This window comes from Falco biarmicus, chromosome 4 (genome assembly GCF_023638135.1).
Source record: "Falco biarmicus isolate bFalBia1 chromosome 4, bFalBia1.pri, whole genome shotgun sequence".
In the NCBI taxonomy this organism is placed as follows: Eukaryota; Metazoa; Chordata; class Aves; order Falconiformes; family Falconidae; genus Falco; species Falco biarmicus.
Genome location: NC_079291.1, coordinates 30827052 through 30887999, shown reverse-complemented (window position 1 = coordinate 30887999; position 60948 = coordinate 30827052). Strand labels below are relative to the sequence as shown.

The 60948-nt window shown below is 38.6% G+C and overlaps 1 protein-coding gene across 1 annotated transcript; it reads right to left on the bottom strand.

The window, feature by feature from the left end:
- Positions 1 to 358: 358 nt before the first annotated feature.
- Positions 359 to 56054, bottom strand: MEOX2 (mesenchyme homeobox 2). The gene is made up of 3 exons (XM_056338162.1): positions 55257 to 56054; positions 15989 to 16161; positions 359 to 3104 (listed from the first exon to the last, which is right to left on the bottom strand). Exons 1-3 carry the CDS (start codon positions 55765 to 55767, stop codon positions 2880 to 2882), a joined length of 909 nt encoding a protein of 302 aa, XP_056194137.1. The 5' UTR covers positions 55768 to 56054; the 3' UTR covers positions 359 to 2879.
- Positions 56055 to 60948: the final 4894 nt, after the last annotated feature.

Genomic DNA, 60948 nt, shown 5'->3' with positions numbered 1-60948 from the left:
AGCTTCCACTTCTGCCAGTGGGGAATCTCTGCACCATATTGCACTTACCAGTGGTGTACCCACAACACAATTGTTTAAAGCCACAAGAGGTCTTCAAGTAATCTTAGCACCTTACAGCCAAATTCAAAGTCTGAGCTGCTCTTAAAGCATGGGAGGTGATCAATTGTTAGTCATCTTTTTTACCCTGTAATATAAAGTTACATAATTTGGTCCTTTGTTTGAAGGCTTATTCAATTATCTAAACAAAAAAGTCTCCTAGCGCTGTAAATTCATTTGCAGATATTTCTCTCTCTTCAACCTATGCTTTAAGTCTCAAGACATTCAGTTAAAACTAGGAAAATGGAAAAAGACTATTATCTTTCTCAATAGGAAAAAAAATCTTCCTGGGTAATGAGATTGTTATGGCTCACAGATTGCCATCATCACACATACTGGCTGTTCCCCCACTCTAAATATCCCAGTCAAATCACAGTGCTGCTAACAGAATAATACACCTCTCAGAATGCCTTGGGCTAGGAGCACTTTGCTGGTGCATTTCAGGTAAAGTAAAGCACTTCCTATTTTCTTTTGTAAGATGTCAGTTCAAACTTGGCTGATCCCAAGATTCAGTCTGAAACTTTTTATGAAAGACAGCAACAAATGGTTTTGCAAACCTGAAAAGGCGTTTTTTGCAAAGAGTATTTGAAAGACAATAATCTTCTCTCCCCTCTTTACTAGCAATCAAAACACATAATATTTGACTAAATCTCTTGTTAAAAAATGTTCTTTGAAAAGTCAAGATGCTTTTTTTCAACTTTTCATTCTAATTTTTCATTTCAAAATTCAGCTCAGTTTCATTTAAGAGGGAGAAAAAAACAGCCAAGAATAAAAAGCTTTAGTCAGAATCACTGGGGTTTTTTTCTCTTGTTTTGATAATCACCACCACAACCCCAAAAAACTTTTCCTTTCCAGCCACGAAATTAAAAATATCAGGTATTCTTACTTCTCTATCCTACTCCCATTCTCAGCAGTTTTGTAGGACAAAGACATTTGAGAAAGAACTGAGAAACAAATGTAAAACCCCTTAACTGCTGGAATCAATAAAATGCTCTGAAGTCTTTAAAGAAATGCTTGGATTCCACTGGATCCCATTGCATGGATATTTTAAACTAAAATGATCATGACAACAATTAATGTGCAAGAAAGATCAAACCTACAGTGGAAAGTATTTGGAACACAGACACAGAGTTCTTGATCGCATTTAATTTTTATGGTGCCCTACTGCTCTACATAGCGGAGCTTCAGCGAATGCTCACAAGCATTTACTACATTATGCACGTTTCTTCCTCAGCTTCTTCTATCACACTACCCAGTCCAATTAATCTCTGATTATTTTTTTGTTTGAGATATTTTGGGGGTTTTTCTGCTGAACAGCTTTATTGAACAAAGGCATGATAATGTAAGTATGCATCCCTTCCTCATATTTATTCCTTTTCATCCATTTCAACAAGGTTCAACAAAATAACCCTTTATATTTGCTCTAAACCTGGAAAAATGGTTGAACAGACTTTTGTTGGTTTTGGCTGAATATATCATTAGCTGCTAGATGCCTTTTTCCTGCTAAAGGAAAGAGTTTCCCAAACGGATCAAGGTAAAAGGTTTATCCAAGATTAAAAGCTTAAATTTGAAAATATAGTTTTGTGTTGTCCACAGGCAGACTAAGTTCCGAAAGATCCAAAAAAGGCAGAGCTGCTTAGGCATTTTACAAAAAAACCCCTTTAAGTATCCAATGAAATCACTGTAGAGAGACCAGAAGTATTTAAAAAGGATTATTTATTAAACATATTTCTTTACAAAGTACAATCAATGGTTTGCATTAAAGTTTGGGGTTTGGTATTTGCCTGTATGTACACAAAAGCTTAAAACAGAAAATGTGTCTTGATTTTACACATGGGACACAATACTGAGTTACCTTCATATTTCGATTGCTATCAACATAAGCAGTTGATAATAACTTTCAGCTTATCTGCTGTTTTTTTTAAACTGATGATGAAGCGACAACATTTCTGCAGAGTGTCAGTATTTATCAATGTACTCAATTATGACAAAGTAGAAATGAAAAATCCTTTGGGACATTTCCACCGAGCATGAGTGGAACACGACATTTTTTGGCAGGTTACTGGACAATCCTTATGATCCTAAAAATCATTTTTTGCAGTTATAAGATAAGAAGAATTGAGGAGCTAGGTAAGTTTAATAATACCCTATTAGCAGCAGTTGATAGTAAATGCAACATAAGGTTTGTTTTGTCTGTCATACAAGGACGTGTCCTAGCAGACACTATTGTGGTGTTCTCTACTTGAACAAAAGTATCTGCATGTATTGTATGTCTTTTGAAAAACAAAACAAAAATAAAGAGACAAAAAGCCATTTGTCATGAGTGACTATTGCCATCAGCTAATATGAATGCATTGCTAAAATTAGTGAAGACAGGAAAATGCTGTAAGGTAAATATATACAGAGTTAAAATACATTTCTTATCCACTAGATAGTGATTTTGTGGCACTGTGGTTTTCAGAATATAACGTCTGTTGAGAGCAATGTAATTTTCAGTGCAAGCTAAAGCAAAAATACCTGCCCGCTGTCATAAACATGACAAACAAAACTGGAATGTTCAAAGTAAGTTTGTCTTCCACTTCTCCACTCTTGAGGCACCTTTAAGACATGGCACTTACTGTAAACCATCTAAAAATCAAGAAAAGCAGACACAATAAGCCTGAATTTTCCTTAACAACTTTAAAAATCACTGCCAGAGTCACTTGCATACGTAAACGATGCCTGTGTAAAGCTTGCCAGCAAAGCATCTTTCCTGAGAACGGAGCTGGGACACTCTCTGTGTATCATAAGTGTGCGTGCTCAGAGCTGTGATCGCTGTCGTGGCTGTCGTCGTTCGCTAGTGAGTCCCCTGTGTGCTGGAGACCAGCTGCGCTGATGCCAGAGAGCTCGGAGGGGAGCAGCGTGCCCTTTTTCACATTCACCAGTTCCTTCTCCCGGGCCGCTGCCCCTTGCTGGCCCCCTTTTACCCGCTTCCACTTCATTCGTCTGTTCTGGAACCAAACTTTTACCTTCACAGAAGAAACACAAAACAAGGAAAGAAAGATGGGGTCATTGAAGGTAATAATGATCTTTCTAGCTGTAACACAGCACTTGGGGTTTTTTTTCTTTTCTTAGCTTTTTTATGTGCCTTTCGGTCTGTATGGTAAACAGCTTAGCAAGCCTTCCCTGAAGACCAGGAAATCCCATTTTGGATAGGATGTGAACCCTGGGGATGTGCGGGTAACGACTGCAAAGGGGGGTAAGGAGTTTACTGCAAGGCGGCAGCCGGGCTATCTGCAATAGATAGCTCCACAGGAAGACCTCGGAGCCCTTTAGAAAACACTGACAAGTTCACATACTCTTGAAAAATGTATTAATGCCATTTCACAGGCAAAGAAACAGAGGCAAAATGGTTCCCATCAAGGGACTGCGCAGGAGAACCTACATTTCATTTGACAGAATCCCATCTGGTTGCAGGGACCCATACTGCTGTCCCTTGGGCTTACAGTGCTTTTAATTACCCTTCAAAAGAGGGTAGTTGCTTTGGAAAGGAACTTGCAATGAAAAGTTTGCATTGCCTTCTGCCTGTTTCTGTAAACTCGTGGTGAGTTTCAGGTGGAGCACTTTAAAAGCTTTTTTTTTTTTTTTTTTCGGTGTTACTTGCTGAAGTACCTGACAGAGCGTTTGTTACCACCAAAACTTACAACTTCCCCTGTCTATTTCACGTGTATTTAAATTATTCTAGTTGACTGATCCTCGATTCTGCTACATTTAGCATTTAGATAAGAATGGAAAAGAAATTCATAGCATGACAAATCAAAAATCTATCTGTATTTAAATCACATGAAACCCCTAGATTTTACACCAGCTGAAACTCATTTCCCCTCCTCCCCATCTCTGTATAGAAATATATAGGGGGGAAGTAAACATAAATTATTTGCACAGTTCTAAAGTACCAGCACTGCAAACCGCAAGGACTTTTTTTCAACAGCCAAAAGAAAAGAAAAAAAAAAAAAAAAGATGTGCATAGCATCTGTCAAATATATTAGACAGGATTAAAGGCTGATTTCAAATGAACTTAAAATACTGTCACTGAAAACAGTATGAATAGAAGATGGTTGGGTTTGCTCCATTTAGAGTTAATGTTGCTAAAAAATCTCATGTGTTTGCGTCTGTGCAGCTCTTCACATGAAGGTTCCACAGAAAAATAAACAATGTCTGCAACTTTTCACTTGGAAAGAAAGCAAGAAAGCTTGCAATGTTGGTGTATCCTCTGCTGCGTTTAGCAGAATGTGTTTCAGAGTTTTAAAAGAAACAGCAAGGAACAGGCACAGCAGGACATATTGTACAACATGAGTAATAGAGCCACAAAAATGCTGTTTTGCTGAATCTGTCTTACACATCCAGGAAACATTGCAGTTTTTAAACCTTTACTATCACTTTGAATTTTAGATTAAAATTTTACTGCAATTGAACTGATAGTTAACATCACTATCCATAGGTATGTTTGTGGGAAGGAAGAGAGTTATATTATTTTTTTTTATTCTAAATTGCTGTTAAAGCCAATGTGAGCTGTTAAAGCCAATCACTTGGGAACAGAGAAAAATGATTCCAGGTTAGTTAAGAGCCTCAAAGAACAACACATCCTTTCCTTTAGTCAACTCATCAGAGCCAAAGAATCTGGCTTGTAAAGTGAAATGAGTGTAAAGGGGAAGGTATTTATTACTGGCTGCTGTGATGTTGGCAATTATCATACTCAGGTCACGTATCAGAGGTGTCTGTGGAAACTGTATTCAAAAGGGTACAGCATTAGTACAGCATGGGCAGCTTTCTCAGGGAAATTAAGATTCATTTTGTTTATTTTGGGGTTTTAAGACAATGAAGTTTCTTTCGCAAATGGCACTGCTCTACTGTTGCCAAACAGTGCAATAGATGCAACTGCAGTAATAATCTAAACATCAAAAATAATACACTTTGGATTCAACCCACTACCACAGAATATTATCACTCTTCTTCTGAAATAAGGGCCAAGAGAATTTTATTCAGTAAGAAATAACTAACAGGACTGAAGTGGTGTTTAAAAGAACCAAGCAATTCTCTGGGTATTTTCATGTCTTGGAACATTCACAGAATAAGTCACAGCATTGAAAGCCTAAAACAAAATAATAACGTATATAAAAAGTGGTTTCAAGAAAAATGGCAGTAGTGCATTTGAAGCAAAAATTTCACAGCATAGCCTGGATTCAACCTACTTTAACTAATGGAACAGGAGAGATCCAGGCAAGCCACCTACTGGATGCATCCATTTCACTTTTGGATTCTTGAGAAACTGAAGCTAATACTGCTAGAGTCATCGTCAGGAACTGTTCGCGGGGGACAGAGGTGAGCCCGATGATTACTGCCTGACTCCTGATGCAGGTGCTCATTTCTGTTCTCCTCTCACAGACAGAGCTAAACTCTCACATATACTGGACTGACATTTTTTGACTGTTTTCTACTCCAATTTAGTAGATTAATCTTTTTTGGTTTTGTTGTTTTGGTTTGGTGTTGGGTTTTTTCCCCAATATTTTGTTGCTGCTGCTTTTTATAATTCAGTTTGCTTCACGAAACCACAGTTGAGAGCAGTCTCTCTCCTTGAGCCTTACGCCCAGGAGAACTGAAAGATTGGCACCGGCTTCCAGGTAATGAGTGGCTGAGGACAGGCTGGGGAATACCTCCTCATTGAGATCACCCACCCTCAGACTAGCTCATCCAGCCATGCCCTAGAATGCCTCCAGCAGGGATGAGTCTAGCTCAGCATCTTTACATTAACAGATAAAAATCAATTAAAGGACAATGATTTCTCTTTTTAAGAATAAGCGCAAGATACATTTATAAATTCCTCAGAGGAACCAGCATGCGACTATGTCTGCACATGACCCACTGTCTGGGAAACATGGCATTTAAGTAAAGTAGGGCTGAAAGGGCTCCAGCTACCTTTGCATGCCCCCCCTTGAGTGTAGGAGGAAGAAAATGGTAGTAATTTTAAAAAGAAAGAAGGGGGAAAAAAAGGTAAAAAATGCACCCCAATGCTCTCGGCTTTTTTATTAATGACTTCAAATGATCTGTATCTGATTTACTTAAAGAACATCAAATAAGAAATTACTTGGTATGCCAAAGATTATTTTCAAAAGCTAGAAAACAATTATAGTGAAATTTATCATTGAAAATGTTATGAGTTTATTACGATGTCCTTTCCTGCATTAACGTACAGCAGGACTGTTTTATGAGGCAATACGTTAGGTATTTCTTCTATGTATTTCTTTATGTCCTCCATTATAAAGTATTGAAATCCATTTTTGACCTGATCCAAAGTACACTAACGTCAGTGTGAGTTTTTCCATAGGGTTCAGTGAACTTTAGATGAAGACTTTAATGCTCATGTGCTAATAATATGAGACAGGTACTTCACTTGTTATTTCCTCTAGAGATCAAATTCAGATATTGGAATTCTGAACTTCCTTTGGAGTTGAAGAGTCAACTATGGAGGGTATAGTTGTTACTGATACGTGATCCATCTATATTTTAGTACTACGAAGGAAGTGAAGGAAACTTTGTGCAAAGTACTTTAGAGTATCAGTTTATCTGGATTCATGGAAAACTGTGCTTTTCAAACACACAACTTATTTGAAACCTACAGGTGTTGCACAGAACATGCATCAGAACAAAACACCCCAAGAAAGAAAAAGAGGAGAGGAGGAAAAAAGAGGAAAGAGAACAAAAGAAAGGGAGAAAAATCAACAGAGAGAAAGAAGAGAACGACTGAAAGAAAAATAAAGAAAAAATTAAAACATAAAGGTAAAGGAGAGAGAAAAAGCCCTTACCGAAGTGAACTTGAAAAAATCTTGAACGTTTTTGTAGTGAAAGAACTAGCTTGTGACATTTACAACTTCTGCATAAACAATATCCTTTTGAAGTAGTTTAAAGATCTACTATGACAAACGTGATACCATAGGTTTTACAAACATTTTAATGCTGTTTTTAATGCCTAAGTTAGCTCTAGCAGGAGCTGAGAGTGCTCACCACCTCCCAGAATCAGGACCTGATTGTCTATTATTTATGAAAATGCACTCCCCCTTCTCCACCCTCTGACTAGCACAACTTAACTATATAGAGCAAGCATATGTATGTACAGAAAACAAAGGAAGTGGAGGGAAACGAACTATATTAAAGATGATGGTAGCATGAACAGCTGTTTCTAAATCAGCACTTACAAGCCAGTCTATTGAGCACATCTGCTCACTGGCACGAAAGCACAGTTTCTTTTCCCTTAGTCAACAAGTCGTTTAGCATCTGCATCTCCACATCTGATGATTAGACTGTTACTTAAGATACGAGTAAATGATTTCACATTGTGCATCTCCTGATGTAGGATGTTTTTGCTGTGACCAATTTATTTAAAGATCTATGCTGTAGGAATCATGGAAGAAGATTCCAAACAAGGAGGTTGACACTGTTAGTTTACGTTACTAAAGTAATCATTATACTAATTTTATATATATATATATATGTGTGTGCTTAGTAGACTTGAGGACCACATTATATGCTGTCTTGCCTGTGTATCTTTAATAGATCTTCATGATGTGGACATCAACACACCATTTTGGTTCTGAATGAGCATATCACCTAACCTTCTGATTTAATACTCCTTCTTCATCAGTGCACTTCAGCCATACTAACTTTAAGAATAATTGACTTCTACCATGCTCTGAGGAATGCAGAGTTCCTTTTGACGTGGGATATTAGCATTCTGTACTTACAGAGAAAAGCTAAACAGATACCTTCTGTAATTAATGAGTATTTCTTAATAAAGACATCTTGTCTGAAAAATTAAGCATGACTGAATTCAAACCACCTTAGTTGCATTGTCTGTTGTCTCTCTTCTTTTAAGAAAAAAGACATTTCTTTTTAAAAAATCTATTTCCAGAAATGAAAGATTATTTCCTAAAATTAGGTTTTCTATTCCAGGTTTTAATGGCATAAATGCCAAACAAGATTAAAATTTGAGGCCTGATATCTCACAAATCTTAAAAATTAGAAACAAGAGCACTGTGCTAGCTGAAGCTGTTATTTTGCTCTAAGGGATGCCTATTTCTACATATGTGTCTGAAGTCAATATCCCAAGTTCCATGTTTTATTGTAACTAAATGATGTGTCAGGAAGACCAAACCACTAAGCCTTTCAAGCATTCTTCCCCTGGTCAGTCATTGTCCATTTTCTTTTATTATTAATTTTTTCTAATCTGTCAATTTTCCTCTAGTGCAGACAAACATATGGATAACAAAAAATAACCCCAACTTGTCAAAATTAAAAAAAAAAAAAAAGAAAAGTTTATTTTTCAACTTTCTTTGGCTCTGAAAATGTTCCCATTATTTTTACATAGTACACTTATGCTGCCAAGTTTTAAATAAAGTCAAACTCCTGAACTTTACAGAAATCACTGGTAATATAAAGCTGAAACTTACCTTTCTGCATATATAGAGGTAGCATTTTCATGGTAGTTTACTCATAAAACTTATAAAAGCAAATAGGAATGTAAAAGAGAAAAGTTTTTTTTCCTATTCTGTACTATGAGTGAATATAAGCGTTAGAAGAATCAAATCTATTAGTTTAAAATATTTACAGAAATGGTAGTCAGAGTTATCATTTTACTTCAGTAACTAAAGATAACATGAGATTTTAAATAGTTCATCTGGATTTCAAGTATGCTGGATGCATAAGAGAGTAAGTTAAGGTAGTTTTATTCAATTAAACTTAATTTTCTTCCTTATATAATTTAAAGGAGCCAAAATTCTATTGAAATCCAACCACCTCTTAAAATTCTTAAAATTTTGAGCTTAAAATCAGTTTAAATAAATCTGAGTATTAAATGCCTTCATAGTTATTATAAAATAGTACCAAAATACATCAACTGGAGAAAATTAACTTTTCATTGGAAATCAATGAGTGGTACCAGAAGCTTCTGATTAAAATTGCTTAAGTCACCTGCTCACCGATCCAAAGCAATCTGCTCCGTGTTACGTTACAGAACTTTGCGCAAGCACTTTGCAGCAGCTGTTGAGAAAAAGGGGAGGTTTTGGCAGGTGCACAAAGGACAGCTGGAGCTTTTGGCACCCAGGAAGGTGTAGGAGTGAGTTCTAGTTTTTTGTTACATAGAAGTCAGTTGAGGCTTGGGTACTGCTTAGGTGATAGATTCTCTGTTCTACCTCCCACGTTTAGACAGGGTTGGAATAGACATTATATTTCAGAGGGGATCAGTGACAGGAGTATTTCATTCCAGTTGCAAAACGTCTTTGGGAGCACTCAGTTTATCTCCCTCTACTCCATCCAAAGAACTACCACCTTCTCCACCAGTAATGTTCAAAATTAATTTCATGATCAAACTGATAACCCTTCCTATTTAAAACCTCTCCTAACTAGGTTGCAGGGTTAACATATCTTAAGTAGAATGGGACACACTATTTCAGGTTCTTTCTGACCACTGGCTTGTTGTATGTACCATGAGGAAGTATTTTTTATAAAAGCAGTATCTCTTTTTTTTTGTCCAGAGGCAAAGGCAGGTGATCTGTGAGGATGCTGCTCACTCTACCTTATTCTCCTATAACATATCTTTTTAGAGTTTACCTTCATCCAATTTCTTTGCATATATATATATAAATCTACAAAAGAAAAATATGGTGAAAAACTAATTTGTGGGAAAGATCATTATCTAAACTTTGCCTCTTCTTTGTATAGGAATTTACCTGTGTGAATTACTGACATAGAGCATTTTATTTCATAAGGAGAAAAACCTAACATGCATTATTATGCGCCTACATTGCACAGGTCAGCTGAGTGTGAAAGTTAAAAAAGACAGTGGGTAATCAAGACTAGCTCTTGGCTAAGTACATTGATGCTTTTTTCTGCTACTACTTTAGTATGAAGACAAGGCAAATGTCAAGAAGTAGGACTCAGCAGAAAGCAACCTGAGTACCAGCCCATGACAATCCTCCAGGGCTCTGTGACTATGGAAGCCATCTCTCTGCCCAAGTAAGAAGGACCTTCATTTCCATTCACTTAAAACTAGTCCTACAGTTCATGACTTCAAATCTGGAGGACCTTTCTGACTTCCAAAACAAGCCAGTCCTGAGTCTTTTGATGGTAAACTAGCCTCAAAATCAGCATCAAGTTCTAAAGCTAGTAAACCCTCGACAAGCTGCAGTTGTTTTCAGCAAGGCCTGCCTTGACGAGAAGAAACTAGTGAAACCAGAGATTCTCCATTTTTCAGTGCCCTGCATAAAAAAAATATCTCCTTTATTCTACATGTTAATTTGTACCTCTGCAATACCATTTGTTTCTCACTTATTTCTTCTGGTTTTTGAAGTGACCATGAATGACAAACCTAAAAAGCTCCTATCTCCTTAGACAACCAAAGAAGCTGCATCTTTCTCAACTCATGTGTTAGAAAGGGTAGGGGTAGGGGACAGTAGAGCCTTACTCACTTTGTAAGAACAGCCATATAAGCTGCTAATATCTCCATCCATATCTCATATGCTACTTAGCACAGACAGCGGTTTCTCCCTACCCAGAACCTCATGAGATTTCTCTGCAGCTGTAGGGTCCATTCGCAACTAACAGTTTGAGGCACTTGGATCTTTGCACATAGACTTGCTTATTAGAATTCAAACAATACTGCAAAAGTAGATATGCTGTTTGAAGTTTTGGCATGTTCTTTTAAAAACAGAATTATTGTACAAATCAAAATTATGCATGAGTTATAATTAAGTTTTCCAGGAGCATTCTTTCTTAAGAAAGAACTCACTGAGTTAGTCTAGTAACTCTTACCGCTGGTATTTATATTGTTCAAGACAAATATAAAAGTATTAGCGAGTTTTATTCTATTAAGAGTGTTACTTTAAATAAAGCAAACAATCCAAAGGATTTCAAGCCACACAGGCTCATTATTATAGTGTGTATAGAGAGGGCTTAACACTTGGAAGCTTGGAATGAGCAGCTGCCTTTCAGAGAAGACGTGACAGCACAATAAATCAGACAGATATGGTCAAGCTCGTCCTATCAATCCATTGTTTGATTTTGTTTGAAAGTGTAAAGGGGAATAATTTCACCTCACAAATCTAGCTTCCTAAAGTAGGAAACTAGTCATGCTGTGTGATGCATGGAGAGACATTCAGTCTTGCAGAGGTGGTTCAGAAGAAACACCTAATTGATGAACATTGAACTCCCTGGTTTCTCACCCAGGTGACTAAGGAGAGCTACTCTTACCAGTCAAGTCTAAAAAATGCAGTGATTAGCCTCCCATGATCTCTGCAATGCTGAAAAGGTTTTTAAAAGAGTCATTTGGGATGAAGGATTGAGGTAACCATGCCTGGAGGAAACTTTTCTAATGGAAAATTTCATTTATTATTTTTAGAGTCATAACAATGCAGAGCTACAGTGGGGGTTATGGTACCATACCAATACTGCCCAAATACATTTGGGTATATGTTGCTTGCTTCTCTTTCTGGTAGGAAAAGGCTTTACAAAGCTTCTTCCTTTGTCAGTCATCCTGCGTTGGTACCACATGCATGGAAGCCAAACACAGAGCAGAATCACTCTTCAATTTGACAACATTTTGTCCTTTGTCTATGCAAAATCGATGACTTCAGGCCTTTTATAAATGATTGGTGGCTTCTAGGTGGGTATTGGAAGTTAAAGTTAAAAAGAAATAAACCTTCTCATTGCCATCAGCAGAATTTAATCTGACTAGGTGGGATTTTCCATCTGTGTTGGCAAACAGAAGCATTATATATTTGGACAGTTTATTCTGGTAACCTTAGCTAGCCTGCTAATGTTGCTAGAACTGCAACATTACTCTTTTGATGAGCTTCATGCAAAAAGATCTTGCGAGGTGGAAAGATCTCCTACTCCTTCTATATTTGGCAGGACCAACTCCATAAAAATGTCCATTTTGCCACGCCTCTGATACCCCACTGCAGCTGCTTCCTCTCCTCATCCCACAGTGAGATACTAAAAAGTCTGCATGGAACCTTCTCCAAGTTTATCTGGATGTACAAAAAAGCCAAGAATGCGCTTGTCAAGGTCACAAATATCTAGGGAGTGAAGATAGTTTTTAGTCTAACTGGCTCTTCAAAATATAATAGAGCACTGCCAGCTGAAAATTATTAACTGCTGGCTAAGCGGGGATTGTGAGTGCATTCTATAGGAGATGGAGCAGGAATTACATGTACCTATACTGCTGGAATTCTTACAATACCATAATAGAGCCATCCTACCACCAGATGTGCTCATAACACTCTCAAAGTGCACTCTTAATGTCTAGGCAATTGAAGCACTTATTTCATTTCATCCTCCTGTCTTGTAACTCAGGTTTCCTTTTTAGGGAGTGACTTCTCCTCTCCTGATCCATATGTTGTGAGGGTTTTTTTTCATTATTATTTTTGCGAAATAGCCTTCCATGAGTCATTTATGTTTGAACTGATCTTGTAAGTTGTTTCAAAAGTCAAATGCAGCCTTACTTTGATGACTGTAGAAAACTTTAATAACCTCATATAACTTTTTAAATATGGTCAGACATATGTTTTTTTCTACAGCTTGTTTAAATGCCACAAAAGGTAATTATGAAGTGTTAGTTGGTCAGTGCCTCTTTTAAGCTGCGGCGTATGGTTGAAATTATCACTATAGTCAAGAGGAAGATAGAGCTTTCTCAAGATAATAGAGTTTGTGATTTATCTCACATCTTGGGAAATAACTGAAAGTTTTAACTTTAGGATGACCCCTCAATACTTTCCCCAGATTATTTTTTGTTCTTCTGGCCTCTGAATAATATGATGCTTGTCATTTAAAAAAAAAACAAACTAGTAAAAACAGTTATGCTAAACAATTAATTCCATCAGGGTTAGGTCTGCTCTCAAAGCTGTTTTTGAGCAGATTCATTAGTTCACCCAATACCCACTGCTGTTTTTTTGCATTGTATTACCTGAAGCAAGTTTCAATTCCTTGTGCGTAAATTCAGTGTTTTGCAAGAGATCAAGAGAGCTCCAACACAAATAGGTCTACAGCCTGTGATGAGGTTGAGGTTATCATTTGTGTGTTCACTTTAGTTCAAAGGAACTACTGCCTATCAGGTACCATTTTCTGCAATGCAGCCTTTGCGGGGGGGGAAATAGTAAAGGGAAGTGTTTCAGAAATAGCAGTTTTCCAAAAATGCTACCTTACTGTGGAGGTTTGGGTTTTTTTGGAATTCCATCAATATATTTTAATTCAGTCATCATAATTTTAGAGAAAGGACTGTTTTTATTTTATCTTTTTAAGTAGGGTATCAAATACAATCTCCTCTGTTGGGACAGCTAGTAAAAGAAAGTAATAAAAGTCATAAGTAAACAAATAGGTGCTGTTAACCCACTCAAGAATAATCATTCTTTCTGCTAATGATGGAAAGACAGGTCCTGAATATGAGTTCAGTCTCTTAACTGGAAAAAAAAAAAAAGAAGTATTAGTATTACACCAGGTTCACCCTGGAGTAATATTTTTTAAGTCACTGCAAGAATACTGATGTAAAACAAGTATGCAAGAAGAGACAAGCTTTTTGATTTACTGCATTCAGCTTCTGAAGACAGCCATGTAGCATGGAAACCTGCACCCAGTACCATGCCTATTTACATCAGTTTTCCATCAAAGCAATATATTTGATTTAAAAAAGAGACATTTCTAACTGACACAATTGGAAGTGACATCATTACTTGGCTTAGTATGATTCAGACACTGAAACATACGTTCAGAATTTCCTCTCAATTTTCTTTTTGTTTTCAATCAACAATACAGGTTTTATGCTTGCTTTTTTTTTTTTTTTTAAATTTCTCTCAGCCTGTTTTATTGTGGCAAGATACAGAACTGGACTCTACGAAACTAAAAATCTTAATGATTCCCTTTTCTAAGCAAGGGGGGCTTTAAGCAGGAAGGTAGGCAGGAAGGAAGGAAAGCAGGAAGGAAGGAAGGAAGGAAGGAAGGAAAGGAGTTATCTCTAGAAGCTCAGCTGTCACTCTGATAATCCGGGGAAAGCAGGGAAGAAATAGATTACATAATTAGATACAAATCATCACAATTATCAGCAGAATGCTTAAAACCAACACTATGCAACAGCTAGAAAACAGCAAGTGTTCCCATAACCTAAATGAATTCTCTTCATTTGTAGCACAGGCTGCCTTTTCTCCTCCAAAGACAATATACGTCTGCCTTTTCAGTATGCTCTTAGTTAACCGTTTCCTTTAGGATACTGAACTTTCTCTTCATTTAGTTGTACCACTCAACCTGATCTTTGAAGAAAAGAATAAAGAATTTTAAAGGGACAATAGTTAAATTCCAGGCCAAAATCACTACTAAATATGGGTATGGTTTTCTGAATTCAGCTGACTGATTCCTGTCAAATTGGCCAGCAGATATTTTAAAAAAATTATTTATCATTTTTCAGTTGCACGACGACTCTGCCTTTGTTACTGAGACAATAATTAATTCCTCCTCCCCTTAGCTGTCAAAATCAGGTGTGGAAGTTAATCTAATTGTGTCAGTGGAAATGAAAAAGGCAAAATTTTATCAAATGTTTGACACAAAACAGTGCATATTAAAATACAAGTAACAAATTTAAGTAACTGAAAAATGACCCCAGTGGAACCTGGCATCTTTTTTAAGTCTAATGAGAAATTACTGGCTGATTCTTAACAAGCTAGAAAGGACAACCATTCTCTAGAAGCATTCAAAGAAAAAAAAAAAAACCTGTTTCATTTGCTTGTGTGAGTAAGTGTGTGATCATATGTATAGAAAAGGCTGGATTTTCACTGAGATGCCTACTTATAGCAGGTGTAAATGAAACTCAAGAAAATTGCAAAACTTCTCCTGTCCAGAATCGACAAATCATGGTGCTGTTTTGATACCTTCCCTTGAATATATCATCATCTTACTGATTGTATCTAAAGCAATCCCTCAATCTAATATTGACTCCTGGAGAAAGGATGACTTTATCAGTGGTCAAAAAGCTTTTAATTTTAATGATAAAACTGTGGGTAGTATTTCATGTGATTTGGTGTACTTGAGTCCAGTATTCTCAACGTCTTTACTAAAACACATTTTTAAAATGTGTATGTTGATGTAATTGTTATTTAAAATGTGACTTTACTACCTATTTGGTGTGTTGGAATGAGATCCTGAAACACTTCAGTACATGCTTAACATGAATATTTCCATTAGAAATCAACGTGACAACATGCATGATGAAACTTGAGCATGTGCAGAAGTGTTTCCCGGACCAGGATTTGGTGAGCAGGAAACCAATAACAGTGATAAGAAATTCCATCATCTCCTCTGCTTTCACAGCGCAGGGTAAGATAAAGTGGTTAAAAATGCCTGTATTCCAGTTTTGCTGGTGTTCCCATTCATGCTGCCATCTGGAAACAGGATGTTCAGAAACTCTGGTCAAATGGCAACTGCATATATTTAATAGACTAAAACAAGATGCTCATATTTTTTGCATGCAGGCAAATCAACTGCTTGTGCATGCAGGCTTTGGGACCTACCACTTCTTCAGCCACATCAGTGTAGACAGATTAGAAAAGACATGCACCAGTTTACCAGATATATTACTTGTGCTTTTATCTTCCATCTCTGCCTACTAGATGAAATTAATCTGCATCTGGTACATTATAAAAATAAAAATTACTTGCATAGCAGGGAGATAATAAATGTATATAATTTTGCTATAAACATTCAATTTGATATATCAACGTATCTATACGTAACATAAATAAGAGCTCCACTGTGAGGAGCTACTAACCACTGGTAAATATTGGGCAAGCATTCAAAGTCCATTATTTTGCATCAGTACCTGTCTTTCAGTGAGGTCAAGGTTTACTGCTATCTCATATCGCCTCAGCCTGGTCAAATAGTTATGATGAGCAAATTCTGCTTCTAGCTCTCTGATTTGCTCCTTGGTGAAAGCTGTCCTTTCCTTCCTGGGTTTACTGTTGACCTCTGACTTGTAGTTTCCTTCTTGGGAATCTGAAAGAAAGAAGAAAAAAAAAAAAAGAAAAATAGGAAAAAATTAAAGTAATGACAAGTGTACACCTAAATAGGAAACAAGGCCAATGATAACAACATGTTTAAGTTAACATTCTTCAAACTTTCTTCAAACAAGCACACCCTTGCTTTCATACCTGTAGATTCTTCACTGTAAATCAGGAAAGCAGCAGTAATTCTGACAGACGTGAGCTGCTGCTGCTATTCATGCAAGTCAAACTTCAGCTTAATACCTTGCAGTGTTTCATTTCCTAACAGTTCTCTGTAGAATTTCTGCAAAGCTTCAACTCCTTCCCACTTCTGGGAACTCTCAGTGCATCCAACCAGTACAGGATGTGTATCATCTGATTAGTGTCTTAATGAGTAATACTTCGAGAATCTCACTCTCCTACCATTTTACTAATACCTTAAGCCAAAACTCTATTTTAAATAATACACTTTAAGGTTCAGTCCAGTTACACTTTCAGGGAAAGGCAACAGAAAAATCATAGGAAATTCAATAGATGTCAAAAAAAAAAAAAAAAATAGCAAGCATGTCCTATGTGATAATGGGATCTCCTCCTTCTCATGCCATGGTGCAGGTAGGGAGGTTGTGTCACAGCTAGTGTCAGTGTAGGAAATTTGCTACCACTACAGCTCATTAACTAAGAAACACTCTGGCCGCAATCAGAGATTTGCTGAAAGTTTCAATACTATCCTCCTGATTCCTTTTACTCTCAGAAACAGGTACATTTGGTCCTGAGCCAAACTACTGAACTTAGTGATAGTCATTCTGTTGCTGTCAGTGAATTTTGTTTAAATAAACGAAAAGAGATGAAAGTGGAGGGGAAAAAAAAACCAGACCAAACCACAACAAAACAAAAAAACAACCAAAAAAACCCCATAGGAAACAGAGGAAGAGAGAATGGAAAGAAAAGAAGAAAAAGAAAAAGAGACCAGACATTTATAAGTTTGGGTATGATACAACACCTATAAATCCAAAATTAGCAGAAGATCAGTAGGAGTATCATTAGTCAAATTCTGGCCTCATGAACCATCCTAAAAATGTCACAGATTAATTCACACTTCAGTTGCTGATTTAAATAGAAACCTGCATCAACATCCAACTGAACAGGCCCACAAGAAATTACTCCCTGGGACTTTGTGTCAGATGAATCATCGACACGCCGCCTGAGACTCTCCAACTGGCCAGTGACTCTGGTTTCAAAACTACAGTCAACTACATTTTACAAAGGTATAAAAATGTTTTCACTTTTTGTCAGTCACTATGCTGCTTGGAAGGGAATATTTTTATTTTTTTTTATTTTATGAGAACTGGTGATGCTTGACACAGTGCTACATTTAAAATGTTTTAAAGCTAATGGCTTCAAATCACTAAACCTCTTACCTTTTGCTGACATGACACACAGAACTTTGCTTCAAATATACAGTGTACTGCTGGTTTTATGGCCGAGGGTATCTGCCAAAGTTGTTGAGTGGGTTTAGGAGCCGTTCAGTCATGACTGGAATAGGGAATTTCTAGGACAGCACACGATTAGATGGCATACCCATTGATTACAGTGTGCGGTCAATACCCACTATCCAAATTCAACACAGAAAACTTGACAGGTCAAAACCAACTTAAACCTGGAAGTTCACATTTCTTCCTTTGTACTAGTTGGCAAACTAGTCACTATAACTTCTTTCTGCCTTTTTCCATTTCAGGAACATGCATATTGCTTTTCTTCCTTGAAATTTCCTTGTCTGCCACCTCATTATAAACTTCAGATATTACGTAGGTGACCTGAACTTACTTCAACCCTTGTATCAGCATTCCAATGAACTGCTGAAGAGAGATACCCAAATCATTTTTCTTAGCATTCAGACTTACCATTCTTACACCACCAGACATGTGTTTCATATGTGTCTGAAAGCAGGTGGATGTGCATACTGCTTATCTGTAGTATGGCACAGAAATGTAGTTCGTGCAAGTCACTGGTGAAGAACTCTTAACTGTCTTGGTAAATCTGTGCCTGTGTGAGGCCGTGAGCCAAGAAGTCTTACCATGTCAGTACTTGCTGCAAGAAAGATCCATGGCTCACTAGTTTCCAGACCAAAGGTTGTGAGCTTCAATAAAACCAATGCACCTACAGATGACACCATATTGAAAATTAAATACTAGAAATGAAGATATAAGCCTTGAAATGCAAAAGAAAGTGGGGTCAGGGTTGTGAAACCTTGGTAGCTACTGCTATCACAAATGGCCAAAAGGAAAAACTTCAAGAGTACCCATCCAAATGTCTCTCAGAAGGGTACTGATCTCTGTACGTGACTGAGATTTATAATGCAAGCAATTTTTTTCTGCAAGCAGATAGTTCCATGAGGAAAACAGAATTCCTGTACAGCCAGTAAAACCATGAGGAACCAAGTAATCTTTCAGGTTAATACTCATGGTTCTGAGTTCCCAATTTACAAATGTGGTTAGCATCTAAATTCCATGCTACTGGGGTACTGATGTAAGGAAAGGGAAATGTAACTGCATGAGTCGCATTTGTCCTTCATCTTTGCCAGGACAGAGGATTCAGCACTGCTAGCAATGTTAGCCCACACAGATCCTGTGCAAATATGAGCATGCTTGGACGACTGGTTATTTAGACACTTCTGCCATTGCTGGATACTGCTTTTAAGCCAATGCTGGATTGTAAGTGCCTGGCAGCCACAGTTTTGTCAGCAGTATGATTTCACCAGCAGACAGACACAAGTGGAAAAGTTTCAGGTTTTTATTTATTTATTGTGAATGTCACTGAATGCATTTGTAATAGTCAAAATACTCTGAAAAAAACCACATGATATGTTCAAATATTGCTGAAAGCAGAAGTTGGAGAGGCACACAGAAACCTGAGACAGGTACACAGAAAGCTGACTCCCTCTCAGTACTGAGGTTCACACAACTGAACGACCAGAATCCTATAAAATCCCAGCAAAGATCTGACCAGCAAGACAATGGTATTTTGCTTAATGCATTTGAGATATTGGACATACACCTAAAAAGATACTTAGATGGATGCCAGTTAGATGAACAACAGTTATGAACTCTTGGTGTCATCTGACTTTCCCTGCTGCAGTGTTGCTCTGGTTCATGTACAGATTGCCTTTTATTCCCTATCGACATCGTACTACTTGGAATACTAATTTTAGAAATTTGGGGTGTTTTAATTTTCAAAGCAGTAAATCTAGGTTTTCTGATTTTTTTCTTTTTAACAGTCTCTATAGAGCCAGGATTGGGAGCTCCCATCTCCTTCTGACCTTCAGGTCTCTGTTCATATCACCAGACTAGCTTCTCTTTGGTGGAAAATGGGTGGGAGACTTGGAAGAGATTCTTGGCAGAACTCATGTCAACCTACATCTGTTTTGCAGCTGTTGCAGCTAAGAGAAGAAAAAAGTCCCAACAACCTTAGTTTTCTTCTACTGGCTACATCTTATGCCAAATGGTAGGTGTAGAGGGAAAGAACAAAGCCTAAGGGGATCTAAGTTACACTCCTTGCCTCTCAAAAGGCACACATAAAATACATACAGGTGGTACAAACCACTTGATGAAAAATACAGCAATCTATATTGTCTGTCTTCCGCCTTCTCCCAGATAAATTCTGGCACACTCTCAGAAGATGTAGCCTACATGCAGGTATTAGTACTTTATCAGTCTCTCTTTGGCAGACCTTTGTTCTTTGGATGTCAAATAATATAGGCAGTTAACCACTGCTTTGATGGATGCAGGTCATAGCTCTTTCTCAGAACTCTTTTTATCAGTTTTCAAAAACTCCAGGCAGCATCTTTAATATCTCCTGTTAGACAAAAACGCTTGTTGGTAACCGATGTAGAAGGTACCATTTGGAAAGACATTCAAAGCTATAAATGACTGTTCTACTTATCTTTGGGGGCTTAGATTTTTCCTGAGTTTAATAATAGCTCGATTTATTTTTACAAAAAATATCATTACTAATTGCACTATTCCCCACCTTCAGAAGTTAATTCTACTTTATTCTAAGGAAAGGATTGCTGTTAATCACAGCATCTGTATTGTCCTGCCAGAGTTCCTATTTCCTGCTGTCTACATCGAGAGATGAAGCATATTAAGCAAACACAGGATCCAAGTCCTACGCGTAGAATATGAAAAGTGGTCATTTTGGTATTTTTGCTTTCGATGCATGCCGAGGAAATACAGGACTGGTCACAGAATAGGGAAAAGAGACTGGTCAGAATATCTGTAATAAAAAGATCTGTTGCTAACTGGGTAGGGTCAGAATCACAGGCAAAATGTGAAAGAAGCACCTGCTATTTTTTCTTGAATTAGTTCAACAGCTGGCATACCTTCATTTCTCAGACAGAAATGAACTTTCAGTTAATACCTGCAATGTAAAATCCCAGACAAAATTTTCAAAAATAAGTCAGATTACTAGTGTTCTATTGGCAGTTGCAGATGGTTTTCAGATCCTGACTGAGAGTGAGTAGTGGCAATAACCACTAATGACTTGTGACAAAAATGCCATTGGAATTTCACCCCTAGAGCTGTTATTCAATGTCCAGGTTTTCAACTTTCACTCACACCTTCCAAAACTATTTCCAAATCTATTTCATTATAAATTTGTAGTGAAGTTGGATAAATAAAATCTTCTTAATTGCATAACTTCCTATAAATGATGCTCAAGCATTTGCCTACTACATACTTATTTACTTTAAAATGAAGCAAACTATACAAAGTAATCAATGCAAAAAGCTTGTTACTTCTAAGTAGTTTAATGTTTTGTGAAAGAGTATTTCTTTCAAACTTAATTCCTCTACATTTCTTTAAATGACTAACATGTAAACAAAATCTTCTAAACATCAACAGGACACAACAAGGATACATGATTTAATGCAAAGTGCTTTTCTTTTCTTCCCCACCCTCCCACCCCCACCCCCCACCCCCCAAGATATTAGCAATATGAACTTAGGGAAAAGTACTATGAAGAAAATAAGCAACTTTGTAGTATTGCAGTTGCAAAGGGATATTATGGAGAGGACTACTCTTTTTAATGGTTAGAAGTACATAGTAGTATAAGCTGAATTGCCTAATCTATTTGTTTCTGATGCTTTATAGTTAATTATATTTTCTGATAAAATGGAATAGTTACTGAGACACAAGCAAGGAGCTGGCATAAAGGTCTCCATCTGATTCCTATTGTTTTGCCAGCAACTACATGTGAGTGCAAGATTTACCCAGAAATAGTCACTTTCAAATATTTTTTATGTTTAATAGAGAATACTGAGAAGATTTCCCATGATGTTTTTTTCTAAATTTTCAATTCACACTTTCTCAGAATTAAGATGTAAACTTACTCTGTGTCCAAAACATGTCCAAATTTAAATCCTTACTCCCTACTACTGAGTATAACCTTTATACAAAACAAAAACAGTTAAATTGACATAGCTATGCTTACTTTGATGCACCTATTTTTATTTGAACTAGATGAAAATATGCAACAAAATGCTGCAGACTTAAATCTATTTTTGTTTCATTTTTTCCCTTCTCTTTACAGTCATTTAAATAATATTCTTAGCAGATTTTGCTCAGTTAAAAGTAGAGTTCCAAATCACTGAACATTTTCAGAGTGCCTCTTTTGAGAATGTCATGAAAGGTATTTCTGGAGCTGCAATTCACTAAATATATGTAGAGAAACCTTCCTAAAAACTGCAACAAACAGCATCATCATTTCCATAATTCACAACTCTGCATGTGCAAATGGGCAAAGCTGCACAGTAGCACAAGTATGATGTCAAAATTACATGAATCCTTTTCTTCATTCTAATGAAAGCAAACTTTTGTTTGCTTATTGAGTTAATGCTTTCTAACCCAGTCTGTGACAATTAAAAATTTAAAAAGTTCAAACAGCCTCACATCCACTCCCAAAAACCCCAAGAACTGGCACAGCAGAAGCTGTGGGTATTCTGAAACACACTATATACCATCCTAAACCATTACCTACTAGTTGTAGTTGCCAACATTTTGTTATTACTGCCTCCTGAAAGTACAAGTCTACAAATTATACTGCAGTATCGGAAAGACTGATTCATAACACTGTGACAGCTATTGATGCAGGTTCTTGAAGATACCTATGCTGGAAAAGATGTGTTTCTGCCAGGTCATCTGATTGATCTAACTATATAACGTGGTCATGTAATTTCTTCTTCAAACCACCAAATATGAAAGACAACATATGAATTGTCTCATATGAATAATTACACTAGTTAGTGGATCTTCATGTGGAAGACACTGCTCTCAGTCCCAAATGTTTGTATAATTACAGCATATGTTAGAAAGGAGACACAGGATTTCCCTTAAAGAAACTTCACAGGCTGCATTTTAATAGGACTTTATCCAGTGGGACTTCCAATTCCCATTTGGACTTCTGGAGATACATCTCTTAAATGCAATATTGAATAATATCTACATTTGCCTATTTACTGAACCATTTTCATAATTTGTTTTCTCATAGAAGAGTTTCACTAAATGAAGGTGAAGAGCTGCCAGCACCATCTGCCCACAGATTACCAGTGAGTCCTCCTGAGTAAAAGTTAACGTACGAAATTAAACCAAAAAATTTTCCATGCAGAAGCCTCTTAGAACAAAGACGTCCAAGTGGAGAAAACAGGAGCTGAGATAGGAGTTTATATAATCTTTCTTTTCTTGAGTCTCACCTCCTAGACATCTCCCACAGAGACTCTCTCCTACGCAAAGGAAGCAGAGTAAAAGTGAAGAGCGATCAAAGCCACCCCAAACACTGTGCGTGCCTCAGTCATCATCAGCGGTCTGGTGAAAGCCCTTCCCTGGGCAGCAGCTGTATCGGAACTCCAAAGAGGCATTAAAATACTCCTTTGGGCCCTACTTTATATTAAAATACTTAGGAAAATAGGTTTTTTTCTGCAAAGATAGTACATGAAAGTTCTCAAGCACTGCAAACTGTAAGGAAGTGGTTGCTTAGGAAGAGAAGAGAGCATATGACACACAGAACATACATAATCACCTCTCAGCAAGTCTTATCTCCCTTAAATGATGGGTTGTAGTTTTTATTTTATTTTTGTGAAGCAGGGAGAACTTTGTCCTGCCAAAAATACTAGAGCAGCCAGCACAGGCAGTGTTCTGGGACTCAGGTTTAACAAAAGGCCATATTTAATTTGTGTCTGAAAATAAAAAACAACCTGAAATACTTTAGTGATAAAGAATGCACTCTGGCTGTTTTAATTCTTTTGGCCAGTGTGTTTTTTGCGGAGGTGCTTTCTCACAAGTATAGGTAGCTCTGCCTCTCTGTCATAGTTAAAATATAGTTGAGGTTGCTCCACTTTGTATGACATAAAATACTAAATATTTAGCTAAAGATATTGCCAGCAAAAACAGAGATGAGGCTAAGGAATGGAAAAATATGTCATAGTGACTTGCTGCTAAGAAATATATACAGAAATTATACCCGTATATATCCTGCCTGTGCTATCTAGAATTTAAATATCATGAAAGTAGTTACATTATTTTTTCTCTGTACAGCCAGACTGCCACTGTTAATAATAAGAATCAAAAGTACAGTGGTACTTTGTATGCACAAAGTACATATGTCAAGCAATACATTTTACAAACCCTGCTTCTATATTAACTTCTTTATATAACTGGTCATTAGTGTTATGTGCTTTCAAATTTACATTCAAAGTCTCTTGCATTTAAAGCAGAAATACATTCCACTGCAAGACTAGCAATGTTTGCTTCCCAACTGGCATTCAACTCTTGCTAATAATTCTGTTGCTTAGAAAGTTCAGACTTTGTGGATATTATTCATCAAATTTGTGAGTAAAACACTTTTAATGAGGTGTTAAAGACTGGGTTATTCCACATAAAGATCTCGATTATTTAAACTTCAGGTATCACTACAATAAATCTTCATCATGAATTTCCAAATAACTTTAATAACCAATTATTGTGTTTCATCCATATACAAATATACTTTAATTTTTTTACACAGTCACTTTAGTCACCTTATCAAAGTCTGCGCAAATCAAGGTGTAATTTCCAGATTTCACCAAGTGTGTAGCCTTATGCTCTTTCTTCCTTAGCTGATGTGCTATACATAGTCAGTGCCATTGCCCTCACTCCTCACACACAAAAGATTACATTAAAAAGAAGTAAAAACCAGCATCTATCATTCTTGTAGACCTTGTTAACAGACTACATCATTGTGCCACAGTATGTAGCTTCACTAGAGCAAATGGCCTAGAAAAGAGTGCCATTTGGGCCAGTTTCTTCCCCAAATTACAGGGGGGCAAGCTGGGGCAATTTCATGAATTTCAGGGGAATCAATTTTCAGTTCCAAGGGTGTCAGAGCCGATTTTGATACCATTTTAATTTCCAGCTTACTTTGTGTATGTTCATGAGAAGTCTTGAGTTGATTAAAGAAAAGTATTTTCTTAGGCTCCTACATATACATTTTCTCAAAATATACATGCAGAACTTACAGTGAAAATCTTGCTGACTTCTAAGTTTGCTTTTTAAAAAAAATTTATTGCAACTGCGTGAGCTCCTGTCCAAACAAAAAATACAAATAGTTTGCACATAAGCCAAAGACTCCAGGATTTTAGTTTTCCATACTAAGCAATAAAAGTTGAAACACTTACAGAAGTTTAATGCAGTTGGGGTTTCTTTAGAGGTCGATATTTACATCTTTCCAAAGCAGGTCTTCAGCATACAGTTACACAAAGGAAAATATAAATGGGTACCAACAATTCTACTTAATTCTTTCTAAGAATTATTTTGCTGCTACAGGAAACAGGAAGCCATTTCACAGGGGTATTTTTCAGTGTAATTCTTCCACGTGTGTTACACTAGCTAATTTTTTTTCCATTCATCATGGAACAGATTTATTTGGAACTCCTTAATGATGTAGTGAAAATTTTATATATGTTGAACATGTGACAGAAAAAAACAGTGTCTGGAGCAAATCTAACATCCAGTATTTCTGCTTAATCCTATGTTAGCATGCCCTTTCTCCCCCCCCCCCCCCCCCCCCCTTTTTTTTTTCCCAATCAGTCTGCCTCAAATGTTTTTACTCTTTCTAAAACCTGTCTTTTTGAAACACTCATAACTGGTCTCCGCAGTGTAGGTAGCACCTTGCAGAATTGCAGGATCACAAATCAACTTCCATTTCACAGTCTTGATGAGTGTCGTGGTCCTCACAAGCAATTTCATGTGGTCATTCCCTGCCTTGGTGGCTGCCCCTGTTGGACATGGCTTAGCTAGTGTGGCATTACAGCTTTCAGCATGAGGCACAAATGCAATCCGTCTGGGTCTTTAAGAAGTATCATAGATTTCTGTGGAAATGCATATGCCTGCATGTGTTTTAGTGACATGTTTTGTAAATCTTACTATCCCTCAGAAAGCATTAAAATGAAGCCAACAGGCCCAGCTGTGCTCATAACATACCTTAGTAGACATCCAGACTTTTTTTAAGAACAGAGAAACACACACACACGCACGCTCTCCTACCAAATAGGGTTGCTGTTCTGGGTGTATTCTACTATTTCATTCACAGTTTACTTTACAACATTGTGCTGAAGTATAACAGTAACTATAAAAATGAAAAAACAGTGGAAAGTACTTTCCCACATGCAATTAAATGGAATTACCTGTCTTTCAGGGGAAACCAAAATAAAAAGGGTTATAAAATAAATTTTTTCAGATGTTTAAACTATTTATACCATTGGCTTTCAGACCGACCGTGAAAGTTTCATTTTTCACTTAAAACTATTACTATCTGTTAATACTAGATAGAAACCTCCTAATGACTACTTTAGAAGTCCTGACTATCAGCAGGTTTTGACTTACAAGTTCTCCTACTTAGTGGCATGCCACATATTCCTTTCTTTGTGTTTTCGCAAATGATTACTGTAAATGGCAGAATCCATTAAAAACACCCAAAGGATTTGTCATGTTTGAAGCTAACACCATTTCCTTTTTTGAACTATAATACAATAGTTAAGGGATGGAAAAATGCTCACATAATTAAACAGAAAACCCAAAATAGTTCTCTAAATAGTATATGGGGTAAAGGAAATAAATCTGTAAAAGAAATAAAATCTAAGTAACAGTGCAGGTTTAAGTTTTCTGCTAAATCTATTGTACTATTAATTTTACAGTCTAGGAGAGCTTTTTGATGAATAATTTTTCTTGATTGCTAACTTGTACAGTTAAAGTTTGTGACTCATAATGGAAAGCTTTGGCAGGGTGCAATAAAAAAAAAAAACTTAAACTTTGATGTGAGCAGAAAGCTACAACATAATTGTTTGGAGTACTTCCTATTATTTTAAGATTACAGTGCAAGAAAATACTACGTATCTAGGAGAGGTCACTTAACTATGGGTTCGAGTATAGTTTTTGAGAGAGCAAACCTTTATGCCATACCTGTACTGTCCCCTTTTATATGTATGATATATATAGAGATTATATTTATACTTTAACTATATATACAATAACTAAGAGGTCTAAGCTTCCTTTAAATGTCTAAAATGGAACTGCTACTTCCAAAGTAGTTGATTGTCCTCACATAGTTCTAATTTTTAATTTGGAAAGAGAAAGTATAGTATCAAGGACCTGATTTTGCAAACATGCCAGTGTGCACATATAGTTCAGGTCTCAAGTGAGCCCTCTGAGAACATATGTATTTAAGAAAAAATGGAAAAAAATAAACCCCCAAGAATTCCCAATAATTAAACCACAACTCCACAGTATGCTAGTCAAATGAAAAGGTCATTTTGTCTCCAGCTTCATTTCCAACTCCTTTTCAGTAACGGAAAGTCTTTCTGGGATCACTAAATGAATACAAAAGTAGAAACTTCTATTTTCCCAAATAAGAGAGTCTATTTGGCACACATGTTAAATAATGTGGCCTGACTCTTCCATCATTCACCTCACACAACTTGCTGTGTATAAGCTGGAGAAGAAAGGCCTTCCTGGTAAAGTAATGTGCTAGTGAAATAGTCTTGACAGTGCACGTCAAAGCACAGTATATCCTATATATGTTTTATACTCCCAGACAGTATTTGTTTTATGGTTTTAAAAAAAGCTCATTTTAAATACCTACCTCTACTAGAATAAGAAAATTAAGAAACATTCATTACAACTGAAGATAAAAGTGGGATTGGTATAACATTTTTCTCCATCCTAAAAACGCCGAAAACAAACACAAAGGTTATTTAGTTGTTCTGTAAAACAACGCACATCAGTCCCTACATTCTCTACTGTGATCGGTTGTCAGCCCAATAATGGTTGGCAGGCTGGAGGTAAAACATCATCCTCCCTTTTGACTCTGAAAATGTAGAACTCCATCTTTCTAGGAAATTAAAATTGCCCATTTATTTCTTTGCTCTTCTTCCCATCCATATAATCTAGGGTTGGATGCTCTGCAGTAAAAGTAGATGCAATACTTGAGATTATCAGATCACAGAAATAGAGGAGAAAAGAGCAATGAAATTATTACCATACCTACTGGAGGATGTAGGAGTGTACTCTAAAAAACAGAAACTTGAAGAAACAATTAAATCCCAGCATATATACCAGTAACCAGCAATTCCAGGGCTGGACTTCATGCAGCAACAATGAACACTGCATTTGCCGGTGCTAATGGGGTGAGGAGGCGGAGGTAGAAAACCCCCCCACCCCCCCATCCCCCACCCTCGAACCTCAAAAAATACCACCTGAACTCTGGTCTGGCAGTTCTGAAAAAGAGTATGTAGCGGCTCTGAAACGGCACAAATTCAAGAATTATATTAAGAAGTGGAATAAAGGTCTGCAGCTTTCCAAAAAAATGAGTTATAGCAGTTAGACATGAGCTTGATCTCTGGGGCATTACTCTTTTCAATATAAAACTTTATTCCATCTAATTTTAAACCACTCAGTCACTGAGTTTCTGCGCAATTAAATAAGATGATTGGACATAATACTATTTTTATCAAGGGTATCTTATTTTAAAATTGCACAGCTTTGAAAAACCCTAATGCCAAGAAAGGAGCTTTTCCAGTCTTTTTTACTCGTTGATAGCCACCCTGAAAAGGAGCCTCTCGCATCCCTGCTCAGGATCTTGAGGCAGAGGGGATGTGTATGAACAAGGGACCGTTTGCTCAGTACAGCCATCCCCGCGTCATAGTTTCTACTGATAGAAAACAAAACCCGAACCACCCAATCTCAACCATCTGTTTTATGGCAAAGAGGGAGATGTAAAGTACTGGATAACTTCATTGCCTCTCTTACCCACCCCTCTGCTGAGAGCGTCTCAGCAACACAGCACTTTTAGGATTCATCTGCTTGCTGCCTAGTTATTTAAAACGTCCAACTAGCATGACTTGCATCATCTCCCTTCCTTTCTGCGGTCCCCAGTGACTCTGGGCAGTAGAACAGATGTCACTAAGGCTTAGATTTACTGTAGATGCTGGACTGAGCATGCTTCAGTACAGCACAGCCCTGCAAAAATGGTACTTATTGAATAACTGTGCTGGGTTTTTTTACATTGTTGCAATGTTTTCCAGGGGATTTATAGGCCTCTGGGGCACTGGAAACATGGAGCAATAGCTTCTTCCACAGATGTAAACATGGGTTTGAGTAAATAGTTAATTTATGCTGGTGTTAGAGCATTTGGCAGATGTTCCTAGTCATAAACAAGCTTTCTCCATCTTTCAAAACAAAAACAAAAACTGGATATTGACTTTCTCTATCATCCAAAACCCCAGCTTGCTTCTTAAGCAAAATTGAACCCAGTTAATTTCACATATCTGAGACAAAAATTCAAAAGGAAAGGACATTAAAATATTGGTCTGTTAGGGTTATGACTATACTGCACTCGTACAGACAATAAAAGAGCATAACATGCAGATATATCTGATGTTTTTATGCAAGACTGCCTTGTTTCCATTAAACAGCAAAAAGACAGCTACTGGTTAACTGAAGAAACTGATGGAAAATCCTCATTACTATATAAACAGTGCTTTAGGCATATAAAGTGTTTAGTTTATGCATCCGTGCATTTAGCTGAACCCTAAGTTTTTTTCTAAACACAATTTTGTGCCTTCCTACTCCATATATTTTCACTTTCTTTTTGAAAGCAGGAAATCTGTGTCTTCTCATGCCTCAAAATGTAAACCAAAAAAAATTAATGATTTTTGTATCATGTGTTTTACCTGACCCACCAGACAATGCCAGTACATTGCTCCTAGAGTTGTAGTTTGCCTTTAAAGTCTGTCTTTTCTTCTGCTGTTTTCTTTTAACCTGATTTCTAAGGGACACTTTGGTCTACCATCACCGTAACAGATCTCATTGGTTACAATATCAACTTATTTTATTTGGGGATTTAGACCTCTTGCTTATTTGGTGTTCTGTAATTCAGCTGCTTATCCGGACGTAAAGCTGAAGAAACAAATCTCATAGTTGTGTAATTACAACAGAATGTTCTCATTTTACTGCCATTAGCTTTTAAGTCATTTAATCAATAAAAATGTATACATAAACCATTTTTTTCCAATGATGGCTCACTGAAATAATTCCTGGCTCCACAAATTTCACCTCTTTCAAGTTGATCTAGTCCCAATTAAAAAATCTCAGTATCAACCCCTTTCTCTCCCCATTCACCTTCATGACAGCCCTTCAGAAAGCCTTTGATGCAATAAAAGTTGCCTTGCAGTAACTGCCATGCAAGTTAATCTTCAGTTTTGTGGACAAAATGAGAAAATGTTGCTAAGACAAGGCTGAGAACATAAAAAAATCACCAGTCATTCCTTCATGGATTGCATCAACAGTGACCAGGTAAGAAGTTCAAATTACCCATCCTTCAACGTATTAATGAGGATTAATTCACCCATACATTAACATGCAAGTCAAACAGGATTGTTTGCGTGGATGGTGGTGTGTTTGTAAATAGGACCTCCCTCAAAAAGCTAGTGAATAGATCCACACTTGCTTTTATGTATCTTAATATATCAAACATGCCTTTTAATCACTTAAGAACTAATTCTGCTTCATTTCTATTTGATTTGTTTTAACTTGCACTGAGAGATCATAGGAATCCATTGCTACTACTTGAAATTATTCATCATTAATTCTCAGAGAAGGGAACTTATGAGGACACTAATACATGACCCTACTAAGCCTTAAAGGGAAATCAATAAACAAATACAATTTTATAATACTACTTCAGAAAGACTACAAATCAATCAAAGACTGATGAATACCTACCTCAGCTAGGAAGGCTAGTCCCCTGGCTAAGAAGACATTTGTATAGTTCAAAAACTGCAGAAAGAGCCCAGAAGCTCCTCTTTTTTTTGAGCGAAGACATGTATGCACAGATGAGACAGAGAAATCTCCAGATATATTATTCTTTATCCAGATATATTAGTGTAGCTGTGCTGCTTAAAGGGCCTCTTCATTATACTGGACGCTGCATACTAACAAATCTAAGTCCATGCTCCCAGGAGCTGGCAATGCATTTATCATGTGCTACACCTCACTTCTTCATGGTGGTAACAAACAAGTCAAAATGTTCATCACTGAATCCCAGCTATTATCATCAGAGCAGGTTTTAAGGAAAAACTGAGGGAAAACATTACAATTGTGACATCCTGCAGCTCAGTCTCCCAATTCATCTAACTGAAAACAACATTTCCTATCTTGAACAAGACTTTGATCCTTTTTTGAGTAAGGTGTGGCAGTAACTGGGCAAATTTGTGAATTTACACATTGTTTTGCATATAAATAGTATCACAAACCCCTCACATTTTAAATAATAGACCTGGGGGAAAAGAAGGGCAAGGAAGAATGAGATTATGTAAGATCTAGTCAAAAGTGTGCAGACAGGGCGTAGGATGATGTTCAGGTCACATCCCACTGAGGTACAACTGCAGAGGCAACAGCAACACGGTCTGTTTCTGTGAATCAAAATGGTCTTCTTAAGTGGTCCAATTCTGAAATTCCTTACAATATATTTATGACCAAAAAAAAAAGTATAATTTATATCAAAGGTTGCAGGAAATTAAAGAATCATAGGAAAAGGTCAAAAAATGCAGTGTCCTTAGACTTGTGTTCAGAAAAGGGTAAGGAAAAGAAACGTATTGGGGTCTAAACCATGAATGAAAGGACAAAAGCAACATGAAAATGTATATATGGTTCTCAGTAAACCTTTGTACACTTTTGTGAGAAGGTGTGCAACCTTTTGTGAGAGCTGTGTCAACAGATACTCAGGTCCACTGAGCTACACAGTAATTCAGCTGCTTTAACATCTGAAAGCACCATTTTTTTGTGGGTATAAATCAACATATCTTCTACATGACAAACTGGTAATACGCAATGTCCTTATACATAGAAACATGACCTAAAACTCCAGAAATATATTTATGAAGCAGGAATACAAGCCACAATCACCCAAAAATGGTTTCAGGGTGGAAATAATTTCTGAAATTATAGAAACATCATTGCAAATGCATGATGACGATTTATCAATAAAAGAGCTATGAAAATCAGACATTTACTTTTAGGCAACTCATATGTCAAGTTGCCTAGGGGTAAAATCACTTACCAGTATTTAGACTTTTATGTTCCTAAGCATAATTAGAAAACAGCCATTTTGAAATTCCCTTTGCACACAAGAGACGTTTAGGGGAGCCAAAATAATTTTTAAAACTTGGTAAAAGAACAAACATAGTGTATGAAAGTCATTAGCTCAAATCCAGTTCTGAAAACCTGTTTACAAATCAGAATCCCGTGGAGCACTCATACGGGATAAGAACAATAAGTTGTTTCACAACTCTCAGAAATGTGTGTGTGAGAAGAAAGAAGTGATATAAAGTGCTCAGAAAAGTACACTGCCTTTTGTACCCTTTTTTTTTTTTTTTTTTTTTAAGAAAATGACCTTCAATGACCCATAATGCTGTTCTGGATTAGTCATTTCTCTACATGTTCTGCTGCTATTGATCATCAGATTTATCTATCCCGGTTTTAACTGTTTATTACACAGAGACTTTCTTCTCAGATTCAGAACATTGTGAATCATTACGAATACAATGTACTGGAATATCTATACCATTCCTTTCTCAAAGCATGCAATATTTCTACAAAAGTGGTTAAGAACCAGAAAGGCAATAATGCTGAGAGGCTAAAAATGATGTTCAGCTCCTCATTTACTCTAAATCAATATTAAGAAAAATGTAGGAGATGGCAACATTATATCCGGTACAAATCATCACTTGGACAAGGCATAGCTGACTCTAGACAGGACCAAAGTACTTGTCTGAAATGCTTCCTTCTCTCTGAATGCCTTCCGCCTCACCCCCCTCCTCCTGATGTTAAGACGTGCAGGCAGATGCTCTTGTCACTGCCTAGCCCCTGCGTGGGGGATTGCTTGGACTGATTCACACCATGCTTAACTCTCACTCCAGATGATGAAGATTATGCCCTGTCCGACCCGAAACAAAGCAGGCACCAATAAGCAGACCTTGCTAACTGATGTAATGCATATGCAGGTATTAAGTCACGCATCCTTAAAAAAAAAAAAAAAGCTCAAGTTGATTAGATAAACACACAAGCAGTTTGTTGAGCATGAAGATTCACATGACATACCACTTTCTTCTGCTGCTCACTGCACTGGCTCCCCCTTGAAGTAAAGAGACCACCTCAAGGTCTCTCTCTAGCTATTTAAAGCCCTCCACAGAAATGGCCTGAGCAACCTGGCAGCTTTTTCTCTCCAAGATATGACTTTTCCAGGACAACCGTGTCCCACTGAAACAGTTAAAAAAACTTAAGAGTGCAAGAGGCTTACAAACAGGGAGCCTGGTCTTTTTTCCCCACAAGTATGAATCTCCATTGCCATGAGAAAAGTGTGGCTCCAGAATTCATGGCTTACAGGAGCAGATGAAAAGCTGGTTTAACTCTGGTTTAATACGTTATGCGCATGCATACACACAACATAAACAAAAGCTGTGTAGTACACACAGGAAGAAGTTAATTCTGTTCTGCCACATTAATACACAGAATTCATGACATCTTTGGGTTCTCGTAAAGTAGCTTAAAACTGTTTATTATTTCAATTCATCACGTACTAGAAACACTCTACTAGCATAAATAAAAACAGTGAACCAGCCTTGAAAAATTTGCTGTAGCTTTTTCTGGGAAAAAAGCCTGAAATTTTTTGATGCTTACCTGAGGCTTGCACAATCATTCCACACTTAGGTTTATGTGACTGCATTAATTCTTAGAAAACAATTGTCTTTCTGACTGAATTTATACTGTCTGCATGCCACTTTTTTCCTATCATTATTTTGTTGGAAGACAAAGTAAACAGGAAACTCCCAAGCATTTAACTGTTACAAAGCTAGCTATCAAACCAAACACAGAAGTTTCAAAGTTTTGATTTTCAGGATTATTTAAAATGGCTTGAAGTTTCCATTTTAGCACTACCTTATCCTACTATATTTTGATCTGGAAAAAATCTGCTTCTTCACTGCATTCTTTACAATTTCAGAGATATTAAATGAATCAACAGGGAAAGTCACCCTTTATTTGCTGAGTAAAATGTAAAAACATCCTTACAGTTGTCATGTAACTAAAATTCCTTGAAGTTCTTGTAATGTAGAGCTAAGTGTTTAGTAGCCCTCAAATTTTCCTTCTTCCTGTAACAAGGTGCTTTAGTAGTTACATAAATAAATCATCTAAGGATATAAACCAAGAACGCTTATGCAATTTTCATTCACACATACTTTAAGGTGTGCTTATTTAATCTTATGGGGGGTTTTGCCCCTCTTTTTTTTTGTTTTTTAATAGATCAGCTTGAAAGTGGAAAAAAACAGGATTTCCATCTATGCAGAAGGCTACATGCTACCTGACTGATACAAAGATACAGGTGCGCAGATACTTCTTCATGTGAAAAACCGTCAACATTTATTGTTAATGATGGGCCATAATTCTCTGGGAAACAAACAAACAAACAAAAAAAGATGATAACTGGAAGTGAGAAAAATTAAAAAGAAAAGAAAAAGGTATGACCAGGCTTTGTACTTTCTAGTTCCTATTTCCTATATTCCCACCAGCTAGAATTGGATTATAGTATTTTCAGCAAGTTCAACTTATATAACCTTTCTTGTTCTCTCTGATTCTTCCCACCATTTCATTATTTGTTCCAAATGATCACAGATTACATCAGGACCTAAACAGTTATGTAGTTTCAACAAACACGCCTTTTCAGCACTTGAAGCTACCAAAATCACATTTGAAAAATCATCTCTAAACACTTTTTCAGAGTGTGTATGGATTCTTTTCAGGACATTTTGGCAACTGTAATTTGGAAACTAATCCCATTTTTATAAACAAGTAGCGTGTTTTGTAGGAATTGAACTGTCATACGTATGGCAGACAGATACATGCCTTTCTTTTCCATGCTTTTGTTCTGTTATTGACAAAAGCACCACTTACGTGGGATTAATCGCGAGCCAGAAAATATATATTGTCAACTGGAGCCCCAAGTTATTTCCAGAAGTTTTCCAAATTAGATCTAACATTTGGCACCACGGCAAGTGCCATACTCCTTTTGGTTTAGTTTTACACCATTTTACTATGGGTCTGTTTTCACATCTCCCCATCACTAGTGCAAGCAATTATAAGTCCAGAGAATAAGAAAGAAAGGAAGAAGGGCAGCCCCATCCCACCCTCACACGAGGTCGTGTGATGGGGTAAGCTCCTGGCTCAGGACAGGGTGTGGTGAAGCACATTCCCTGGCTCCACACAGCACTGTCTTTCTCTCCAGTTCCCTTCAACCTTCCATTATCTTTCCGCCAAGGAAGACAGAGACACTTCAGCACTGTGCTGGGATCATGCAAATACCCAGCTCATGGCAGGAAAGGGACAGATACAGGAATGTCCCCTTAAGTCACTTCTGGTATAAACATGTAAATTTATTTAAAGTCCATATTCACTTATAAAACTCAGTATATACACAAAGCAACAGAAGACAATCTGAATACATGGTTTAGAAAAAGAGTTTGGACAGGATACAGTTGAAGCCTGTGTTTATACTTGCAGTAATTATAACAATAGTTTCTACCTTATCGTGAGTTCAAAATGTGAAGTATTGAATTTGCTAAAAATAAAAAATAGAGTGGAATGTCAGTATGAGTCTGAAAATAAGTCAGTTTAAAGGATTTGGATAAGAACAAATTAAATATTTTATTTATAGGACCAAAGACAAAAATAATTACTGGCTGTGGATTCAAATCCAAGATAGAACTTTTACTGAAACTGTAATAACACTGTTTTCCAACAAGTAAAAAATGTCATTGGAAATACTGATGTTAAAATTCTTAACAAGCATGAAATGATTTTGAAACAAGCATAAAAAACTGGAATGGATAAAGAAATACGAACTTTTTTTCACCACTATAAACTATGTAAAGGTGAACCATTTAAAAATTCTCATTAACTTTTGCTGGGCCGGGAGTCTATCCCTAATGAAGACTCACTTGATTTTCCTGAAAGAAGTCATCTTTCTTCTGTTACTGATTCTCCCTGACCTAAGTTCAGCTTCCATTAGCAGTTTCTTGTACCTTTCATATTCACAGACATTTGTACAGGTGAAAAGTCAGGTTTTATTAGGAAGAAAGCTTAAAGCTACTTTGCTGAAAATAACTGCAAATTTTAACAGGAACATTTTCCTTCACTTTTATGAAGAAGTGAACTACACAACTTAACTTAAAAATGAGTTACAGAACCTGAACCCAAGATCTTTTCCCCTTCACAACAGCTACACACGCCTGTCAGAAGCTTCATTTCCACAACCTATTTCAGCAGTGGAAGCAGTACAGCAGAGAACAACCAGAATGAATTAAGGACTTTACTAGCTTTTCAAGACTAATTTTTCACATTGAAAAGAGGTAAAGGATGAAAGGTAAGCCACAGATTGTTGGGAAACTGAGACTACAGTGAAATAAATCCCAGCTCAAGAGTAAAGAAAAAGCAGATGCAAACTTACACGTGAAAACACTGGGCGCTAAAGGCAGCCAAGGCAGAGCGAGGTGCCCTGCGGAGTGCAACACCAAGTGCAGCGAGCAGAGGACCTCTAGCTCAAAAAGGGAGCCAGAGAAGTGTGGAGGTCAGAAATATGGCATCAGGCAAACAACAGCGGACACAACGGACACCACAGACCTAGAAGAGCTTCCTGGACTCTTTCAAATTTCCTCTGTCCCTGTGAAACTGGCTTTCTTTAAGTAGTTTCCAAGGGCCTGCAATTCATTTCTTGGCTAGGCAAGCTCACTTTCACTGCGCACAGTGATCTGAGGTTTGTTTGAATTCCTGCTGTGTGGAAATCTACTGTACTTTCTAGCAGGTGTGAGAACACTGAGGCTCCTTCAGTTGCAGCTCATTTCCACTTACTAACTACTTTATCTCCGTGGATGAAGCAGAAGTGAGTTTTGTGTTTCCTGGCAGTCTGCTGCTTCAAAGAACCTAATAGTGATTTGTTTATTTCAGAGGAAATGGAGACCAGTCAGTGATGACAGATTTATTGGTTAAATGGACATCACAAAAAAATGTTCATGCAGTACAGGCTGGCTCTAACCACACTATGAGAACTCAGAGTAAAGGGTGATATGCATTCCAGAAATCCAGTCCTATTTAATCCACTCCACTTTAATCTGTACATTTATATAGCACCCTTCACACAATTTCCGAGAGCTCTGTAGAGAAATGTAATAACCACTGTACTGAAAAATATCCAGGTATATCGACAGCCTACATTTAGACTGGAAAACACAGCAGAAGGAGCCAGACTGTTGCGTATCTCCTGGCAATGAGTCAGTCAGGGACAGGCAAGAAACAACTGGGTGTCCAATCTCTTCCAATTACATCTCAGGACAGAAGAGAATTTCTTAGTTCTGGAGAGACAATTCACAATATGGCAATTCACGACAGCTCCCGGTGGAGGACAATTTTACATCAGAGCAATAAAACATGAAAATCGATATGAAACTTGGGTGAGACCCAATATAAATTGTGCAATATGGCTGATCAAACTCAGTCCAACCAGAGGAAAAGGCACAGGGTTTTCAGAAGTTGGTAGGTTTGCAACATGTGAAGGTTTACTCAGAGAACTGTGTGGTCTCAGTGTGAAAAATAAATAAATAAAAACATTCTAGAGCAAGACACTATCAAATTTATGTTGCTACCGTCTTCAAATGCTAACTGGATGTGATAACTGCATCTATCAAAGAAGGTAAAAGAGATTTATGGATAACATATAGCAACCTGTGTTGAAAATTGCAGCTAACCTGACAACTGCCCATTTTCTGTAAGGGTGAGGAACATTGATCAAGGCAAGCACTGAGATCGAGCCAGTCAGCAGGGCATTCCATTTGATCTGGATTCAATTTCAGAAAAATGTCTGGCTGAGGTCGTGCATCAGCCAAATAAACACACCATTTGGAAAGAAGCTGGAATATTTGAGGCAGAGAAATATATCTGTACATCACCTCTATACATATGGTTGGCTAAAGCACATCTGCCAATAATTGGCTCAAAAAAATCATCAAAATGATAAAAAAGCCTCCATTTAAGACGATAAAATAAAAAGTGTTATTTATTCTTTGGTGCCACATACCTGCCCAAAAATACGTTGATGGGTAATTCACCCAGCATTTAGTAACTAGAATCATCACTGCATTTTGAAGTTTGGTGTGACATCCTGAATGGTTTAGCTCTGTTTATACATAAGGAACTGTAAGCTAGTTTTGCCCATTTTACAGGCCTAAGATCTGAAGTATGGAATAACTACAGCACTGTGTAAAGATTATTGAAATTACTCTGAAGGAAATGAAAGTAGTGGGCCTACACAGGGACTCCTATAGGGAGTACAGTCAGGGTGTTTTGCCCAAAATAGTATACTTGCTTCCCAGCAGGGGCAGTTTGCCTGGCAAAACCATGATGCTGACCCATATATGCTAACTTCCAGCCCCAGAGACTGTTTGGGTGGCTCTGGGCAATGTTCTAGCAGACAGAAGTCTATGGCAGAGCTGGAAACTCAACTTTTTTCTCCTGGATTTCTGTCCCATGTCTTATTTCAAAGCCACCCATCTTCTCTACTTTTGGGATGCAGGGTGTCATGGTGGCTTATCTATTAAAATTTGGTCTTAAAGTCTTTTAAGCCTACTAATAGTCCCCTCCTTTTAGCAATTTTATCTAAATTTTAAGAACTCGTCACCCAAGAATGAAGTCCAAAGGTGCTTTTGAATCAAATGCAACATTTTATACAGCCCACAGCACAACAGAAGTTGAAATGGTATTTTTACTGTGTTTGTATTTGTGTGTGAGAGTGTATGTGGTGTGTATACAGAACTTAGGTAAAATCAAGAGCTAATCTTTCCTATCCTTCTTTTAACTATAAGAAGACACACTAGATGCCTTGTTTGATCTTGATTTAACCCAATCCTGCAATTACTTATATTATGATGATCTGTATATTAGCAAGTTTAAAGTACAAGCACAATGATTTGCAAGTGTCCTATTCACTAGCCTCATTCAAGACATTTTCTAGGACTGGGAGCTTACTTTAGGAGAAAGTGCACAGCCCTGGTTTCTTTAAAATATTTTACATTTTACATGATTTCCAGCCTAAAGCAAACAAAATTATATGAATATACTGCATTTTAAGAGTCCGTACACTGGTTGAACTCCTTGAAAATGTATTACCGAAGCATTAGATGCAGAGAAGTCCCCAGTAAAAAAGCAACATGAGGGACGTATTTGTAAAACTCAGGACACGCTGAAGGGGCTGCAGCCCTGCAATATTAACAATAGATCTCTTAACTATAAGCAAATGCTTGAAGGATATAGATGAGGGACAATTCTGGAATAAAATGTTTACAGTTAAAGTTCTACAGCCAGGAAGAGATAGGCTAAAGCCTAAAAGCTGCCTCAACACAAAAGGATCGGCTTTCAAGAAAGCTGCACACCCAACTGTTACCATTTAGGCACCTAAATGAAGAACAATGGGGGCTGCTGGGTTCTGAGCTCTTTCAAGCATCTGGTCCAAATTCTTTCCTTCCATATGAATCAAAACAAATGTTTAGGCTACCAACTTTCCATTGCCCTTTCAGTTTAATGCCAGCTTTTCTAGCTTTTAAATTCCTTAGTATAATAAGATGAATAAAACACTAACTTAGCAAACTGCCCAGTTAGGGACTATTTGCAATATTTTCTTTTTTATTACTAGCAGACATGAAGTTTGTATAAAGTCATTGTAAAAATATATCTTTCAAAACAGTATCTTTTGGAACAAGATTTTTTGGTTTAATACATTTTAAAAAATATGAATCCATCTTACTTGGCCATCAAAAAGTGATCACAGATGAACTTACAGATTTGAAGACAGAGCAGACTGAAAATCAGCATAAAACAAAACACAGTAGCAGAAACAGTCAGAAAATTACCAAGTAAATTATATAAGAAAACAGAAGGGAGATCACATCATGATGTGGAAGTAGAACATATGCCGATGCGTGCTGTACCACACCATGCTAAGGGAAGCTTTAAGGCTACGTAATTCCTGCTGCTCAGGACAATGATGTCCATCCTACAGTGGTGCAAAACCTGATACAGGAGCTGCAATGCTCTGCAAGACTCCAGGATACATCATTGCGCCTGGACTCTGATACATCCTAAGATGGTTGAAAGCTGTGCTAAGTAGTCATAAGTCTTTGTATTTAAATGTTAGAGGGTATCTACTGAGACAGACAGGCAAATATAACTAGGTGGTAGTGCCCCTGGGAGAGTAAAGGTCCATTCCCAGTCCTCTTCCCACTATGGGAAAACCCATTCTGCAGAAATGTGCCAATTCAAACATTTTAATAAAGTCTCTACTTAAGAACACAGAAATTTTGCAGGCTTATCACAATGAATACTGAAACATTCAACACTTTCAAGAAGGTTCATGGATAAGTAGACACCACTGGACAAAAGTAAAAAAATAACTGGATATCTCATTTTAGTTTTACAACACACATAGCAGCAAAGGAAAAAGCAACTAGTAAAAACATAAAACCACGGATGGAAATCTGTGGGTTTTTCTGACTTGAATGAAAGAAAGCTGCTTCAAGAAGCACATAAACAGAGTTAGCAGGAAACATCTTTACTAATTTACATGAGCTAATTTAATAAAATATGGGAGACAGAAAGAAACATACAGTCCATTTTCAGCTTTTCCTATACCTAACGACCTTTCTTCTCATTAGTTTTTCTTTTCCAAACTCTGTTCAGGTTTATGTTTCTACTGCTTTATGATTCTTGCATAAATTATTTTCTAAAAGTGATACTATCCTAAACAGCCATTATGTCAAAGTTACCTTTGATCTTCAGCTGTAGAAAGAGTTTTCCTTAAGGAAATAAAATAAAGAAATTTGGAATGAAATGATTTGAAGATAAGAACAAAGACTTATCCCCAAATTATCTAATCCTGTGTATAAGTATGCATGATAATTGCCTTCTAAAGCTGGATGACGAAGAGAAGGGATAAATTACTTAGAAGTGCAGTAGAGCTTGAGACAAGGTTCAGAAAAAGAAAGGTCAGAGTATATTAAGAGTATCAGGCCAAAATTCCTGCAAATGAGATTTATTACACCATGGAGTCTGTTCCCTGAGACTGCTACTGAAGGCATGCTATTTTTTAAAGTCCAAATGGGCATTTAATAAATGAGTACCACACTCACAAACCATATACATAACCTGTTTTGTCATACCAAACTGAAAGAAATCAGCCCATACTCAAGCCTTTTAGTCATCACTACTTCACTCCATCTGTCACTCATCTGATAAAAGAATATAAATATGGATTGCTGTTTGGTGGGTGGTATCTTTTTTCCCTGTAAATAGGATAAGATTCATTCAGGTAAATTACGTGTGACTTTTTTAGTAAAGTGTTTTGGTTTGTTTTAAAGTTGCACTGTGTTTTCTGCCCTTCCAATCATTCCTAGGTCCGCATAGCTAGATAGCAATGTAAATAATTATCTTATAATTATTTCGCTCAGGGGGGTTGTTCAACCACCATCCACTGTGCCATCTGATCGTCATCCACATTCATTACACTGGAAATAAAGGCATCGCTACTGGACAGTGCAGTCTGTAGTGCCTGTCCTTTTTGAAGACAGAGAAATCTTAGCCTGGCATAAAGTAGCATGGAGAAGAGATGGGAAGAGAAGGGAAGAGTGATTTTCTCCGCTTTGTGAAGGTTGGAAGTGAAGTGAGAAGGGTAGTGATGAAAGTCGATATGACTATGACAAAAAAAGCTTTCAGCTATGACAGTTTTGCAGCATTTCCTGAAGGGGGGCAGCCTCTTGATCCTTTTTAATATCCTTATTAGTCTCCAGTTCAAGAAGCGTGTGTGGGGACATGTTTAACTCCCATTGAAGTCAATGGTTCTTAAGCATATGCTCAAATTTTTTCACAAATCAGGACTTTAATCTGTTCCTTATGTACATTTAGGATTACAGAGAAGTCTTCTGTTTTTGAAGTTGCTGGAAACATCAGCTTGCTGATGGGAGGTGGGGGAAGGGAGCAGGACTCCATCACTTTCAGAAGTTTGTAACTTTCTTGTTTATTTTTTTTTTCTAATTTTGACCAGAAATATATCTGTTCACCTATTTTTTAAATCTTCTCAAATACTGTCTATTAGATTCTAATGTGTGCTGCAGAAATGTGAGTTACTAACACAACACGCTTTTAAGTTTTCATTAGTTATAAAGTCACAAGTACTAAGGTTAGTGTCTGGTTCCTCCCTCCTTCCTCTATAAAGTTGATAGAACTCTTACCAAAACCCAGAGATTTATTCCTAGCAAAGGGAAAGAAGAGTTGAGACAAAAGCTGTAAAACTGTCTCCGTCTTACACTGCAAATGCACCTCAATTCTGGCATTTAGTGCTTTTGGCTATTTCAGTCCTGGAACAGAACCCTCTTCACTGAGCCTGAAGGTTGTGCCAAACTGTATGGTGATTTTTGTGATATGGAAAAAAGCCCACTGGAGACTAGCCGGAAAGCAGCCAATCCTGTGATCTGATCCTCATGTGAATTTATGTCTCCAGAGTTCAGATTTAATATCTTCTGTAATTTTACCATGAACTCTATTTGCTGATACTACGCTGAAAAACTCTAGATACTTGAAAATAACTGCAAAATTGCCAAGTCCAAGTGCTCAGAATGTATCAGCAAGGCTCCTGTACTTTTCTTTTCTCTCCCTGCCTGCAGCTCCCTCATCCTCTCCAAACTGTTTTTAAAATATGTTCAGGAATGACATAGCACAGCATAACCCAGTGCTGGTCCAGTCAAATCAAGTGGACTATCCAGGTCCCTATCTGCCCTTATTTTAGATTTGATACACACATGCACACACACACACTTGCACACACACCAAATGTATGTTCATGGCTATTATATCAATGATATGGAATCACAAACAAATATTTTACTGTTTTCAAAATTCTTACAGAAAACTAGAGTGAAAGGACAAATTGCCAATGCTATTTAAAGAGTTTACAGGCCCCTTCAAAATGAGACTTTACTTTCCTTGAAGCACATTCCTTCTGGCACGAGTAATTATTACCTAAAGTCTTGGAATTAAGAGTGCCTCTTAAGAATGTTAGATTCATATTTTTTTCACCAATTTGGGTTAGTTTCCAGTACTCCCTTTTTACACAAGGGTCTGCTCAACACTGGGTATATCACTTGTATTAAATATTAACCATCAGCACTGTTATGTCTGGGTTGTGCTGGATTTCCACTATAGCTGTGTACAGAATCTGCTCTGTGGTGCACGCCCTTATGAAGTTAAGACCTCAAGAAGACGAGAGCACATGAAACATATTTTTTTTTCTCTTTTCTTTTCTCCCGTTTACTCTCAGCCTTGCACACTTTTCTGACACACCATAAATGCATACAAAAGCCATAACTGACTGACAGGTACCAAAAGTAAGTTCACAGTAAACAGTTGATGGTTTGAAGCCATTGGGATAATGACAGAATATTGCTTCTGGATGTTTCCTGCATGTACATGAGCCATACCAAAGGCAGAGAAGAGTGTGAATAGAAAAAGGACACCCTTCAGACAACACGGATTAAACACTGAGGTAGATAAGAAACCGGATCCAAAACACTGGCTGAGCAGCAGTTTGGCAATGCCTTACAGGGTAATAAGTTTAATTCTGAGAGGATAAGCTGGAACCAGAACGATTCTGGGAAGGGAATTTCAAAAGAGTTTGATTGAACGGTAGGATCATTTAATCAGTTTTGGTTTTGGCAAGGTTCAGAAAGGAGCCAAGAGAGGGCCAGGGTAGGGAAAGAGGATTTGATGTCTGCTAAGTGGTTTTAAAGTCAAATATTTGCAAAACAGTCTGAAAACATGTTGGAGAGAAAATCTGATAAAAGCAACATGCAAACTCTCATGGCAAAATATGACCTTCTAAACCATAGCTCTCACCCTGAGGAGAACAAGCAGCAGCCCATGGCCTTGTACTGGCAAAACCAAGGACAAAGCTGTTTTGGCCCTGTAAAAAGATGCTTTGTGCTTCCCCAAGGTCTCTTTTGTGAGCATTATTTTCCTATGTCTGTGCATTCCTGCCCTGGAAGCAAAGGAAATGCTGTCTGCTTTTATGAAGAAACTTGAAATTAACTGCATAAAGCTAGCTCTTAGGCTTTATGCAGGGCCAAGATACATGAGACATTAAATGGCATGGCAGTGAAGGTACAAAGGCTGATTAGTGAGATTTTTGTGCTTCTTGTGCAACATGCTACACATCCCCTGGACTTGCTTCCATTCCCAAACTTGCAGAAGGACTCTTCCAGAAGTATTTAGGGAACACATACCCCCAGCAAATAACTTCTGATCTAGTAAGGGTCCACGTAGGGTCATGTGAATACCTCAGATAAGAGCAGTTACTTCCTGCTTTTCTAGCTTGGTGTGGATTTCACCTCTGCCTTTTTTAGTAAGACTCTGCTGATACATTAACAAGGTCCTTTTAATTAATAGACCAGCAATAACATGTAGCCAGACTCCACTATATGGGTAGCATCAAGCTTTCAATTTATCCACATAATCAAGTCAGCCACATGTTTCAAGGTTAAAATGGATGCAGCTTTTAGTTCGTGTATGTGTGAATTAAGACTATCAATTAGCTGTGGAAGCATGCTTGAAAAACACAAAGCAAGCCAGAGTCTTCATAAATAATATTTTTATGGTATCTACCCATATGTTGTGGAACAACAAACACTTCTTAGCCGCACACCATCAAGCTGAAGGAATCAATGACTGACTAGCAACTGACACGCCTGTGCTTAACTTTTTCAACATCATACTGCTAATTTCAAGCGAATTACACACTGTAACCTAAGTTTTGACAGGATGGGAGCATCAGTGTACAGACTGGCAAAGCACTGAGTTACTTTTGCAGGAGGGAAAGAAACAGCTTTCCCAAGAACTTTGAAGGACTGGGTCATTCTGTAAGTTATATTTCACCAAACACACTTCAAAAAGGCTGGACACATTCAGCTACTGTACTTGAAACACACAATCTGTATCCAAAAAACAGTGTTTGTTTTGGTGTCATGTCTGGCAAAGCTCTCCCGATATGTTTGCAAATACAAAAATATTAAATCTCTGATACTTCTCATGCCAGCAGACTACAAATTCAACTGGCACCTTCTGTGCATGCCTAAACTTCAGTTTGGAACCAGTGACATAAAGATAGCTTTATAGTGTTTGAATACTGTTAGAGTTCTGCACATACTCTCACATTAAAGCAGTAAAGATGTTTGACTTGTAAAGTTGTAGCAATGTATCAACGTGTAAAAAGCAAAGGGGTCAGAATGAGCAGAGAAAAAAAATTAAAATGCAAAGTTAAACCAAAGCTACAGGAAAGTTTGGCAGCATATTTCTTCATAATGTAAACCAATCCAAAATATTTGCAGCCTTGTCTCCAGCTTTTTCTCCTTGTGTATTCACATCATTTTTTTTATTTATAATTTATGTTGTTCTATTCACTACTTTTAATATTAATATATTGTTTCATAAAAACAAGTAATACAGGCAAAATAGTCACTCTTTTTATTGGTCCAATAATATAATCTATTAGAAAATCATGTAAATTAAGAGTGGTAATAATACAAGAGAAGATAGTGCTGCAGATTCAAGATGCCTTATGGATAACTGCTAATGAAGCCTCCTATTTTTATCTGACTCTGCTCCACTGATCGATAACTGTTTCATCTTGCATTGCCTACCAATTAGACTAACATTACCTAAAAGTACTGTTTTATGTAGCAGATCACTGTAGTTCTTAAGATATTGTAGGTAAACATCTAATGGAAATCTGATTAAAGTGTGGTATTCTTGTTTTGCAATAAAGTGTTCATTCTGCAAGGATAAATAGAAATTGAAAGGATATACAGGCATACATTCCTTCAGAAATGGACTTGTGTAAAAAAAAAGAGGGAGGGAGAGGGATCCAGGAGTGAGACCATTAGTGTGTATTGTCCTAATGTCCTCAGGAACGCAAAGACTTAGCATACAGCTGAGGCTTGAGGTTATTGTGGTACTCCCAAAAAAAAAAGAATATAAAAAGAATTTAGAAAAAAAAGCAAAAAAAAAAAAAAAAAAAGCTTTATGCTGCTACATCACTTCTGAGTCAATCAAATCAGTAATTCCAAAGTGCAGAGGACTTGCAAGATTCTCAGTTCTCCCTAAGCCATCTGTAAGGCAAGTAAGAGTTGTGGACTTTTACTAGGCTTTAAAGTCTAGTTCAGAAAATACCAGTTTGAAAGGAGTGAAGATGCCTTACCCCCCCTTTAGACTGCTGTTTTCTTCTGGCAGAAAATACTGTCTGGAATTCTAAGCACAAAGCTTTACAATGCATCTTTGAGCAGTTGATGGCTGCCCAGGCTTCCATTCACACCATTTTTACCAGCTCAGTGTACCAAAGCGTTTCAAAATATGCTTTTGTATAGTTTATCAAGAGATCTGACTTCAGTTCTTTCTCCTTCACTAAACTAACTGATATTTTTATGAATTTAGGAGGCATCTAGTCACTGTTCCTACCATTCTTTTTATGGTAATAAGCACATTTTAACAAGTAGGCTTTGCTTGTCCACATACCCTGTAAGGATGGGGTCTGCAGCATTCTGGTGTTCTGCACCAGCTGGAAGAAAATAAAAGGCTTGAAAAACTACTGAGACCTGTGTGCCTGAGGAGACTCACTCACCCTGTAAAAACATCCCCTTTCAAAGAAGCCCCCATGCACATTCAGGGTACACTGCGTACTTCTATAACATGCCATTTTTTGCTGGGCAGGTAGAAAACCCCATGGTTCATTCAACTCTCTTCAGAGTTATGTTGTCAGTCCACATATGTCCAACAGATTTTTTAGAATCTATTTTTAGAACGACCAAAGTGGGAAACAGTTTTTTCCGCTTGGTAAATTTAAGTGACTAATGCCCCCAGTTCATCAATGTGTAAACATACACTTAACTTCAGGTGTATTTGTATCAAAGTTATCTGACTAATTCTGCTGTGAAGTCCTGGCTCCACTCAATAGTTAGTTTTGACTTAAGCAAACCCAAGAATTCATTCATCTCCCAACATACAAAATTAAATGTATGCTGGCATCATCATGGGACCACAGTCTAAGAATTAAAACCCACAACGGTGTCAGAGGCTACTGAAGTGCATCTAACGCAGTTTATGTAAGGCAGCATTTGTTCAGGCTCACTTGCTAAAAATAAAAAAAAAACTTATTAGAGATCTGAGAGCATGCAGAAGGAAAGCTTTTAAAAGCCTGCAGTAATCTGTTTCAGTTTTAGTTTTTCATATCCTATTTGCTATAAAATAATGTTCAATCAACCAATTTTTCTCTAGTTCAAGAGGCAGCTTCACAAAAAGAGAGGAGAGAGAGCAAGAAAGAGAGAGAGGAACAGAAAGAAAGAAGGAGAGAAAAGAAGACCGAGAAAGCCAGAGAGAGAGAGAAAGAAAAGAAAGAAAAGAAAGAAAAGAAAGAAAAGAAGAAAGAAAAGAAAGAAAAGAAAGAAAGAAAGATCACTTGGCTTCCAGTTAGGGTTTCATAATCCACTGGATTTTATTGGTTTAGTAGAACTATGCCTTTCCATCATAAATGAAAGATGTGACTCATTCCTTTGAGACTTGATTCTTCTGCTGTTTTGTCAATTATTTTGTTTCATTAGTTAAAAAGAAAGATAAAAGGAAATTTAGGTTCAAATACAAAATAACCTTTCCTTCAAATGACCATTAAGTTTTCATGTCTGTTTTCTTCTGTTTATGTATTTTAAGGGCCCCTTTTCCCATTACTGCAAGGTTTATTCATCACAGGTAACTTTCAAAGTACGGTTCAGACTGCTTTTTTTTCTTTGTATCGAGCAAGAAGCTCCAGTGATTTTAAACTGCATGGTACTGAATGATTACATTCATCATTAAACAACAAAATATTCAGTAGCCAATTTCCAAATGTGACTTCTGATTTTTCTTTTGATGTATAATCACATGCCTATTTAGTAATATGCACAACTTCCACTCAAGTAACCTACCGCCAAAACTATTTGTAAAATTAACATTCCATATGGAAAATAAACTCATGTTACAAATAGGCGGTATGTTACTGTCTTCTGTAGGTCCAAGATCTCAAAATGAAGGACATCCTCCCTAATTTACAATGAATATTACATCTTTAATATCATTGATGTTAACAAGCAGAATTTTAAGAGCCCAAGTTGTCTATTTATAACACTAGTAGAAGACTTCAAAAGAAACTTTTCATGTATGACAATGAACTGTCTACTACTATATCCCATTATATTAATGATTTTTTTGCCCACTCTGCATCACTTAGTGAATGCTAGGATACAGTAATGTAACTCTGCATTAGCAATATTACAGATTAATACATAAAATTAGAAGTTATGGAATAACATCAGTGTGATTTACATTTTTGTCTATTAAAATATTATTGTAAATGGATATGGTTTAGGTAAACTTATCAAAGGACACAGACTTTGTAATACATATTCATAAATAACAAGGACAACAAATGCTAGAAAACTAAGACCAAGGGCAGCAGTGTTTTTTTAAACAAGCATTCTTTTGCTGTGTTTGCCGCTGGAAGCATGCAAGACAGCGCAGCACAAAAAACATGAGCTCTAGCATGGCTAACTGGTCTATCTCCTTCTCACAAGCTAAGCTACATTCACAGTTAAGAACAGACATCTTAAAATCTGGTACTACAAAAAATCAGTGGGAGCTTTGTCATCAGTATCTTCCAGGTGAAACTTCCCTTAGAATGTGTGTTTTTAAACTTTAGTAACTTTTTTTATTCAAACACTTAAGCCTAGATTGTGTGCATCCAACACAATTACACCAGGCTATTTTTCAATTGAAACTTTCATGAAATATAACGGAAAAGCAGTTACCCAGCCATCAAAGACCCCAGACACTCACCCGAGAAGTCAAACGCCTTCTTGCTGCATACACCTATGCAGCCACACAAACTCATGCTGGTAAAGGTGATGCGATTGCCTGGCTGAGAAGTGGGAGGAAGGCTCTTTGCTGCAGGGTGGCTGCACACTGTCTCGCTCCTACTCTGCCACCAGCAGTGCTTGAGAAATGGTGATGCAGATCTGTGAGTCTTTAAAGCCTACTACGAAAAGCACGCCTGCACACACATTCACACAAAGCTTTTCATTTAATAAAAACTTACAGTACTTTACAAATGGAAGGAAAGCTCTGCTGTAGCCATTGTATGGGTTGAGGAAACAGATATAAAAGGACAGGACACAAGTTTGAGATAGATCATAAGGCTGGGTTAAGTGCCCAGCTGTGCACTGATGTAATGAAGTGGCCTCAAGCACTGTTTATCAAACTTCTCTAAACCCACACTATCTTAGTTAGAAACCTTATTAGCGACATATGCAAGTATTTATATTTAAAAAATATGACTTTCCTTTCACAGCCTTTCAAGTTGCATTCTTAAATGTATTAGAACAAGGACACAGGATAACATAGCAAAAATAAGGATTGAACCCAACCCCACCATAACTACATTTTACTGATGGATTTAAATTTTTCTCATTCTAGCAATGAAACCAGACTTCTTTCTTTTTCTTTCCAGAGACTGGGAAAACTGCTCGGTAGAATACATTTTGCTACTGAAACATGCTACAGCAAACATTCATGCTGCTGTGTAATATTGTATTTGCTGAAAGCAATAATCCAGATTATTAGCAGACAGCAGCAAAGATAATGTTGTCACCTTCCCTTGAATTTCAAGACACAGAGCTCAATCCTGCTCTTGAGGATTTCAGAGATACAGCATATGAAGTCATCATGTCACTAAAGAATGAGTATTTCCAAACGGCAAACTATATGCAGATGAACAGGCTCATTAAAAAAGCACTTAATAAATAATTAGCAAGTCTAAAACGGGCAACAAGTCTGATAAAAAAAATCCAGAATCTGGTTACTTACTGTGCAAAATACTAGAGAAGTTATTCTAGATATGTTAGGACAAATTTTATCCTAGGATGCTAAGACCAATGAAATTAAAATTAAATTTATATATATAATGCTGAATTGGCAATGCTCAAATAAGCAGGCAACCCTAACATTTTACCCATCAATATATGCAAGAATTATAAAGCATTTCTCTTTCCCTACCATGCAACAGCAGTTTAAAAATCCTGAAATGTAACTACAACTATAATTTTTTGAAAAGTTTTTGTGACATTTTCTCCAGATATTGCCAGAATATGTGGATCTTTAAGCCCCACGTGTCCGTATCTCCTTCTACATTTGGTTCTAGTACAACACCTCATAGACATCCAGACCCCTTGGTGACTTTGCTTTGAAGACTGGGATCCCTGATAGTGCTTAATACAAAATAATACCAGAATAACATGCAATTACATTTCTGTGCTGAAGATTTAAAACAGAGTAATACAATTAAACTCTAATGGCTTAAAAAACCTTGAGCACTCCAATAGTTACACTAGAGTCAATAGACCTTCTCACAAAAACATTTGTGCTCCTGTCTGGATTGGGACGGCAGGTTGGGGGGGGGGGGGGGGGGGTGAGTGTAAATCCTACTGAATTATATGTATAAACAGACAGAAATACATAATTAGAGGCCATACTTATTTCTGTCTACACAAAATTACTCTTTGGCTATGGGCAAAGAATTCTGAAACTGTATTAGTAAAATAGTGTTTAAAAATTTTGCAGTCCTAGAAAAGTTCCTGATTGTGTTTCCTGAGAGCAAAAGTGAACATACTGCAAATTTGCAACTATTAAACAATCCAGCAAGCAGCCTGTTAGCCAACATTTGCTAAGCAATCACCCTTAAAAGTTTTCTCCTAGAAGTATGATCATTATTCACTGGATTTTGAACTTGTTTCATTTCTGAAATCTACAGAGGTGTTTTGTTGTTGTTGATGGGGTTTTTTAATGGTAAGTGATGCTTTGACACGGCTTACCAAACAAATTAACTCTTTCCAGAAAAACTATGCTTTATCATGTATTTTTTCTTGCTTCCGTTTACAACCACGCTGAAAAGCACAGACATATTGATGAATCAGTTACACAGTTCTTTTTGACTACAAGTGTGCAGCTCATTTTTCTTCATGATGTGTTTCAGAAACCAATCAGAAGTCCTCAAAACCCATGATTTCACAGTATTTATAATCATTTATCAAAATGACCTGCTTTTTAGAAACCATTTCAAACAAGTACATATGATTTATGATATATAGATCTGTTTAAAATAAATGCCCTGGAGATGTAACTTTTTACTGCTTGCATGCTGAGAATAGGTAGGTTGTAAAAGATGTTAAAACACTGGAAAAAAAAAGTATTGTTTTCTTTCCATTTGATTTCTTAGTGAACAAAAACCAGCAGAACAGCTATTGAAACACTGGATTCCTGAATTGTTTTTGTAGGTTTAACAGCAGTGTTTCTGTATTATACTATTGTAAATAGAGTCAAAAATATGAATAGTTGTTATTACCTGCTAGCCTTTCCTTGGAAATCTGCACCATATAAAAACATTTTTCCATGTCAAACTTTAAAAAATAAAAATAAAAATAAAAATGAAAATAAAAATTAAAAAAGGTTTCTCATGCCTGGGGACATGTGTTTAATTACATTAAACTTTAACTGGAATCAAATTTGCTTATAACTTGCATTTATCTATCGCAATTAAATGTTTGAATAGCTATAGTGCTTAGAAGAACTCCATCAACAGTACTCAGCCTCCCCCTGGTCTTTTCAGCATAGTGCAGATATTTTTTTTGCCATAGGATTTTAGGCTTCCGTAGGGCTACCGGATTCACTTTCTTTTTGTATTTCTTAGTAAACCAAGATTACACTTCCTATATAGGCATTGGTATGCTTTTCTCCTGACTGAAGTTTTAAGAAAACTTGGACTTAAGTGAGCCAACTTAGACAACCGCAGTAGTAATTTTGCATTTGATATGTTCCGCATCATCTCAGAGCGAAAACCTACTTTATAAAACCCAGAAATAAAATGGCCCTAAAAGTTACAGGCAAGTAATGAGAAGAGAAGGCATTAGAAAAATCCAAAGTATTCCATATAGAACAACTCGTACCACAAAGCAACAAAGCACTCCAAGAATATGTTTTTTATACACTCAGCATGGTTTTCATCCGCACCTCATTAGCACACAGATAATTCTGACCATTAGTGCACTTTAAAATCAGCAATTTTATTTGTAACCTAGACTCAAATTTAGTATCGTCTTTTTACTCCTACATCCTTGACACATGCAGAGCTGAGTTACAAAGGCAAGGATGCAGATGCCATTATTCACTGCAAAATGTTAACATCTAAAGATTTGTGTGCATCACTTCTCAACTCACAGGCTAGTTTACTGACCCACTTCTGGGCCTACGCAGGTTGGAAGGAATGTTCTGAAGATAATGAGAGAGCAACTACAAAACCTGGAGACGCGGACAGCTGTAGCAGGCAGGGGTTGATGACTAGAGTAAGCAGTATTTCCCAGTCCTTTACAACCAGAACAGTGGACAATTTCACCCTGTTCTGTAGCAGCCTATCCAATATCTTCAAAGGGAACTTCCCAAACTGCTTAAACCTGGGTTAGGGCAAAAGAAAACTGTAAGTCAGACAGCTTATAAAACTACCATGAAAGCACATTTCACCTTGCTTTCTCAATCCCAAACAAAAGCGTAACAGAGCAGACTGCAAAATGCTTCTATCCTCCCATTCCCCTGCAATATGTTAATTCCAGGGGAAACAAGCTAGCACAGGGACAAACACACAGTTCCTATTGTCCAAAATTTTGCTCGCCCTCTGGATTTTTGTTTATAATTTTTAAAAATTACACTCCCGCCATCGTAACAAATAAGTAAAATGGGGACTCTCTGGTGGTCAATTTTCAGAGTATCTTTATGGCTGAGCAACAGTTACTAGCTGGGGAGATAAATGACACAAGGAATGCTCACGTTTTACTTTCTTTGAACGATCTGTATACTCAGCTTTACGAATCAACGTTCCTGATCTTAAACATCCAGCAATAAAAGCAGAGTAGTGCAAGAAAGGGGTAGCCTAAGGTTAATTCAGCTCTGAAATGCAGAACAGATTCAGTGCTCAAGAAAACACTAACATTCTGTGGCTTTAAGTGATATGCTTAAAAAGAGGAAACATATCTGTAAATAAGCAAGAACATCAATAATTGTCTCAGAATGCTGGCACGGAAACTTAAAACAGTCTCTCTTCACTTCTTAGTTATTTACTATTAAGACTTTATACAAATGCTTACTGAAATAGATCCAAGTGTGATGAATATGTCTCCCAAAAGTGAGGAAGGCGTGGATTAAATTCTTTCAAGTACAGTAATTTGTTTTAAAAAAACAGCTTAATGAGAAATAAAGGGGGTGATTTTTAATCAAACGAGGGGCAATTATGGATGACAAATACAGAAATGCAGCGACTTAAAAATAGTTCTTGCTGCCATACATTAGAAGGGCATTAAATATCCAGCACCAGAGCTCAGGCTTCATAAAGGGGTGGGGTTAAATGTTCAGTCCAAAACTCAGGCTTTCCCTGAAGAAAAACCAAAGATACAGCAGCTAAACAGTTGCTGTCGTCAAAAGATGCCCGTTTTCAGTTTGATAGATCCACGATTGTGTGAACAGCCATAATATTTTTTTCTTAGGGAAAGGGAGGAGGAAATAGTTACCTGCCTTTATCTTCAGAAAGTCTTAGAAAGTGAGATTCGGAGTAGAGCACAAGAAAAGCCTAACCATGGCTAAAGGCTCCGAACCCTTGTCCCCAAATCCAGTGGAAGACGCCAGTCACTTTGAGGCTAAGGTTTGGGACTTTCCCTCCTGGTGGTTTTTTTGTTTGCTTTGCAAAATGATATAAACAGAAAGCGATGCAGATACTTCCCTGACAGTGAGAGGGACCAATTTCCTTTCTTTCTTCAGCTTTAGATCGACTGACAAATACAGTAAGTCCTTACACCCGCAGGCATCCAGTTATGTTCCCAGCCGTAACGAGGACTCAAATTTTAGCGTTTCTCATACACCTCACAAAACCAGAGATTTCCTTTTATCTCATAAAATGTAATGAAGATGCAACAATAGATTTTGCCACCATTTTTAACTAAATACGGGTTTTAATCTTGGAAGAGTTATCAGCCCGCAGACCAGCTACGTAAGATTAAATTCAGTTAAACCCATTCTGAATTACTTGTAAACGTTTCTTAATGTATCGGACAACAAAGAAAATGATGATATCCTTGAGGGCTGTTTTTTAAAATAGTTTCTGTTGCTTACCACTTTACCAAGTTCACAACGTTTCAAGTGAAAAGGTCATGGTTTCACTTGTGAACTTCATAAATATCTGGAATAACCTTTCACTTTCTCTTCCTCAACAACAAACAATTTGGTGCGCTTGCTCTTGTGTTTCCAAACCGCTGAGCCCTCTCTTTCTCAGGTGCCTCCTGCCTGCCTCGCTATGTTTTTGATGACACCACCACCCCCCCCCCCCCCGGTTTACGTGTGCCCTAAGGGAAGTGCCATCTGTCGCGCTGCCTCCGCCGCGTGGCTTTTGTCAGAGCGGGGCTGTGACAGGCTTTGCCGTTTTAGAAAGCGGAGATTTATGTCAAGCTGGTTTTTTGCGTGCTCAGTGATGCCAAATCATCGCCCTGGAATGACTGCGAGTCTACAGTAGTTTTTCTGCTCGTCTTGAAGCAAGAACTGCAGCGATTTTAAAAGGCAGGCAGCTCCTTCCCTCCCCCCGCCCCCGCCACCAGCAAACTGAGGTGCGGTGGCTTTCCGAAACCCCTGTCCGCGCCCGGCCGCTTTCCAGGCTCCCCCTTTTGCCCCTTCCCCGCGGAGGATCTGATGCAGGCGCCCCCAGATGATACGGGGCAGCAGCAAGGCACCGGCTCCTCTCCCGAATCCCACTTCCAAGGCAGCTTCCAAGCGTTGTGCAATCGCCTGGGAACCGCAGGCAGCTCCGCGGCGGAGGGGCGGAGGGGATGGAGCGCGCTATATTCCGAATTTTGAAGCGGAGGTGGCGTGTCGGGCCGGGGGGAGGGGGACGCGGGGCCAGATGCGAAAATCCTCACCTAAACTGGGAACGTTTCGCTCCCTGCCCGTAGGAAACTCTCCCCCCGCCGCCACCACCTTCATTTCATGCTCTATCACGTGCTGGATTTTGACTTTTCGCTCGCCCCCCCCCCCCCCCCCCCCGCAGCCCTAATCAAGCTCGCCCCGGTGATGGAGAGCCCGAGAGCGCGCCGAGGAAGGAGCGCCCCGGCGGCCCGGTGTCCGCGGGCGGCGGCTTCACGGCGGCGGCCGGGGCCAGCCGAGCCCAGCCGAGCCCAGCCGAGCCGCGGCGGGGGACCCGGGCCCAGCAGCGCAGCTCCCCCCGGCACCCCCCGCCCGGGGGTCCCGCCCCGCAGGGGAAAGCGTGAGCCGTTACCTGAGCTGTCGCTTTTCCTTTTGCCGGACCTCTTCTCTGTTTCCACCGGGGACAGAGCCTGCCTGCCATAGTCCCCAGGCGCACACGCTGCCCCCGTGGGGGTGTTAGTGCCCAGGCTGGAAGAGTTTGAACACAGGACGGGGGGGCTGCTGCCCAGCTCCGGGGGTCCTCCTGAGTCGGGCTGAAGGCAGAGGCTGTGCCTGGCCGCGGCGGGAGGAGACGACATCTGAGGAATGTGCCAGTTCGTCTGCAAAGCCTGGTGCTGCTGTTGCTGGTGGTGGTGGTGGTGGTGGTGGTGATGGTGGTGGTGCCCCCTATGATGCTGGCTGGCAAACATGCCCTCCTCATTGGGGTATCCCGCTATTATGCAAGAGGAAGAAGAAGAAGACAGATCAGGGTAGGACATGTGGTCAGATCTTCCATGCAGGGCAAGAGAAGACTGGGAGAAAGGATGCAAGCTCTGCGCAGTGGCATGGGGGCTGCGCAGGCAGCCAAAGAGTGTGTGATCCATGGCATGCAAGTCTCAGGTTCCAGGCAGGAGAGTTTAGGAAAGATCCAACTTCACCACCCTTTGTCAACTTTCACTGTAAACAGATCGGGGTTGGGATTTTTTTTTCCAAAACGGCAACGACAGACTTTGCAGCAGGCAGCTGAGCTCAGATAATCCAGGTCTTTAGCCCTAGTGGCCAGTCTCCGCTGCATAAACACTCGGACCTAGATGAGCCTTTCTCAGAGCTGCTCAGATGTCAAGAAGTGGGAGAGGTTGAAGCCAATAGAAGGTGGTCCCAGAGAACTGCTCGAAGGGGGAAACGGCTCCGAGAGGTTATAAATACAGTAGTGTGTAATGTGAGCTGGGGGCTGGCTTAGCAACACAGCACTGACCACATGCAAACTCCCTCCAAAACGCCAGCGCCGTCCCCGCGCCCAGCCGCTCCGTCAGCGGGCGGTAGCGCTGCGCGCCCGCGCCCCGGGCGCCCGCGGCAGCGGAGGGGGGGCGGCTCCGCGGGGGCGCAGCCCGCCTCTCCCTGCCCCCGGGCGGGTCGCGGGAGCGCGCCTCCCCGCCGCGGCGACCGGCGGGGCTGCCCCGGGGCCCGCAAGGCCGCACGCGCCCCCCGGGGCGGATCGGGGGGGGGCGGGGGAAGGGCGGGTGCCGGCCGTGCCCCCGCGGCCGCCCCGTCGGGGCCGGCGAGGCCCGCTCGGGGTGCCGCCGACCCCCGAGGAGCGGGCAGTGGAGCGCAATAAAGACGTGAGGCGAAATCGCGGGGCTCCCTCCGGGGTGGCGGGCGGGGGTGCGGGGGCTGCGGCCTCCCCGTTCCCCGCGGGCCGGAGGGCGCTCGGCAGCGCCTCACCTGCGCGCCCAGGTGTGCGGGCGCAGCGCGCAGGCGGCCACGGCGGCCGGCCGCCGCCACCCCCCGCGCCGAGCAGCGCCGTGCGGGTGCGGGGCATTCCCCCGCTCCGCTGCCCCGCGACCCCGCTCCCGGGGCGAGCCGCAGCGCTGCCCCGCTCCCCGCACGCCCCGCACGCCGTGCCCCCTGCACCGGGGGCTTGGCTCTGCAAGGCTACGGCCGGCGCTCACCGGGCGATCCCGTCCGGCCGCAGAAAGACAAGTTCCCCTTCCTGCCCCCTGCCCCTTCAAAAGGAGAAGTCTCATGATTTTTATTCCCTATATCTTCATCTTCTTCGTTGCGGTCTTTAGCGGCTCAAGAGGGACGACCCAGAGAGCTTGGCTTTTTTTTTTTTAATCTTTTTTTTTTTTTTTTTTTTTTTTCTTTTAACATGAGTCTAGCGGAATTAAGAGCAGTCACGAAGGCGGCTGTGAACTGGTCTAAATTAGGGTAACGCACTTATTGATCACCGACCAAAGAGGTGCCCGCTGCGGAAATGTTTTGTTTCTCATTCCTTAGTCCACGCTGTACCTTCCTCCTCCTCCCCCCCAAATCAGAATTAAAAAAAAATAAAAAATAAAAAAAAATTAATAAAACAAAACGAAAAGGAAAACCATCGCGCTCCTGCAAGTTAAGTCTAAAATTTTAGGTCCATGTGTGAAAGATAAAATGAATTTCAATTGCTATTGGAAAAAAATCAGCAATTGTATGAGATTTGCAAGAGCTAGTTTCTTAAACGGAAATTGAGTCCTATTTTGTGGGAAATTAGTTTTGCAGACTTTCTGAAAAAAAAAAAATCTAAAACTTTTGTTCAGCAGCTGCTCCGCTTTTCCCTGCAGTTTCAGACTGAGCTGGAACCTGCAGCAGTCTTTCGACGGTAAGATTTTCCCCCCTTTTCTGACATCTAATGCTTTTTAAAAATTGTCTTTAGATTTAACTGTAACAATGCGGTCTTTAAAAAGAGAGTGGCGTCCAAAGCAGAAGTTGCTGCCTCTGTGCACTGTTCAAAACTTGATATTTCTTCGGAATAAAGGAAATATACAGTTACAACACTGATGAAATATTTTGTGCTTTTCATTGTGTTTATCGTTTCAATATGTGCTCTAATATTGGAAGAGAGGAGTACAAAGAAAACTCAATGGCTGAACCCCTCTTGGGTTAGCTCACTCGCCGGGCTGCGAGCGCAGGGGTGGTGCTGGTGTCCCCCAGGCACGGGCAGTGCCACGAAGCAGCGGCTGCGGGGCGCTTACCGGCCGCGGCGGCCCCGCCGGCCCCGGCCCGTCTCCCCGCCGGCGGCGGCCCGAGGGCCGGCGGGGGCGGGCGGCGGGGCCGGGCGCGGGCGGCCCCAGGTGGGAGCGCGGCGAGCGGCAGGGTGGCCCCCCCGGCGGCCCGCACCGCTCCCCGCCGCGGCCGTCCAACCTGCTGCTGTCAGCCCGCCCGGCCCGGCCCCGGGGCCAGGCGCCGTCGGGGGGGCCGGGGCCGGGGGCAGGCGTGCCAGGACCCCTCCTGCAAGGGCCGCCGCCGCAGCCCGGACAGCGCCGCAGCTGCGAAGGGGCCGGGGAAGTCCCAAGCCGAGCCGGTGCAAAAGTGCCTTTTTTTTTTTTTTTAATTCTAGGGGATGGCCGCACAGGATTTCGCGCACAGGATAAAAAAAGTGAAATAAGCGAAGCACAATGAAGAAAGTGAGAGGGTGCGAGGGGGAGGGAGAAAGATTAGGTTTCCAAGAGAAATAAGAGACGGAGCCAAATAGCACTTTTTAGGGAGAGGTAGGAGAGGCTCCAAAAGGTGAAGAAGAAAAAAAAAGGAAGGAAGAAAAAAACCCAAACCTAACCCGAAGAAGAACGCAATAGCCAAGTTATAACGGCACAGCTAAGTGTTTGCCATTAGCTTCATTATCAAACTTCAATATTCGGGTCTGTGCTTCCTTCGGCTCCTGAGCCCCCTAATAAGTTCACAAGTCCTACATCAAGTGTTCTTATTACTTCTTTAATAAAAGGTTTCAATCACGTAATAATTGAAAATACAAATCTCTATAGAGCTTTATGCTTTCATTTTGAACTATATAAGGAGAATGCAAATACAGGCAACTAATGTTAAGGCAAATAAATAACTTCAAACGCCTACTGAATTGATTCAAAAAGTTTCTGTGCAGAGTTATCAAATAACTGTGGCTATATGATACCATCCTTAGTAAAAATTTATAACCTTTCAGTTAAAGAAAGCTTCAGTGCAAAGCTTCTCTGAAATAATTAGCAAAGAAACTGTAAGCAGTTACTACCTCTCAATATTACTGATTGAATTTTTGTTTGTATTGTATCTTTTCAGAATGTGCTTTTGACCTACATGTGGTACAAAAGCATAACTTAAATCAATGCCAGCAAGTTTGCCCAAAGCTTATAACATCAAGTGAAAAAATCGAATGTTTTAAATATATGAAAACAGTAAACCATTTAACTCATAAAAACATCTGGAGCCAACACAGTTTGGAACATCATTTATATTTTCGTGTATGGTCTAATATTGCCATTTGCTTTGTTTTTTGGTTGTGGTGGTGGTTGGGTTTTATTTTTTTTTAACTTATGATTTATGGGGAAAGAGTTCATATAAAATTGACCTGAATGAACCGGTGTACAATTCCTCCTCTTCAGGACTTTTGTAGTCTTGCTCATTTTTTTTTTTATGTTGGATGCTAAAAGAACCACCTTCCTGAATATTTATCAGAATGTAAGTAGGATTCTTGAAAAGTTCTTTCTAGTGTGTGGTTTGTGTATTTGAAATGTGTATAACAGTAAAAACAGACAGCTAGTCATACTTGGGGACCACCATTCCAGTGGTATAAACTGTCATAACTTTGTGTAGGTCAGCAAAGAGATGGCAATTTTACGCCATTTAAGAACCTTCTTCTTACTGTCAAAGCGAAAGCTTACAGATAAGAATTCAGTTTATTTTAGCCAAAGATTTTATTGTACTCAAGAGCCTACCAAAGCAAGAGGACGAGGTTTTATTCTACTGTAATTATGATCAGTTCGTATTTTTCCATGGCAATTTGGTGAAGGCAGGCATCATTATTTAACCTTAGAGTCAATCCAGATTCACAACAGATGTATGTTTATTTTCAGCCTTTTCTTTTTTTCCCTAAATTTTGCCTGTTTAACTCCCATAGAAGCAATATAATTCGTTTCTCTTGATACCTGTGCTGCAATAGAAACCCTCAGATATAAGCAATAATAAAGCCTGGGGATTATGCATCATTTCAGAGATGCTTGAATGCCTTAACTGAAAATCCTTGCACAGAAAATGAGTAATTTGTTGACTGACTTGTAAAAAATACTGAATCCCTGACTAGTTAAGGAGGCTGATAATCACATTTACCACTCATAAACCTACGGTGTACCAGTATCTTCACTGCACTTTGCCATGGAAACATTTTTTCTAAGAAATTGCACTACCACAATGCGTACCACATAACTTTAACATTGCATTACTGTGGCTTACTTCCATTTCACTCTTTTTAACGTTTACATGTGCCATGGTTTAACACTTATCAGACATGATTTTTGCTTTAAAGACTACAACGTATCTATAAAAACTTTAAGCCTGAATCCATATTTTCAGCTACTTCTTCTGTATACATATGGATTCTGTTCTAATTTTCTTGATCTCCAAGTATTACAAATTTTAAAGCTATGCCAGAAATTTAGTATATTACATAAAAGTTGTGCTGAACTATGAGGCCCTCACTGAAAATGATTTACAAGTTTGCATTACATCATTAAAAGTTACTTGAATTGCCAGCCCACTCTAACCAGTAAAATATCTTATGCTTCCTATTTGATTTAAATAAATTGATGAAATATTAAAATGGTTAATGTACTTGAGGCTTCACACCTGAACTATGGTGTTTCAAGAATGCTTTTAGAGTTTAAGCTATGGGAAGATTGCATTCCATGTTAGATACTCAAAAGTCCAAGAACAAGGTCTCTTCAAAACTTTGGTGTGTGTTTGTTTTAAACAATTTATTTGCAAACTGAACCATCTTGCACAATACTATTTGTTTCCCAATCTGCATATTATATTGCAATTTAACAATTGTTTCATTCTTTCTAGTATTATCTCCACTTAAGAATACTGAACTAAAAAAACCCGTTATGACGAGCCTTGTAGGGTTTATATACTTTAATAATACGTATTTTTCATTTGTATTTAGAAATGTATTCAAAGTGCATGTGCAGGCAAGTCAATGATGCCTGAAAAATATGTTTTCCATTTCATTTTCTCCAGATCTTAACAGTTAGACACGACACTCA

Coding starts and splice junctions, on each gene's coding strand:
- MEOX2 (XM_056338162.1), bottom strand. CDS start 55,767: ATGGATCACACACTCTTTGGCTGCCTGCGCAGCCCCCATGCCACTGCG. Junction 16,162..55,256: donor AAGGAAAAGCGACAGCTCAG/GTAACGGCTCAC, acceptor TCTTTCTTTCAG/ATTCCCAAGAAGGAAACTAC. Junction 3,105..15,988: donor TTGACCTCACTGAAAGACAG/GTACTGATGCAA, acceptor TCTTCTGTGAAG/GTAAAAGTTTGGTTCCAGAA.